Here is a 72,089-nt window from a genome sequence, read left to right on the forward strand (position 1 = left end):
CACTACCACCCCCAGCAGAGCTTTTCACTGATACATGTAGCTACATACCAGTGTGGACGCAGCCTGTTTTTCATCATTGCATGTAGCTACACTTACCTTACAAGCTGTCGCAAGAGGTGTACAGCAGTGTTGCCTCTATTTTTTTACATCCATGTGTGGAATGAGTTTTATTATGTGCACTAATATGGAGGTGACGTGGGGTTGCGTTGAGGGGTTTGGAGTGTGGGAGGAGACTCAGGGCTGGGGCAGATGGTTGGGATGCGGGGAAGGGGGGTGGTGAGGGCTCTGGCTGGGGATGATGCAGGCCATGGGGTGAGGCCGGGGATGAGGGGTTTGTGGTGTAGGCTGCCCCAGGGCTGCGGTGGGGAGAGAGCACACCCCCCAGCCCTCTGTCACCACAGCAGTCTGGGGTTAGGGGAGAGGTTTCTCTCCCCAGTTGCAGCAGCTCTGGCAGGACTGGGCTGGAGGAGGGGAGAGGCGTCTCTCCATGCCTGCGGCCCTTGATGCCTTGCTGCGCAGCCTAGGGGAAACTTAGGTGTGGAGCATAGACGTAGTATAAGAGAGAAATGAGGAGTGGCAGAGCTACTATAATGAACGGGATTAATATAAATGATGCAAAGTCGATTCAGAGGAGCAAATAATAAGTTATTTAAACTTTTAAATTATTGCATGGTTGATGGTTTGTCCTTGTTGATTTTTACAGGTGAGGAATGATTCCATCCAATTTAACTTCCTCCACCACCAGGCTCCGCAAGAATTTCTAACAGAGAAACTCATGTTAAGCGATTTATTGCCAGTGGTTTGCTTTTAGTTGCCAGTCATCTCACCTGAAAGGATTTCTGAAGCCTCTTTCACTGCGACTCTTATTCAGTGCGTCTCTGTATCTCTTTTTTCAAGACAGCATTAAGAGTTACAATATTTTAGACATAACTTTATATTTTCAACTTTTTTATATTTGATAAATGACTTAGTCCTACTAAAAATATGGGCATTTATTTAAAAGTTAACATTTGTAATCAGACAAGCATGTACAATTGTTATCAGCCCATCTCTGGAAGGGATACATCTATAATCATTGGAATCTTTTTCACAGACATTAAGAGTAAATTAATTATTATCCTTCTGATGTATTTGATTAGTGAATCAACATCACAGGTATGGAAAATATTTTCAGTGTCTACAACTGCCATTTTATTTAATTTTATGAATGTGAATTTTAGTGCTCATAAAAGATGCCAAACAGCTCAGGAAATTGAAAGTTAAATACTTCCAATCATCAACTGAATAGTAAAGGCAATGACAAAGATAAGCTTTCTCAGACAGCCCTAACAGCAATGTTGTTCTGGAGGGGACTATCTTGAAGGCATGCAAAGCCAATTTAGCTTCCCAACCCATTACACCCTGTTTCTTAACTGAGAATACCCATATGGGTGCCAATTGTGATTAGTTTGTGAAATAGATACCCATACAAATTCACTAAGGATAAGAGACTATGACAGGCATCACATCGAGGATAGCTATTCAGGGAATGAAGGAGACAGAGCTCATGTTGGAAACTGTTGATTAAAACGGTTAATTAACAAAAGTATGAGGCACAGTTATACAGAAGGCAAGTTCTGTGCAGCTGAAACAGCAGGTCATTTTTTAAACTCTAAACTGGTCCATTAATTTGATTAGTGAATCAACATCACAGGTATGGAAAATATTTACTTAATTTTATGAATGTGAATTTTCTGCTAGTATTGGATATTTTCATTCTTTATTTTCAGTCCTTCTTCACTCGACCTCTGAAGTGGTCCATCAATTGGAAGGCCCCAATGTAGTCTCCAAAGAGAATTCCCATTTTCACAGGCAAAATACTGAAGGAAAAAACACACCAGAGTATTTACATAGTCTTATAAATCACAGAAGTGATCGATGAGGCTAAGTCCAAGAATACAAAGCGTTTCAGATTCTAAAATGAAGTACTAACAGTCTTCAGAATGTATTTATGGGGTAGCAAGTACTCCCAGTGTACAGAGAGAAACTGAGGCAGCGATTCCCCAATATCAGAGCCAGGATTAGAACTCAGGAACCCAGTCACTAAATGGACACATTCCTTTAGAACATATTGCCTCACTGTCCACATGTTAATGTACATAAAGAAATTGAAATGAAAGACATTCCCCAATCTAAGCGGGCCCAATTTCTCAATTTATTTTGGAAACTGTCAGTCCTAGGAATAATTATTTTTGTACTCAAGACCTCAGAAGCCAAACTTCTCCATATTCGCATAACCCATCTATACAACAAGATTTGCAGTTTTGTAGAGATACTTAACTCACTCAAGTGGTGGCGGAAGCTATAAAAATTATATATTGTAATTGAAGTACAGGATTTTTGTTGAAACAGTTTTTTCACTCCTCCCTAAAAGTGTCTCATGCATGCTCACCTAGATGCCCAGTGTCTCTCGAGTTTTTAGGATGCGACTATGAACAGATGTCTAGCAGAAAGACAAGGGCAAATGAAGAGGGATATTTGGGGAGAGGATGGAGAAGAGAAGTTAGTAGGGAAAAAATTTTAAGCTGCCCTTCTCCCACCTCTGAAGCTATCTTTTCAGTAGCTGTTTATGCACTTCCTGCTACTTACAGAATCACTTTCTACTGTCAGAACAAAACTGCAAACGGTTACATTTAAAAAAAAATAGAAACATTGATTTTAAAATAGGCGTTGGACCACTAACTGCTGTTGGGAGTGGGACCAGCCTTCAAATAGTCCAGGAACTTAAAAAAAATGCCTAAATAACAAATATATTTTGAAAGCACTAAAGAAAAAGGTCTTCATAGTCTTCTCTAGTGTTTTATCCTAGTTTTTTTAAAAGTAGTGGGATAATATTGCATCAAGCCTCCAATAAAGTTAATAAACTCCAATAGAAATAAGCCACAATAGAGCATGCATTAAATAGGCTATTGGTATGCTCAGCATTCGAAGCAGCACACACTACCTTTGGCCTTCACCATACCCAGGGTGTGCAAGCATGTCAGGGCAGAAGCAGCATTTCTGTGCGTTTATGCAATGCAGCACTGATCCTCACAGTGGCTTCTAGATGCTAGTATGATAGCTCTATTAATATACAGCAATATATATGCCTATTAAATTGCAGCAAATTATGTTATCTGAAGCAAGGAATATGATAATATTTCCAGAACCAGTTTGTTTCCGGTACAGTAGTCCCTTTCTTTTCAAAGTCCTTCACAAATCCTTCTGAGATTCAGATGGCTCCTCCTCACCCACCTGCTATCCCTAATATTAGAAGTTATGTGCTACAGCCCATCTTTGTTGACTGATTCTACTCTCTGCGCTGTTACAAGGGTTATTCTGTGTTCCCATTTGTGCTTGCACTGCTTTAACACATCCACTGTAGCAGTACTCTTGGCTCCCTTTGGCTTAATTAGAGAGATTTAGAATCAAACTATGGGCCAAGATTTAAATAAATAAATAAAGGAGCCTAAAGATAGGCTCCTAAATCCATATTTGGCCACCTAACTCAGTGGCCAGATCTTCAAGAATGTTGAGCATCCAGTAACTCCTACTGACCTGCATAAGTGCTCAACACTATTACAGGGGCAGCCCCTCTCCATAGCCAAGAAGAAAACTCTCTTGTAGTTTTGTTCAGTCAACACTAACAACAGTTTCCCTTTAGAGATTATTTAAATATGTATAGCAATGGGAAAGTATTCCTTACTGGGACTCTTCAGAGTCTGGTATAAGATATGTAGACATGCAAGTTATCCAAGACCCACCACCTGAGGAAGCCTTCCTGTAGCAACAACTTATCTAAAACTTAAAAGCAACTTGAAACCCACAAAGGTAAATATCTAAGTAGGCTTAGACTCAACAGCCCAAGTAATCATTTGATATAGTAGCATGTAGAGTCCATAATCATGCAACTAAACAAAATGCATTTGAAAGCAGAAAGACACAAGCATGACAAGGAGAATCCCATCCTTACCTTTTCATAACCCATAAAACGTACATGCTTCGTGGCATCAGCAGAAGCACTTGCTCTCGTTGAATAGCACTCACAATCTTCTCAGCTACATAGTCCAAATCTAGAATAGGAAGTAGACGTGGCCACCTGGAAAAAGACAACATATGGCTACTAATATGACATTGTCAAAACTTTCACCTATATGTTTCATCTGGATAACTTCAAATTTAGAACAAGACAGCTTCAAATTTAAAGTTTGCTCCTTACAAAAGAAGGATACCACATTTTAGAAAGATTTTGCCTCTAAGTTAGAAGCAAACATTACAAAAATGAAGTTCTGTTCATGGAATTATATAACACCTGACAAATCAGTTTGAAAGTGGTGAACAACCGCTGTCTTGTTTTCACTTGGGATTGGCGCCTGTGAGCTCAATTCTTGCTATCTTCAAATCAAGCAAAAATTTTATTTAGATAAGCTTATTCTGCTTCTACATTTTCTGTGTTTAACAGCCATGAAAGATTGTACTGACGACTAGGTACACTACTGAAGTTGTCATGAGGAAGGTGGAGATTTGGCAGCCAAATAGGAGACAGTTGAGGCTTTTGGCATCTAGATAGAAGACATGAGAAAAGAAACACTGAGGGCATGGCTACACTTGCACATGCAGAGCGCTGTGAGTTAAACCCGCCTTCATAGAGCACAGTAGGGAAAGCGCTGCAGTCTGTCCACACTGACAGCTTCAAGCGCACTGGCGTGGCCACATTTGCGGCACTTGCAGTGGCATTGGGAGTGGTGCATTATGGATAGCTATCCCAGCATGCAAGTGACTGCAACGTGCTTTTCAAATGGGGGTGAGGTGGGGTGGGGTGGGATGGAGTGTGACAGGGAGTGTGTTGTGTGTATGTGGGGAGAGAGAGGGGGGATTTTTGGGGTGCTGAGAGTGTGTCAGCAGGCTGTCTTGTAAGTTCAGACCCCCATCTCCTCCCGCCTCTCTCTCTCTCTCTCACTCAAACGGTAAATGTTTGCTTTTTCTTGGCGCTGATAAGCAGCCAGCTTCTCTGGAATGGAGCTCTGAAAGGGCATTTCTGCACTCCTGCAGCCGATTTCACAACAATGACATGAGTGGCCAACTGACTTAAGGGGATTATGGGATGTTTCCAGAGGCTGATCACAGCACAGTAACGCAACACCTCGTTCATACTGGTGCTGCGGCACTCCAGTGGGGCACTGCAAACGTTATTCCACTCGCCAAGGTGGAGTACCAGCAGCACTGTAGCTGTGGAGTCAGAGCGCTCTACGTGCCTTGCCAGTGTGGACAGGGAGTGAGCTTTGGTGCCCGGGGCTGCTTTACTGCGCTGTAACTCACAAGTGTAGCCAAGGCCACAGTCTGTGTCCTCTAAAATGAGCAGCGAAGTAGTTAAATGTGTTGACAATAAAAGTAACATCGTCACTAGGTTATAGAGTCAATAATCTGAGTGGCAGTTTACATTTTTTCCAGAGTTACTGTTTCAGGCTATTTGCAGAAACAGGAAGAGAACTCTTCATTGGATTACACTAGCTTGATATTTGGAAGATTCATATTCATACCATAGGGGCTAGAAATGTAATTAAAAAGTCTTAGATTCTGCAGTCTGGCAATCATTGGGCTTTGTCTATGCGCCCTAAAAATGGCACAATGAAGAAAAACCTACCTTATAATAGTTTCAGATTATATCCTTTCTACTGATTACTAATTCCCTTTCATAAATCATATATTTAATCAAAACACTTTTGACGTGCCATATACTAATTACACACAAAACCCCAAAATTCACTCACTTGGTTTTACAACCATCAAACATTCCTGTGTTGATGAAGTAAGGACACACAATAGTGGTTTTAATGCCTGTCTTTCTTAGAGCCAGCATTTCTAAAGCAACTGTTTCTGCAAAGCCCACGGCTGCAAATTTACTTGCACAATAATCTGTAGAGTGAAGAGATGAAGAGTTATTTATTGCAGCTAATTTTTTCAGTAAGAGAAAAATCTCTCAACTCTCATAAAAAACATAACTACATGGTTTTAGTCCAGTGTCTCGTGCTGAGCAAACCAAGCACAACCTCTTGTCTGAGAAGAAAGTCTGGCAAAATTATGTTCTAACAAGAGTAGTCTGGGTACTGTTAAAATAACTGTGCTTACACATTTATCTTAATTGTGAGCTGAACTGCAAAAAGTGAGTGTAAGTTTATGAATTGTCACAATAACCTATAACAAATGCTGATGTGAACAGGTATGAAAGGGAGACAGAAAGACTCAGTTTGTTCTTACAAAAAGGCTGAATGATATAATTCAAGGATAATGTTAAGATTATGCTTGGTCAATAAAAAAAAGTCTGGGACCAGAAATTAATGAACCCAAATTGGTGTGCCAAAAATTAGGCCTACTTGGTGAACAAAATAAGGAAGGGGATGGGCTACTCTGCCATTGCTCCCTTTTGAGGTCCTTAAAAGAAAAGACTCCCCACCACCGATCAAAAGCTGTCTGAGAGAGGGATAAACTTTACCATCATAGCTGCCACCTCGGCTGTCTCCTAGGACAAAGAATCCCCTGTGACGACACTGGGCCTCTGTTGTTCTAATCCTGAGACATGTGCTGACTAGACTGGGCCAGAGAGAGAGATTCACCTCCACTGGCTCTGGGTAAACCCCAACCATCAACTGGCACGTGAGACTCCTCCCGCTCCCATCATGTGTCTTTTCCCTTCCTCACAATATTTCTTTTCTTTCACCTTCTGTGGTTAAGAGTGGCTAAATCAGCCATGCCTACATGTTTTGCAACACTGCTGTAAGCCTGTTATCAGAAAGGCAGCTAAAACCAAATGTCCTAAACGGCCAGATACAAGTTTGCCAGGTCTCAGGGTAGTCATGCCTGTGTTTTTCCAGCAGTAATGCTGCAAGTAAGAGTCAACATCAAAGACATAGAAGCTGCATTTTCTATCTTTGCTGTTCTTTTCTCTCCTATTGTGCGTCCTGCTTCATCTTCCAAACAAGAGGACCAGACTTAGTAACAGCAGCAGCTCCAAACCTAGTCCATTTCAATTACTGTCTCCTTCCCCCTAGAAGGGTAGTTATTATCATCTTTAATACCATCTAAAAGCTCAAATGAGGGGAGAGGAGGAAGGGGTGGATATTCCTTCTACAAACTCCCCAGCAAAAGGGAAAAAGCCACAGGATGTTATAATAAAATCCTTACTTAACACTTTACATTTCAAATGCTTTAACTGTTTTCTTCTTCCCCTCCCCACCCCCAGCCCGGTCCTTTAATAAAAGATGAAAAGAATTTTTAATGGTGCTGAGAACCTAGGTCCCATTGAGGTAAGTAAGAGCCATTAAGTGTACAAGTGTCAGACGGCTTGGCCTAAGAGCTGTAGTTGAAGAGCATAACCAAGAATATACCTTTAGATTCCATTTAGAATGATCTCGATACACTAACCTGCTAGCCCATTGACTCCAAGCAGTCCTGCTGCACTTGCAATACTAACCAAGTGTCCATGGTTAGAGGCCATCATGGCTGGAAGGAAGGCTTTATAAGTCTATGAAACACATTGAAATCCACACTTATAGTTAAACATTACTGAAAAGTGATTTAACTGTGCAATTAGAGCATTACTATTGAAAAAGTGCCACCTATTAAGGAGACCTATTAAGTCTTAATGCTTCTCCCTCATTCTACTGAGGCTAATAAGATACATATTAGTTAGGACAGGAAGTATTTCCACATTGTCTACTAACTGAATCCACCAAGGTGGCTCTCTAAGGACTCTCCAATATGTGTCCATAGTTTTCTTGATGTTGTAGTCATCCACTAGGGGGAGTCCGAAACTAGATTGCTGTCAGTGAGATTGCAATCATTGAAGTCCTGGGAAGCTGTAGATTCCCTACACTTAAGAGCTCAGTACTACAACATTTTCCAAGTAGGCTTCCATCTTAAAAATAGCAGCTGAGAAGGGAAAAGTGAACTCCTAAACTTTCTGCCATCACTTGCTGATTTCAGCTACCCATAATGAGTCATTTCCACGTTTTCCAGCAAACAGAAACAGAGCAGCATATTCTAATTCACCACTCTTTCTTTATTGGATTATAATTTACCTTCAATTCTTTATTACAATATCAGTTCATCTCCTTCACAGCAAAATGCAAACCAAATGACTAATTTAAGATAAAAGTCTTCAAATCAATCATGCTGGCATATGTCAGTCTGACATTTAAGACACCAAGTAAGAGTGCTTTAGAGGAGGCACTCGAAGGCTACGTCTTCACTACCCGCCGTATTGGCAGGCAGCAATCGATTGCTCGGGGATTGATATATCGCGTCTCATCTAGATGCGATATATCGATCCCCGAACGCGCTTATATCGATTCCAGAATTCCACCAACCCCAACAGAGTTGGGAAGTTGACATGGGGAGCTGCGTACATCGATTCCGCGCTGTGAGGACAGTGAGTAATTCGATCTTAGATACTTCGACTTCAGCTACACGTTATTCACATAGCTGAAGTTGCGTATCTGAGATCGATTTTCCCCCGTAGTGTAGACCAGCCCTAATAGTGCAAGTTCCCAGTGGCAAACAGGTGATAGGATGCAATCAGAATAAGTTCTGACCCAACCCATGACAGCACCTGAACCAGGCTCTTTTCTGCTAATGGTTGATGAAGTAGCCAGTTTATGGCAGCTTTGGCAACCCTGCTCTGAGTCAGTTCATATCAAGAGCGATAGCACCAGACTGCCCACAATAACAGTACTTTTCAGCTTTACATTTCTCAGAAGTATCTCTTAATATCAGGCAATACTCTCTGTCTGTGTGTGTGTGTGTGTGTGTGTGTGTGTGTGTGTGTGTGTGTGTGTGTGTGTGTGTGTGTGTGTGTGTGTGTGTGTGTCACATTTTATTGCTTCTTTAGGCAGAAGTGACTGCCCACACAAGGGGCTAACCACATCCCTTAACTCTCTCCCACAAGCTTTCTGTGGGCCACCTCTCCATCCCCTCTGTTTCTGGAACTCACAAACAAATGTCATCAAGTTGCATGTAGAGCCTTACAAGAACAACCAGTTAAACAGAAATTATATAAGAGATTTCCCCCATCATTTCCAAAACAGACTTAAGTGCCAATATTCTTTCACAGTTCCCTATAAAAAAAGAATATCTGTATATTACCCAGAAGTGTGCCATGGTGTTCACCTCCATGGTTTTCTCTACAAGTGAATCTGGGGAATCAATGAACTTCTTTCCAGTTACAATACCAGCATTGTTGATTAGGATACTAACATCACCAACTTCTTTTTTAACCTAAAGGAAGGCAACCAAATCAAGGTGTTATTCCATAGCCAAAACAAAGAAAGTATGTTTTGTTATACGTTTATATTACAGGAAGTTGCAACATTGCTAATTTTACAAGGCTGGGTAGTAAGAAAGCAGTTCATAAGACTGAAGTCTTTTCACTCTGCAACTTTTTCCTTTAGTCAAGTGTTAGAACTCTGCAGACAACAACTTTACAGGTCTGTAATTTAAATGTAACCTGCTAAGGGGAAATATTGGGCTTTATTTAATAAAAAGCCACCCATACTTTGTATACCATAAAGATGGCAGGAAAAACATGGTGCCATGAGTGCTAGTGTGAATGGTCATCATAAAAAGCCAATGAGTTTGGAAGAGGGGAAGCTTTTAATCAGACTTCACAGAAGCTAAACAAAATTTGAATATTTTAAATAAAGGAAACCTTTGTCATATTTCTAATATCTTCAATTAAGGTGTTATGAGCTCATAAACAGATATATTCAACCTCCCCAGAGACAGTGAGGCCCTGATAAGCCTCTTAGGGTATTTCTACACAACAAAGAAAAACCTGTAGCTGACCCGAGACAACAGATTTGGGCTGCCCATGTCCGGAACTTCCGAAAGTCTATACAGCAATGAAACAGCCCTGCAGCCCAAGCCTAAGGCCTTGGCTACACTTGAGAGTTACAGCACTGGTGGCGGCTTTATAGCACTGTAACTCACTCCAGGTCTACACTGGCAAGGCACATACAGCGCTGTATCTCCACCTCCACAAGAGGAATAAAGAGTATAACGCTGCTCCTGCAGCGCTGCGCCGCCAGTGTGGCCACCCAAAGCGCTCTGGTTGGCCTCCAGAAGTATTCGGCAGTATCCCAGAATGCCTGTTCTAACCACTCTGCTCATCAGTTCAAACTCTACTGCCCTGGCCTCAGGTGACCAACCATCAGACCCGCCTTTTAAATTTCTCGGGAATTTTAAAAATCTCCTTCCTGTTTGCTCAGCCAGGTGTGGAGTGCAATCAGTGAATCTTTCCAGGTGACTATGCCTCCACACGCCAAATGAGCCCCAGCATGGAGCAATGGCGAGTTGCTGGACCTCATCAGTGTTTGGAGGGAGGAAGCTGTCCAGTCACAGCTGCGCTCCAGCCATAGGAATTACGATACCTTTGGGCAGATATCAAGGGCCATGATGGAAAGGGGCCATGACCGGGACGCACTGCAGTGCAGACAGGACCGGCGCTAGGGGTTTGAGTGCCCTAGGCGGATGGCAATTTTGATGCCCCGCGCGCTGGTCCCGCGGCTCCGGTGGAGCTGCCGCAGTGGTGCCTGCGGAGGGTCCGGTGCTCCATGGCTCCGGTGGTGCTGCCTCAGTGGTGTCTGCGGGCGGTCCACCGGAGCTGCGCGAGCAGGTGACCGTCCGCAGGCACGACTGCGGCAGCTCCACCGGAGCTGCGGAGCACTGGACCCTCCGCAGGCACCACTGCGGCAGCTCCACCGGAGCCGCCAGCTGCCCCCTCCGGCAAAACGGCGCCCACCATTTATTCTGGCGCCCTAGGTGGTCACCTAGGCTGCCTAAATGGTAGCGCCGGCCCCGAGTGCAGGGTTAAAGTGAAGGAGCTGCGGAGTGCCTACTGCAAAGCGTGTGAAGGAAACCGCCGCTCTGGTGCTGCCCCCACGACCTACCGTTTCTACAAAGAGCTGGATGCGATACTTGGGGGTGACCCCACCTCCACTCTGAGCACCACTGTGGACACTTCAGAATGGGAGGAGGAGGAGGAGGAGGAAAGTGAGAGTGAGGGTACTGGGGTGGGGGGAAGACACCCCGGAGTCCCTGGAGGCATGCAGCCAGGAGCTCTTCTCAAGCCAGGAGGAAGGTAGCCAGTCGCAGCAGCCGGTACTTGGTGGAGGACAAACAGAGGAGCAGGTTCCCAGTAAGTGGCTTTTATTTTCAGGAAGGAAATTTTTCGGGAGAGGAGGGTCAGGGCTGCATGCATGCATGCCTAGATGCAGAATAGCGCATTGATGTGCTCTATCACGTTGCAGTAATCGGCCTTGGTAATCTCTTCAAAAGTCTCATCCAGAACGTGGGCAATGTGCTTGTGCAGGTTTATTAGGAGAGCCGCTGTGATCCTTGTGCCAGTCAGGCTAATGTGTCCGCACCACTGTGCCGCAAGGGGTAGGGGGACCATTGTTGCACACAGGCAAGCTGCATAGGGGCCAGGGCGGAAGCCGCATTGCAGTAGAAGACCCTCCCTTGCTTCCCAGGTCACCCTCAGCAGCGAGATATCTTACAGGATAAACTCCTGTGGAAAATGTTGGGACAGTGTTCAGTGTAGGTGCCCCCTGCAGCTGTTGGCTCTCCCCAAGGCACAGAAACCCAGAGGACAGTATAGCCCTGAAACAATCAGTCCCCCTTACTCACCATTTCGGGGCTCCCGTGGGTTATGTGCGCTCTCTTTGGGATGGGAAAATAATGCTATTGTGTAGACTGTGTGTGCCCTCCTTACGTGTGGGGGAATCATTACTCTGTCTGGTATAAACAATGCTGCCTCTGTTAAGTGTTGCATTTTGCCTTTACAGATGCAACCTTGAGATCTCAGCTGTCCATGTTATCACCGGCTGAGACTGCAAAAACTCCGGAAGAGACCGCGAAAAAGCAAAGACGACATGCTGCACAAAGTGATGCATCAATCTCTCACAGAGAATCAAAAAGTGCAGGAGTGGAAGGAGAGGGAAAGCGGGATCTGCAAGGAAAACGCAGCGCATGGGAAGCAAAGCACGGAGTGGCTGATAAGCATCCTGGAGCACCAAGCGGACTCTATCCAGGCGCTTGTAGCCATGGAGGCGGAGCACTACCGCCCCCGCCCCTTCCTGAAGCCCTTGTCCCAAAGCTCTTTCCCTTGTGCCCCCATGTCAGCTCCAACCCTTCCACAACATCCGGGTTCTTACCGCCACCAGCTGCCTCCAACAACTGTATGTTCACCAACCAGCCCTGAGAACTACGACCCTTACCCTCTGCACTCAACCCCCATCACCATGCAGTATAGCCATCCTGAAGTCCAGCACTCATTGCACAGCACTCCAGACAGGACATATGCAAATCTGTGAGTGTACCATTCCCCTCCCCACCCCCTTGCCCTTTCTGATTCCCAAAAAGTTGTGTTTCTTTCAATAAATTAATTTTCTTTTCAATAAATGGATTTTTTGGTTTTGAAAACAGTCTTTATTATTGCATAAAGTAAAAGATATCTTAGCCCAGGAAAGAAACAGGAACTGCAAATTAGCTTAGGAAACAAAGATTCCTACTAACATTGTAACCACTGCATTTCACTCCCGTGCAGGGCACCAAACATTACTGTTGGTTTTCAGCCTCAAATTCCTCCTTCAAGGCATCCCTAATCCTTGCATTTGTTTTCTGGGCCCCTCTAATAGCCTTGCACTCTGGCTGGCAAATTCAGCCTCCAGACGTTGAACCTCAGAGGTCCATGCCTGACTGAATCTTTCACCCTTCCCTTCAAAAATATTATGGAGGGTACAGCTGTCATAAACAGATAGCTAAGGGTTAATGTCTCTTTCACCTGGAAAGAAGTAACCTGAAACACCTGACCAGAGGACCAATCAGGAAACAAGACATTTTCAAATCTGGGTGGAGGGAAGTTTGTGTCTGAGTTCTTTGTCTTCTGCCTGTCTCTCTCTTGGCTATGGAAGGATTTCTGTTTCCTGCTTTCTAATCTTCTGTTTCCAAGTTGTGAGTACAGAGATCATAATACAATACGGGTTATTGTTTTTTTCTTTTGTATTTACATGGTGTAGTTGCTGGAATGTTTTGAATTGTATTCTTTTTGAATAAGGCTGTTTATTCATATTTCTTTTAAGCAATTGACCCTGTATTTGTCACCTTAATACAGAGAGACCATTTTTATGTATTTTTTCTTTCTTTTAAGACCTGTTGGAGTTTTTCTTTAGTGGGGAACTCCAGGGAATTGAGTCTGTGCTCACCAGGGAATTGGTGGGAGGAAGAAGTCAGGGGGAAATCTGTGTGTGTTAGATTTACTAGCCTGACTTTGCATACCCTCTGGGTGAAGAGGGAAGTACTTCTGTTTCCAAGACTGGAAATAGAGAGGGTGGAATCCCTCTGTTTAGATACACCCCTGTGTATCTCTCCAGGAACACCTGGAGGGGGGAAGGGAAAAGGTTTATTTCCCTTTGTTGTGAGACTCAAGGGATTTGGGTCTTGGGGTCCCCAGGGAAGGTTTTTGGGGGGACCAGAGTGCCCCAAAACACACTAATTTTTTGGGTGGTGGCAGCTTTACCAGATCCAAGCTGGTAACTAAGCTTGGAGGTTTTCATGCTAACCCCCATATTTTGGACGCTAAGGTCCAAATCTGGGACTAGGTTATGACAACAGCACGCAGATATAACCGCGGGGATGCTGTTTTTGCCCAAGTCCAGCTTCCCATACAGAGATCGCCAGCAGCTCTTTAAACAGCCAAAAGCACACTCCACAGTCATTCGGCACCGGCTCAGCCTGTAGTTGAACCGTTCCTTGCTGCTGTCAAGGCTCCCTGTGTACGGTTTCATGAGCCACGGCATTAACGGGGAAGCGGGGTCTCCAAGGATCACAATGGGCATTTTGACATCCCATACTGTGATCTTCCCCTCTGGGGAAAAAAGTCCCGGCCTGAAGCTTCCTGAACAGGCTAGTGTTCCGAAAGATGTGTGCACCATGCACCTTTCCAGGCCAGCCTGCATTAATGTCAATGAAACGCCCACGGTGATCCACAAACGCCTGCAGAATCATAGAAAAATACCCCTTCCAATTAACGTACTTGGATGCTAGGTGGGGTGGTGCCAGAATAGGAATATCGATCCCATCTATCGCCCCTCCACAGTTAGGGAAACCCATTTGTGCAAAGCCATCCACAATGTCCTGCACATTCCCCAGAGTCATGGTTCTTAGCAGAATGCAATTAATGGCCCTGCAAACTTGCATCAACACGATTCCAACGGTCGACTTTCCCACTCCAAACTGGTTCGCGACTGATCGGTAGCTGTCTGGAGTTGCCAGCTTCCAGACTGCAATAGCCACCCGCTTCTTCACCAGCAGGGCAGCTCTCAATCTTGTGTCCTTGCACCGCAGGGTGGGGGCAAGCTCCTCACACAGTCCCATGAAAGTGGCTTTTCTCATCCGAAAGTTTTGCAACCACTGCTCGTCATCCAAGACTTGCATGACCATGTGATTCCACCACTCAGTGCTTGTTTCCCGAGCCCAAAAGCGGCGTTCCACGGTGCTGAGCATGTTCATGAATGCCACAAGCAATTTTGTGTCATACGCATTACACGACTCGCTATCATCATTGGACTCCTCACTGTCACTTTGGATCTTAAGGAAAAGCTTAACTGCCAAACATGATGTGCTGGCAAGACTCGTCAGCATACTCCTCAGCAGTTCGGGCTCCATTTCCTGCAGACCGAAATGGAACTCAGATTGCACTGCAGAGAAATTGTTGAAAGATGGCGCCAAATGTGGACGGAAACACAGAGATTGCTGGGATGTGAAGCAATGCATCACGAGGCGTTGGGACAGGAACCAGAATGCCCCACCTCCTCCCCCACAACACATGGCGCCAGAATGGGAAGAGGTGCTCTGTGGGATAGCTGCCCATAACGCACCACTCACAACGCCACTGCAAATGTGGCCATGACAGTGCGCTGGCAGCTGTCAGTGTGGACAGACTGCAGCGCTTTCCTACTTAGCTGTATGAAGATAGGTTTAACTCCCAGCGCTGTACAGCTGCAAGTGTAGCCATACCTTGAGTTGGCTGGCACAGGTCAGCTACGAGTTTATTTTTGTTGTGTAGACATATCTTTATGGCTTGCAGATGGTGGGGCATAAGGATTCCCCAAAAAACTTTTTAAGGATTATGTAGGAGGAGATAGGAGAATCCTTTGTGTCTTCTCCAAAGATTGCACGATTTTCTTGGTCTTCTAAAGATTTTTGTGTAACTAACATTCCTGAAAAGTAATGTGATAGTCATGGCAGTTTCTTGCAATATCCTGGTCAAATCCTTACTGACTTAAGGCCTTGTCTACAAAGTTCTGTCAGCAAAAGCTGCCTTTTGCCAACAAAACAGGGGAGGTGTATGCACTACAAAGCAACTTCTTGGGGCAAAACTCCGATATTCTGCCAACAAAATAAAATCACCTCAATGAGAGGCATAGAGCTTTCTGTGGCAAAGTTAAAGCGACAAAGCGTCAGTGTAGACACTGCTGTACATTAGGTAGACATAACTGGCTTCCCCTAGTATCCCACAATGCCTGCCGTGACTGCTCTGCTCACTGTTTTGATCTCTGCTGCTCAGGGCCGCCAAGAGGATTCAGGAGGCCCAGGGCAAAGCAATTTCAGGGGCCTCTTCCAAAAAAAAAGTTGCAATATTATAGAATACTATATTCACAGGGGGGCCCCTGTGGGGCCTGGGGCAAATTGCCCCACTTGCGCCCCCCTCCCCCCGCAGCCCAGCTGGTGCTCTGCAGGCACACGCCCCTCCCCTTTCAAAGCTCCAGGAAGTATCTGACAGCTGAGTGTGTTGCTCCATTCTGGGAACAAAGAACAAATCGTTAAGGTGGAATGCTCCCCTTCTGCCGGGCACTAGGAACACAGCCACAGGCAGACTGCTGCTGCAGGGGATGACTGCTGTGCTGCTTTGACATTCCTCAGCACGGAGAGCTCACAGAGCTGCTCAGGATGCTGCTCTCAGCAGCTGAAGAGGCTGTGGGAGAACTGGGAGGGAATCACGGAACTATAGGCAGGCAGACAGAGAGGGCTGCTTCTGTGGGGGCAAAGGGGAAAGAGAAACTGCTGTGCCATGCAGAGCTGGGGGCTGTCATCTGTGGGAGTGTCCTCCACCCCCTACCACAGGATAGGATGGTCATCCTGCTGTCTGAACTTAAAGAAACAGCATGCCGACACTCACTCTCCCCCAACATACACAGTTTCTGTCCCATCCCCCCCACTCACACACCACTCTCCTCTCCCTTCCCCCGCCCCCACATTTCATTTGAAAACCAGCTGATAGTCTACTAGGATGCCCATGGAACGATGGGATTGAGAAATCTGCATTATGTGATGCTGTACCTGCTCCATGAGGCATTGTAAACCCTTCCCAAAGCACCCCAGTTGCACAGTGGGATAGCTACCCGCAGTGCTCTCTCTGTCATTGCAAGAGTGGCTAGTGTGGATGCACTCAACTGACACAAGGAGCACAGTGTGGACATGCAACAGAAGTTTAATTAAAGCAGCATAACTTTTGCTGACAAAACTTTGTACTGTAGACAAGGCCTAAGTTTAAGTATTTTAGGAGTTCACTGTATTAAAAAATGCAAATGTTTATGTATTATTGTGTGATTGTACAGAACTTCTTTAGGAGGAAGATGGGATTAATGCAATCTTTGGAAGTACTGTGAGCTTCAAAAGACTGCCTTAAAATATATGGAGATATACCTATCTCATAGAACTGTAAGGGACCCTGAAAGGTCATTGAATCAAGCCCCCTGCCTTCACTAGCAGGACCAAGTACTGATTTTTGCCCGAGATCCCTAAGTGGCCCCCACAAGGATTGAATTTACAACCCTGGGTTTAGTGGTCAATGCTCAGACTACTGAGCTATACCTCCCCCCTTGAACAATGTAGGGGACAAATGATCTTTTGTGACAATATGTCTAAAGTGGCATTCTTAGGCAGCACTTAAGAAGGTTGCAAATTCCCACCTCTGTACTCAGCCTTTGAAGTTTCTTCCTGAGGGCCCTTATCACTTGTTACATGAAGACAGTTAAAAACAAAACAAAACAAAAAAACACTAATAAAAAGGAGTAAATGACACTCTTGGGTGGGGTTTGAAGGACTGGTCACCAGCCAGAGCCCTTGCTGGAGTCAGGAGTGATTTCTGGGTAAATTTACTGGCATGTATCTATTTTCTTTTATTGTTTTGAATATGTTTTATCTGAAATGCTTAAGAATAAATATGCTTGCTGAGAAAGAGTTGTGTAGTAGCCTAACTGTGGCAGTTACTTTGTTTACCATCTCAGAGGAGAAAAGTAAAGTATGAGGCAACCTGGCCTTATTGGAGATGTACGCTGCACCCCATAATGCTTTATAGAAATATGCTTGTGAGTGTAAATATGACATAACCGGAATATTTTTATGCTATATATGCCATGTAACATCTCTGCAAAGGTTAATCTCTACTGAATGTATTCATCTATTCATATGAATGTAACATTTTTATATCTGATGTTTTGGCTCTATGCTTGTATTTAGAGCGTTTACTGTAGAGAGCACCTAAGGCAGAGTTAGTCAACATAGCGTGAGGGGTTATTCAGGCAATTGGCTAACAATGGGCCTTCACAGACACCAATCCACATCTGAACTTTCCTGGGAACGTTCGGGCTAACGTGGGCAATGGCGTGGGCCTGTAGAGAACTGAGACATGCATGGACATGTGACTTGCCCATGTGACTCCAAAACTCCACCTTGTAGCTGTGATTTTAACCAGGGGGAGAGAGGAGCTTCCACCCACAAGAGAGAGACTATATAAGCTCCTGGAAACCCCTCCATTTTGTCTTCAGCTGGCTCAAGAGATAGCCTCTCCACTCCTCCACCCACAAGAGAGAGACTATATAAGCTCCTGGAAACCCCTCCATTTTGTCTTCAGCTGGCTCAAGAGATAGCCTCTCCACTCCAAAGAGATGCGTGAAACAAATTGGAACAAAGGACAGTAACTATAGGGGTATGAGTGATTGCTGGACCCAGACTAGGAGGAAGTCTAGTCTGTAAAAGAAGCTTATTGGAACATCTCTGAGGCCATGTCTACATCTAAAATTTTGCAGCGCTGGTTGTTACAGCTGTATTAGTACAGCTGTATAGGGCCAGCGCTGCAGAGTGGCCACACTTACAGCAACCAGCGCTGCAAGTGGTGTTAGATGTGGCCACACTGCAGCGCTGTTGGGCGGCTTCAAGGGGGGTTCCGGGACGAGAGAGCAAACCGGGAAAGGAAACCAGCTTCGCCGCGGTTTGCTCTCTTGGTCCCGGAGCCACCCAGCAAACCGCAGGGAAGGAGACCTGCTTGCTCGGGGTTCCGGGACCGAGAGAGCAAACCGGGAACGCCGCGGTTTGCTCTCTCGGTCCCGGAGCCAGCCAGCAAACCGCAGGGAAGGAGACCTGCTTGCTCGGGGTTCCGGGACCGAGAGAGCAAACCGCGGCGAAGCTGGTTTCCTTTCCCGGTTTGCTCTCTCGGTCCCGGAACCCCGAGCAAGCAGGTCTCCTTCCCTGCGGTTTGCTGGGTGGCTCCGGGACCGAGAGAGCAAACCGCGGCGTTCCCGGTTTGCTCTCTCGGTCCCGGAACCCCGAGCAAGCAGGTCTCCTTCCCTGCGGTTTGCTGGGTGGCTCCGGGACCGAGAGAGCAAACCGGGAAAGGAAACCAGCTTGATTACCAGAGGCTTCCTCCTTCCACGGAGGTCAAGAAAAGCGCTGGTAACTGTCTACATTGGATTACCAGCGCTGGATCACCAGCGCTGGATCCTCTACACCCGAGACAAAACGGGAGTACGGCCAGCGCTGCAAACAGGGAGTTGCAGCGCTGGTGGTGCCCTGCAGATGTGTACACCTTCAAAGTTGCAGCGCTGTAACTCCCTCACCAGCGCTGCAACTTTCTGATGTAGACAAGCCCTGAGGCTGAGGATTACCTGCATTTAGTTTCTTACTGTATTAGGTTTAGATTTGCATGTTTTTGTTTTATTTTGCTTGGTAATTTACTTTGTTCTGCTTGTCATTACTTGGAACCACTTAAATCCTACTTTTTATATTTAATAAAATCACTTTTTACTTATTAACCCAGAGCAGGTATTCATTCCTGGGGGAGCCAACAGCTGTGCATCTCTCTCTCTCAGTGTTACAGAGGGCAAACAATTTATGAGTTTACCCTCTATAAGCTTTAAAACTGATCGATTTAGTGTTTGGATCCCACTGGGAACTGGGTATCTGGGTGTTGGAGACAGGAGCACTTCTTAAGCTGTTTTCAGGTAAGCCTGCAGCTTTTGCAGGACATGTTTCAGACCTGGGTCTGTGTTTGTAGCAGGCTAGTGTGTTGGGCACACCAGACAATGCATTGAAGTCCCAAGCTGGCAGGGAAAACAGGCTTAGAGGTAGTCCCAGCACATCAGGTGGCAGTCCCAAGGGGATTTCTGTGACCAAACCCATCAGAGGGACAGTGAGGAAGCAAGGAGTCACAGTAGAGGCAGGGAGCTATGTAATCTGGAAATACCTTGGTCAAGAAGGAGAGAGACATAGGTCTCTGCTCAAGAGAGGTGATGACTGAAGAGCCAGGAACCTATTATGGTGCTCTTGCTGGACCATGAGTGGGAATATAGGTGTCACTACCCTGAACTGTGATAGGCAATACACAGTCAAATTACTGATGTGGCTGCAACTGTAACTTCATTTTGACTGCAAGTTAAAGAGACTCAGTCTGTGTTGGGCACTTTCTATTATCCTTATACACACACTTGATAAAACTGTCAACAGTTATGTGTCTAAATTATTTTAAGTGCTAAGGTACAAGCTTTAATTCACACAAGCTGCGCATGCTCAGTTTAGACAGCTTATTTGTACGTTAGCAATCTCATATAATTTTTGTGGATCCCTTATAAGTAAGTTTAATGTATTTGCTTTGTAATTTTTTTCTAGAATCCTTTCATGTGCTAGAAGTTGCTGCAGGGTAATCTGTGTACCTTCAGTACAGTATGTGAAAGGAGATAAGCATTCTAGATATAAAATAGAATTTAACTTAATTTTTGTGCAGAGAATCAACTAAGAAATCATTTTAATTTTAGCAAGTCCAATGCTTGATAACTACCATTATAATGCTAGCGTATGACAAACTGACATAATATTTGCCAGGGAGTATGAAGGAGGAGGTAACTGATTTTTTTTTTTTTTTGCATAAAAGAAATCTTCAAAGTGTTGTTCTCTATTTATTCGTCACTTCCAGGTTGTGTGCTCATCTTACAAGTGGAATTATTTTCTTTTCTTAACGCCAGGCCTGTAAATGCAACCTGGCAACTAAAAATACAAATATGAATGTTTCCCACAAAGGGAAAGGATAAAGAAAGTTGAATAAAAGGTCTTAGAATAGTTCTTAAAATAAGTAGTACATAGTTCACATGAGTGCTCAGATAATGTAACCTTGAAGTTAAGGCTTGTGTTACTGGAGATAGGCAAAAAAAATAACCTATGGTGCAGAGTACAATGTATGTTATAGACAGACATGGGATTACACCCACACATGTACACAGAGTTCTTTTCAGGCAGCACTCCTCCCAAACTGCTTCCTTGAGAAGAAATTTGCCAAATTTGGCCATCTCCCTGAATCCATGGGAGGACAGGGCTATCCATGTGAAGATCTTGTATCTCTGTAATAAATCACTGAAATCACTGCAATTGGCTCTATAAAACTGTGTTCATCAACTCCTCTGTAGCACCACTATTTGGCCCAGAATCCTCTCTCCAGCAACAGGCAGAAGCCAACACATTTCAATCCCTCTGGCTCCATTCCATCTGAGCATCATCCAACATATTGGCTTTCACATGCTTAGTCATTATTTATAGAGCAGCACAGATATGCATGATGCTTTACAAAGCCAAGTGAGAAAAGTCAGTGACAAGATTTTAAGATTCTGCTGAGATTTAATAGCCTGACGTTGGCAGACACTTCAGACAGGCTGCATTTAAAACAGGCTGCATTTAAAACAAGCTATCTTGAACTTATTCTCCAACCTATGGCAAGCTAGTTTGGATTGCTCATGTACAATTCTGATCATGAAATGCCATGTGTAATAAATCCCAGATATGCAAAGTTGCTTTTTTACAATGGCAGAATCAAGATACCTGGGTTCTAGTTCTGTGTCTGACACTTGTTGTGTGTAATCCTTTGTAGCAAAGAAGTTCTCCAGCATGTGTGTGGCTAATTTAGCTACACAGCAAAAGTGTATATCCTGCAAGATGTACAGTGAGTCTTCTGCATATACTCTGATCTCAGTCTTTGCTCATGTTACAAGAGCCACTAGAGTCCATGAGAAATGGTGTTCCTGTGTTGTCTAGTCAAGTAGTTCCTGATCACATAATTTCAAGTTTTTCCTTGAGACTCACAACTATGGTGGTTTTTTTTTTTTTAAAAACTAGAATCTTTCATGTTAAGACAATGTAAACATTACATGATTATGCATTTAAGAATTCAGGTAATGCCAGTTAAGGTGGCATATGCAACATCTAATAAGGAAGTGGAATGGAGAGAAAGATCTACCATACAAGTCCTCTCCTTTATCTTTCATTCCTGAGGCTAGTAAGAAGACTGAGGGTATGTCTACATCTACAATTTTGCAGCGCTGGTTGTTACAGCTGTATTAGTACAGCTGTATAGGGCCAGCGCTGCAGAGTGGCCACACTTACAGCAACCAGCGCTGCAAGTGGTGTTAGATGTGGCCACACTGCAGCGCTGTTGGGCGGCTTCAAGGGGTGTTCGGGGAACGCGAGAGCAAACCGGGGAAGGAGACCAGCTTCGCTGCGGTTTGCTCTCGCGTACCCTGAACCCCCCTGCAAACCGCAGGGAAGGAGACCTGCTTGCACGGGGGTTCGGGGAACGCGAGAGCAAACCGGGAAAGGAGACCAGCTTCGCCGCGGTTTGCTCTCGCGTTCCCCGAACCCCCCTGCAAACCGCAGGGAAGGAGACCTCCTTGCACGGGGGTTCGGGGAACGCGAGAGCAAACCGGGAAAGGAGACCAGCTTTGCCGCGGTTTGCTCTTGCGTTCCCCGAACCCCCCTGCAAACCGCAGGGAAGGAGACCTCCTTGCACGGGGGTTCGGGGAACGCGAGAGCAAACCGGGAAAGGAGACCAGCTTCGCCGCGGTTTGCTCTCGCGTTCCCCGAACCCCCCTGCAAACCGGGGAAGGAGACCTGCTTGATTACCAGACGCTTCCTCAGGTATGCTGGGATACCTGCTTATTCCACGGAGGTCAAGAAAAGCGCTGGTAAGTGTCTACACTTGATTACCAGCGCTGGATCACCAGCGCTGGATCCTCTTCACCCGAGACAAAATGGGAGTACGGCCAGCGCTGCAAACAGGGAGTTGCAGCGCTGGTGATGCCCTGCAGATGTGTACACCTCCTAAGTTGCAGCGCTGTAACCCCCTCACCAGCGCTGCAACTTTGTGATGTAGACAAGCCCTGAGAAACAGACCTGGTAAACAGATTAGAAAAAAACAAAGGAGGAGCTAGAAAGGGTTATAAAGCAAAGAGACTCACAAAAGGGGCTAAATAGAGAGACGTTTGAGGAAACATATAACTAAAATGGACAAGACAATGCCTCTCTCTACTCTGCTTTTTGTTTTCTCCCCCACATGACTGTAAACTCTTTGAAGCACACACCAGGTCTTCCTCTATTTGCACAATCACTACTATATTGCATAATACTGTAAGAATAATTAACAATGTCATGCGTGCTGAGAATTTGGCAGAGAAATGTATACAAGTTTTCCCTAGGGCAGGCAGGGAAAAACCAAAACCAAAACCTAATTGCTTCTGTTTATAAAATTTTCCATTGGGTAATTTATAGGCAGCATTAATAATTAGTAGTAACTTGTTAAATTTAGAGTAGGCCTTACTATATTTATCCAATCCCCACCAAATTGAGGATTTGGCATATTAGTGAGGGTGGGGAAAAGTGTACACATACAGCTGTGATTTCTTCCCTTTTTTTTCGTTGTAATAAGACCATTGCCCCAGCCTTAAATCCAACAGAAGGGTTCCGGCACCTAACAGATGATATTGGAGACCTTTTTTGCTAGCTTCTGAATTAATTTGCTTAAATCTGTAGTTTGCAAACCAGTGTAACTATTCTAGTTAGGGGTTGTAAGGTCTGAGGTCTTCTTCTGCAGCTACATTAGGACTGTAGAAGCCATGAGCTAAAAAGCAGAAAGTCACATCCTCACATTCTATCTAAATTACATTAAAACAATGAAATATCAGGCTGTTACGAAGGTGCTCCTGTCCTAATAGTACCCACCATCACCAGATAAACACACAGCTTTTAAGATGTTTAAAAAGACAACTTTGTTTGATTCCTTGCCAGACAGAATACAATCACTTATCAAGAGTTGTGATGGTGAAATCTATACTTCTTTAACCAAGCTTACCCCACCGCTTTAGTAGATTTAAATCTTGCAAAATTAGTTATGCAACAGACAAACAATGAAAGAACCGGACAGAAACCATACAGACATGTGCTGGACAGCAGAGAGTGTTACAGGGCAGGCATACCCTTTGACACAGCAGACAACACTTTGTGCCAGTATAACTACATCAGCCATACTAGTATGGTTAAAGTAGTACAACTTGTGGTTGTAGGCAACCCTGTAGAACAGGAAGGTTAGATACTGGGTAACAGGGCAGCAGTTTGAGAAGTCTTTAACATCAAACAATGGCTTCTTTCGTACTGGTCAGACTAAAAGATATTTTAAGGCAACAGGTTCCTCACAAGGAGGTGTCAGTCCCATTTAGTAGGTCATCTTTGTGTTTTTAACCACACCAAAAGGGCAGGGGTCAGAATCACAGGTAATGATCCCAACTATTATGTGTGTGAATAGACCAAGTCCTTGGAAAGAGGGTGCTGTGTGTTTTGCCCTGCACTTGGTTTCTGATTATTTGGTGATCTCTTCCCTGCCCAAGAAGCACGTCAGATAACAGGCAGAAAGCTAAGAAAAACTGGCAAATTGAACACCTTGTTTACAGACGGCTCTACTCCTTAGAAGATATCTTTAAAACGTTAATGTCAGCTTGTTTATCCTAGCTGACACAAGCCATCCTTGGTTTGTTTTTTGTGGAGTATATTTGGGTATAAAAATGGCTACTCCATTTGAGACTCATCCTTTCTGGGTGTGTGGCAAGTAGGGGGGGAAGCAGGGAGATGAGGTGAGTTGACTCTGCAGGACCTGTGGGTTTCTGTGACCCCTAGACCAAGGAAGGTAATTTGTCAATAGTGAATGGCTAAGGACTTATTGATTACAGATCTTACATTGATGAGCACGAGGCTGTGGTCCTGCCTGGGTGTTTGTACCACACTTCATGTGACTATTTAATCATCATTTTTCTGGATGCATGCTTCCATTTCCTCAGTTATTTCTTCCTATTTATGCCTTGTATTGGGGAAAAATGCAGAGAAGTGGTTCTAACTGGCAATGGTAGAAGTCTAGTGAAGTAACAGATTCATAGGAAGCAGCAGCAAGACTCTTTAAAGCTTTTTGTTTAAAAAAAAAATGGTGTCAGATGCCTATAGTATAGCAAGTCTGAGACACCCATTACATAGCAACAGCACAGTGCAAAGTTCCCTGTAAGTTGCTCGGCTGCCTATTTAGCCTAGCTGGCTGGACTTGGAACCCTGTTTTTTAAAATAAGCACAGGCATTAGACTGTTGGGAGAAGGTTGGCCTTAAAGTAGCCTGCCAACAGATGTAATTCTGGTACCCAGCAATGAAGTAAGGACCTCACTCTGCTTCCTCTTGTGTTGGGAAGGCCAGAACAGTAGGAGAAAATGGGGCAGAGGGGGTTGTTTTCTGAATCAGAGTTTCAAAACTGATTCTTAGCAGCAGGGGATGTCCCTGCTCTATTTCTTACTGGGTGGGCCCTGCTCCCCTGTTGGGTACCTCGATGGGAGGGAGGGTTGTTTAAAGCTATAGCTGCTTTAACAGTCAGCCTTCCCTTTGTGTGATTTCTGCAAGGAGAGATCATAAAAGGCCCTGCAGTTTCACATTCTTTATACGCCATAGTTGTTTTTTTTCTGGTTCCCAAGGTAGGGGTGGATTGTATCCTTTGTGCTGTTGCTCATAGGAGAGATGCCTTTCTAGTGTTCTTCATTAGCTGCCCTCAAGCTGAAGCAGAACTGAATCTTGGCAGTTTCACTGCCGCCCAGAGCAGGGGTTCTCAAACATCATTGCACTGCGACCCCCTTCTGACATCAAAATGACTACACAACCCCAGGAGGGGGGACTGAAGCCTGAGTCTGCCTGATTCTCACTGCCCTGAGTGGGGGAGCCAAAGGCTAAGCCCCACTGCCCTGGGCAGGGAAGGGATTAAAGCTGAAGCCCAAGGGCTTCAGCCCCAACCAGGGGGCCTGTAACTGAGCCCTGATGCCCAGGGCTGAATCTCTCAGGCTTCGACTTGGGCCCCACGTGGTGGGGCTTGGGCTTCAGCCCCGAGCCCCAGCAAGTCTAAGCCAGCCCTGGTGACCCCACCAAAATGGGGTCGCGACCCACAGTTTGAGAACCACTGTCCTAGAGGGTTCCCACCTGGCAGAAACTGATGAAATAGGCAGCAGATTTAAAACCAACAAAAGGAAGTACTTGTTCACGCAAAGAGGAGTCAACCTGTAGAACTTGTTGCCAAGGGATGTTGTGAAGGCCAAAAGTGTAACTGGGTTTTAAAAAAAAAGTAAATAAGTTAATGGAGGATAGCGCCCATCAATGACTTTTACCCAAGATGGTCAGGGATGCAACCCCACTCTCTGGGTGTCCCTAAGCCTCTGACAGCCAGATACTGGGACTGAGTGACAGGGAATGGATCACTCGATAATTGCCCTGATTTGTTCATTCCCTCTGAAGCACCTGGCATTGGCCACTGTCGGAAAACAGGATCCTGGGCTACATGGACCTTTGGTCTGGCCCAGCATGGTCATTCTTATGTTCTTAAGTCAGGGTGTCACCTCCCTCTTCCTGCTACCCAGATGCCAGCAATCTTCTTGTTCTTAGTTCTGATGCCACAGTGGCCCCCAGCATCCAGAAGGATGAGTTCCAGGAAGAGCCCTGCTCAGTCCCTGTAGCCCTAGGGTGAAGCATACTTAGTTACTCTGTGGGTACAGCCAAAGTGCAATTCAGCCAACATGTAGGAGCTATGAGGTAACGCAGCATGCTCGTTGCAAACAGACTCTTCTGAAAGTAATACTGCTGGCTTCAAAGGAGCCTCTCTACTTCTCATATGGAGACTTCAACTGGTAGAGGCTTGTAACTTAGCCAAGTCTGGACAGATTTTCACCAACCACAAAAAAGTAAATCCAAACACTCACCCAAACACCCCTTCTCCCTGTCCCCTGACTGCCTCCGGAACCCCTGCCCCTGCCACCCCATCCAACCCACCCCCCCTTCCTGACTGCCCCACTTCAACCTTGTTCCCCCCTACTGCCCCCTTGTTCCCTATCCACACCCCTGTCCTTAACCACCACCCCAAACTCCCCTGCCCTCCATTCAACCCCTCCCCCCACCCTTACCACGCTGCCTGGAGCAGCGCTGGCTGGTGGCACTACAGCCGCGCTGCCACTGCCACCATGTAGCACAGAGCACCGAGTCAGGCCCGGCTCTGTAGCTGCCCTGCCCCAGGAGCTCACAGACCCACCGCCCATACCACTGCAGCGATGGTGGAGCGAGCCGAGGCTGTGGGAGAGGGGGGACAGCGGGGGGGGGGAGGCGGGGGCAGGGGTAGGGCCTAGCCTCCTGGGCCAGGAGCTCAGGGGCTGGGTAGGAGGGTCCCGTGGGCTGCCATAGTTTGCCCACCTATGTGCTAGAGCTTCTCAGACGAGCTTTTGTGATTTTTTTTAAACATGGGTAAGGCAATGTATTTTCCTCTCCAACTCTGTTCCCAGAAAGAGCTGAATTATTTTAGCTGAAACTTTCCAAAAATTTAGCCTGAAGCAGACAGAGTTTTCAGCCCAGTAGACAGGTTTAATAATATTTTAAGCAGCAGAAAACAGGCTCTTATAGGAAGGATATAGAAAGGATTTTAAGCATAGGTATTGGTACCAACTCTGCAAATAATTGCTGACGGTGTACTTGATTTGTAGGAACTAATTCTCTTTAGGAGGGAAAGACTGCAATATTTTAGCCTCTGATACATTTGATCAAAGCATATATAAAGTCCTTGAAAAATCTCACAAGTTATTCTAAATTTGTGCAAATCATTAGTCCATTTTAATAGATACTGCTACTTCTAAGGCTCATTCTTTGCAGCAGTTCAAGCATTAATTGTTGCTTTATCTTTAATATACTAAAGTTCTTACACTTCATGTTCAGTAAGCGAACTAGTTGGTGAAGAGCTAATCTATTTGAGCGAGGGTCCACTTTGTAGTAGATAACTTTATTAAAAAAGGACAAAGCTTAAGTGTTTCTTCCCCTTTTAGCAGAAGCAGAGGGAGCTGAACAAGTTGACGCTAGAAACTGAAGTGTGTAAAGACAGGTAATGTAAACAGCACTGGATTAATAACGGAATGAATGACATGAACTCTGGACTCATGAATTCTGTTCAACGACATCTAGGTAAGAGATCAGTGCTTTATGATCAGACAGTATTTTATGGGATTCGAAAAAAGAAACAAACATGTAATATTTTACCTGATCTGCCACTCTGTAGATCTCTTGCCTTTTGCTGCAGTCACACAGGTAAGCATGCACTCTTATGGCTCCATTTTCTCTAGCTAGTTTACTTGTTTCCTTGTTACCTTCTTGATTAATGTCCCAGAGAACAAGGGTGACTCCAAGGCGAGCAAATTTTAATGCTAGAAGTCTTCCAATTCCACTTCCGGCTCCTGTTATAAGTACTATTTCACCAGCAACACTCTTCTTTCGCACAGGAACAAACAACAACACTAGAGATTCTAACAGGAAATATATTGAGAGCACCAGGACTTTGAGTGTTTCAAGGAAGAAGTTCATCTTGGAGAAGATTTTTCAAACACCTGCTAATGATGAATATTTACCATTTAGAAGAAAACAGCAACAGTGAAACTTCAAATATTTTAGAATTGAAAAAAAATATTGCTAAATATATCCCCTCTATGAATACATATAACAGTGGAAACTATTAAAGAATAATAGATAGGGCCTTACCAAATTCATTATCCATTCTGGTCAATCTAATGGCCATAGGACTTGAAAATGGCAAATTTTAAGTTTTCAGATATTTAAATCTGAAATTTCACAGTGTTGTAGTTGTGGGTGTCCCAACCCAACACGGGGCAGGTGGGGTTGCAAACCTGTTGTGGGGGGGGGATTGCCATCCTCACTTCTGTGCTGCCTTCGAAGCTGGGCTCTGAAGGCAGCAGCCGCAGAAGGTTCCCAGAGGTGAAGGTGGGTCAGATCTCACCCATCCTGCTGGGAGTGCCCCAGCAAAGAGCTGCTAGTCCTGACCAGGCTGGGGAGGGACAGGGACAGGACTTCAGTTTCCTTTGCATGGCTGTTCTTGCTACCTCTCCTGGCTACAGAAAGTTCTGCACTGCCTCACCCACTTCCTGCCCCGAGAGATCTTTAGTTGCAAGGGGGAAGTCACAGTACTGTATGTGCTCCCCGTCCTTCCAGATGCAATTATTAGCTTGTTTTAGTAATGTGAACTTGACAGGATTTATTGACTCTTTACAGCAGCAAACAATACTCAGGGATCAACTCCCTGATATGGGCATTTGAGACAGTTTTGTAGGGTAGCAATCTCAATTGGTATCCTCAAACTTGAGAGCCCCTGCCTTAAGTTAACAAAAGCAAGTGAAAAAATGTGTTCCAATTTCTAATATCATTAATTGAATGTCAGCATGGACCATCCAGCAACTATGTCTTTCTTCACTCCCTGTCTCTGCGCTGAAAACACTGTCCATGTTTAGACACTTCTCTCTCTGCATCCACGGAGTTCACTGGAATTTTCAGTGCCAAGCTAGCCTTGAGAGGTGGGAGATTCTGCCTTCCACTGAGATCCAAAACTGTAGCACAGGCAAACTACAGTCCACTTCTTTCATAATATTTTTGTAAGCAGGAATCTCTAGCCTAGAATTCATGTCAAAGCCAGGAATTGCATTAAGTGAGGTTAAATCCATCAACAGGTGCATTTGTGCAGATTCGCATATACGCACAGCTTTTAGGAACCCCACTGCAGGTTGCTGAAACTTCTGAGCTGTTTTTCCTGTATCGCTTGACTCTTCCCTGTAGCAACGGTACTGTCTGAGCTTCTTTGCGTGCAAGAAAATGCCTGCTGAGCACTGGCATTTAATTCAGCATTGTCAGAGTGATTTTTGTTTGATTGTTCTTCAACCCAGAATAGTACATCCATTACTTTGTTGTACATTTGGCGGATTATAACATCTTGAGATTTGAACCAAGTGATTAAGTCCATCAGTGCTGTGGCATTCTTGGCAATGAACTGAACTTTCTCATTCAGCTGAGCATTGTTTAGAAGGGTTGAAAGTTCTGTTAAAACCTGCATTTTCATTGTCAGTGTCAGCTCTTCCGAGAGGAACTCAGAGTAGTATTTCAGATGAACTGCCTGGTACTGTACAGCCCTGAACCAGGAATTCCACAGAGTATTGGCTCTGGGGGAACTGCAATTTTTTGTTTCCTGATTTCAGTCATGTTTGCAGTGTGCTGCCTATATTGAATTTTGCAGCTAGGGCAGTGTTTTAAAGATCTCTTTAATGTAGCTGACCGGTTTGTTAACTTTCTAGACTTACATCTCCACAGTTCAATGACAAGAGAAATTATATATGCATTACATGTAATATGGACAGCATTTGACATTACACCCTGGAGAACAGATCTGAGAGATTTTATCATGTACCTGAAAGGGGGTTCCAAAGAGGATGGCTCTAGACCAGTGGCTCCCAAACTTGTTTCGCTGCTTGTGCAGGGAAAACCCCTGGTGGGCCGGGCCGGTTTGTTTATCTGCCACATCCGCAGGCTCGGCCGATCGCAGCTCCCAGTGGCCGCGGTTCATTGCTCCAGGTCAATGGGAGCTGCTGGAAGCGGCTCAGGCTGAGGGACATACTGGCTGCTGCTTCCAGCAGCTCCCATTGGCCTGGAGCAGTGAACTGCGGCCACTGGGAGCTGCGATTGGCCGAGCCTGCGGACGTGGGAGGTAAACAAACCGGCCCGGCCCACCAGGGGATTTCCCTGCACATGCAGTGGAACAAGTTTGGGAGCCCCTGCTCTAGACTGTGGTCAGTGGTACCAGAGGACAGAACAAAGAGTAATGGTCTCGAGTTGCAGTGGGGAGGTTTAGGTTGGATATTAGGAAAAACTTTTTCACTAGCAGGGTGATGAAGCACTGGAATGGGTTACCTAGGGAGGTGGTGGAATCTCCATCCTTAGAAGTTTTTAAGGTCAAGCTTGACAAAGCCCTGGCTGGGATGATTTAGTTGGGGATTGGTCCTGCTTTGAGTAGGGGGCTGGACTAGATGACCTCGTGAGTCACTGATATTCTATGTAAGTTGCATTGTGGCTTATGAAAGTAGATACTTTGTCAGAGTTTGCACCATATTTTGAAATTATTTCAATTATCACTTGAGAAACTGTAGTGTAGTTAACTGCATCCAAGTAAATGAAATCAGTGAGCTCTGTTCTTAACTTTCCTGTCTGTATATTTTTGGCTTTGTCAGAAATAAAATCAAACAGAACATGCAGTACATAGTTGTCCTGCTCACCTATGGACTGATCCAAAATAACTGTAAAAGACTGATGAGTTAATTTGAGATTTCATCTCCTCAAAATGTGTAGCAAAAATCTTAGAAAGGTAGTCTTATCGTAGCTTATTCGTAGTTGGTAAGCAACTGGCATTTTGTACATGCCACTGAATGAACTCACGCAGCTTTGAGTGATCACGTTTTTTCAATGGTATATTAGCACTTGCAAATGCATCCACAAGTTCCATTCTAGCTAAATGATGGGTCTCAGAGCTGTCATCTTCTTAAAAAGCAATGAAGTTGTTTTTGTATTTGTAACTTTTTGTTTATCAGCCATGCATTATCCACAGCCCTCTTTCTGTTTCAATAGATTTCCAAGTCTATGTGGTGCTGAACCCTTGCTCAATGTGCGTAATCCAATGAAATATTGCAACTTTGACAAAATACTGTGTCACCACTGGAATGTAGAATTTGGCTTCCAAATTCTTTCACATGATTTGCTGCACTAACGATTTCAGAGGTTTTTCATTTACTTTGGACGGTCATTTTACACTTGTAATTTCAGTTATCTTCTGGTAGGCTGCCAAGTGAGATCACTGCACTACAAAACCATACCAATGTCCGTATCTACCAATCTGTGAGTTGAGCCATGAGTGTGATTCGCTGCTGTAAAGTGTCAATCAAAAAATTCTGTCAAGTCCTTCACCTTTCTTTTTGTTGTTATTGAAACAAGCTAATAAGTGCATCTGGAAGGGAGGGCTGGGCAGTTTCCTGGACAATGACCCCTCCTGCAATTGCAAAGCAATGGAGACAGGAAGTGAGTGAGGGAGAGGGGTGCAGAGCTATCAGCAGCCTGGAGAGGTTAAGAGTGGCCCTGCAGGGGAAGGACTAATCCTGTCTCTCCCCAGCCTGGGCAGGACTTGCAGCAAGCTGCCCCCATCTGGGGAGCTCTCAGCAGCTGGGGGTGTTCAGATAGCATCAGGAGGGACTTATTTTGTGATCCGTGACATGTTTTTCATGGCCGTGAAACTGGTAGGGCCCTAGTGATAGGGCCCGATAAGCAGGTATTCACAATTCCCCGAATCACTTCATTTACATACACATACTTTTAATTGATTAGCACTGTAATGCTATTTTATGCAAGACATCTTAATAGGCATTTTCTATTTTCTATTTACATTTCTACTAGTGTGTATTTTTATACTAGTGTGTCTTAGATGTAGTATGACAATTCCAAAATGGAATTATAGCGGGGCTAACAATTAATAGCTCACATCCTCTTTTTTAAAATCAGCCACAGAGAAAACATACCTGGAAGACAGGCTTCTGCAATCAGTCAGTCAGGGATCGGCAATCTTTGGCATGAGAACCGCCAGGGTAAGCACCCTGGCAGGCCAGACCAGTTAGTTTACTTGCCATGTCCACAGGTTTGGCCGATCATGGCTTCCACTGGCCGCAGTTCGCCGCTCCAGGCCAATTGGGGTGGCGAGAAGCGACAGCCAGCACATCCCTCAGCCCACACAGCTTCCTGACATCCCATTGGCCTGGAGCAGTGAACCGCGGCCAGTGGGAGCCATGATCGGCTGAACCTTTGGACACAGCAGGTAAACAAACTGGCCCGGCCTGCTCGGGTGCTTACCTTGGCAGGCTGCATGACAAAGGTTGCCAAGCCCTGGAACAGGTAGTTCCTTCTTGCTGAGGTACTGTAACCAGGCTAAAGCACAAAGCTTGCTCTACTTAAAAACGGTTAGCATAAAGGACTTCAGAAAACAACCTCTTTTATAAACTCAGCAAAACACTTGAGAAAAATGAGATACTTACGTGGCTCACATGACAATAAATTTATCATCTCTGCTGGCTTTTTGCAGATGAGCTACAATGTAAATTCTGTTTATATCCCTTACAATGTATAGCCAAACAAAACCTCTCTTTAAAATTGTGTGTTAACCAAACATGCAGTAGAAATACTAGTGTCCACAAAGTCTCAAGTGTGCTTAACTTTATGCACTGTACTCAATGCAGTTAAGCAAATGCTTAAGTCTTTGTGGGAGTATAACTTCATTTCACCTTCCATGAACATACGTGAGTTCAATCCTTGAGGGGGCCATTTGGGGATTGGTCCTGCTTTGAGCAGGGGGTTGGACTAGATGATCTCCTGAGGTCCCTTCCAACCCTAATAATAATAATAAATAATAATAATATGGAATATGAATGATGTTGAAACCTGCTCTGCAACTGTAGCCTTAAGAATCAACATTTTACCCTCCTCAGGTGAAGGTTCAGTGTACTGGGCTCAGAGTTCAACTTTCAGCACTGAGACTGTTTTTAAATTTGGGACACTCCTCATTTATGTTGCAACTGCATATAGTTTATTTTAGTTCAAGACTGCATGTACATTAGAAGCTGGATAGAGGTTCCTTTGAGAAATTGGACCATGATGTTGGAGTCCTACATGAATCCATCCCTCCCGCACCAAAACACAAAGCACTTCATCTGTTGTTCACTGCTATGTATACAGACAGCAGTGGTATACAAATAGTGACTGATAAAACTACTCAGATTCTTGATTCTTTGAGAAAATTTCAGTGAAATTTAGCAAGTTGATGCTCTCAAATTACTACTACTACTGCCATGTTTTCATGTAGGCTCAAGCAGTTACTTTCCTTGGAAGGCATTAGATGGCTATTGAAACAGAGAAAGTTATTTCAGAAAGCCTTTTATCAAGACATTAAGTCTCACTTTTTCAAGTCCCATTCAGAACTTTCATGTGGAAATATGGACTGCCAAAAATAACATGGCAGAAATTAGGGAAACAAGTTTAAGCCTCTGACTGGATATTATGAGCCAGGAAATGAGTAACATAATTACGTTTACTTTTAAAATAAAAAAATGTGAGAAGACTTGGAATGTTGCAAAATTGTGAACCATAGATATTTTGTACATTGAACATGGAAGAGCCTCTGCTGTTGTTTCTCAATTCCTCATTTTTTTCTGTTCCATTAACACCACTGAACACAAATTGTACTTTTTACACAAAACCTTTGATAAGCATAGCTTTCAATTCTCCAAGAATCAGATGGATGATCTTTGCTTTCATAGTGTGGTAGAAAGACAGTAGGGTGGTGTTTTTATGTTTTTTAAAACCTAAGAAGAGTGATTTCTACCATAGTCACATAGGCTTTTGGTGTTCAATAGACTAATTTAGCAGTTTGAAATAGGTATCTCATACCTACAGCCAACACTTCCTCCAGCACAAATGTTTATATTAACTGCAAGCTTCATGTTTGCCATCTTTGAAAACCTTTCATTCCCTACCTTGTTCATCGTTTAGCTCCCCAAATTCACATAGCATCAGCACATAAGAGCGGTGAACACTAAATTTTGCTGGGTTCCAGCTAGTTAATTAGATTATGTATGCACCAGAGAATTAGAGAGGTGGAAGCTGAATCAGATGGACAGAAGTAGTAAGCATAAACTGGTTCAACTGCATCCAAGGTGGCTATGCCAATACTGGTTAAAAAGTATGGCACCTTTTGCCCCACTACTGCGTCTTCCAGAATCCCATCAATTACATTGTACTGTGAGTACCTAATCTACAACTCCTAATATTAGTCCCAGAAAAAATGGATTTTGAGATCTTTTGGAAGGCCAATGCTGTCTTAGAGAAGACGACTGGAACCAGGTGACCTAGTTCACATTCTACCTAAGGGTATTGCTATACTTGAAACTTCAAAGCACTGTGTAGTCGCAGTGCCAGTGCTGGGAGAGAGCTCTCCCAGCGCTGCCCGTACTCCACATCCTGATGGGGTTTAGCTTGCAGCGCTGGGAGCCATGCTCCCAGAGCTGGGGCAGTGGTTACACTGGTACTTTACAGTGCTGTATCTTGCAGCGCTCAGGGAGGTGTTTTTTTCACACCGCTGAGCGAGAAAGTTGCAGCGCTGTAAAGCGCCAGTGTAGCCAAGGCCTAACATTTAAATGGTTCAGATGCAATAGGTCTTTAGACCAGCAAAATGCAATTCTGACATTGCATGCACGCAATTGCTGGGAGATTTTCTACCCAGCTGTGAGGCACTGTCCGGGTTATACAGGTACAGAGAACTGGGAATTTCTCCCGGGGTGATAAGACTGTAGAGACGAGCATTTCCTATCTTTACTGGTATCAAGCAGTTAGAATGTAGCCACCAGAATGCTCTTCCACTGAGCCCTTACCAGCTTCTCATCCTCCACCTTGCCCCTCCCTTTCAAAAACACAACCAAGCTGCCAACCTCAAGGCTTCTTCTTCCAGACCAACACCTCCAGCTCTGTAATGCAAGAAACCTCGGATAACCCCTCAACAAAGAGCCCACAGTTAGAACTCGAGATTGGGGTCCTTCCACTCTCCCCCTCCCCCCAAACACCGGGGTGGGGGTGAGCAAGTTCTCAGCCACTAATCTGCGTTAAAAGGCGCCAAGCTCACTCCCCGGCGGGTGTCCGGCGCTCCGAGCAGCGTTGGGCCGGTTTCCTTTCTGCGGCCGCAGCCTCTTCTCCCGGCCTGGGACGGCGCCCTCCCGCCAGCCCAGCCCAGCAGCCCAGGGGAGAGCCAGCCAGCGCTAGAGGCCAAGCGGCGCGGACCCCGGGACTCCCACGCGCCTCGCTCCCCCAGCAGCGCCCGCAGGACGGGCAGAGCCGCGGCCCCACTCACCGCGATGGCAGCTCCCCGGCACGTGCCTCAGGCAGCCCTCCGGCTGATGTCTCTTCCCCGCCTTTCCAGCGGCGCTTACGCCCGTCTGGCCACACAGCGTTCCCCTGGAGCAGGCACCAGGGCGCGGCAACGTGTCGGAGCGTACAGCTCTGAGCCCTTCGCTCTTCCGCGCTGAAGGAGATAGGGAGGCGGGCTGCAGTCACACAGAGGAACTGGGTGGGGAGGGGAGGATTGTAGAGCTGGAAATGGGGCGGTTCCAAAGGGTGACCAGAAAGCAACTGTGACAAAATGGGGCGGGGTGGGGGGAATAGGAGTCTATATGTAAGGGGTTGTTGCCCCCTTACTAATATTCAGGGGGGGGGGGTTGGTTGGCTAGCTCCCAGAACCAAAAGAAAGGGGGCGTAGATGGGCAATCAGGAGCCTGAGACTGACAGTTCACAGAAACAATGGGGAGAGGCCAATGTTTCAGGGCAGCGTGATTGACAAGGTGGGCAGGCTAATCGGAGAGTCAGGAGGCCAGGACAAGTCCTGTCCTCTGTGTGAGCTGGAATTGCCCTGTCAGACAGAGTGGAGCTGGAGCTAAGAGCTAAGGAGAAAGCAGGGGCCCAAGCTAAGCTGGGGAGCAGAGCTGCAGTCACAGAGCCAAAGACACAGCCCAGGGAGAGGAGATCCTGTTCTGGGAGCAGAGCTGCAGCCACAGAGCCAGAGACACAGCCCCGGGAAAGCAGATCCTGTTCTGGGAGCAGAGGTGCAGCCACAGAGCCAGATACGCAGCCCAGGGGAAGCAGATCCTGTTCTGGGAGCAGAGGTGCAGCCACAGAGCCAGAGACATAGCCCAGGGAGAGCAGATCCTGCGCTGGGAGCAGAGCTGCAGCCACAGAGTCAGAGGGGCCAGAGAAACAGCCCCAGGGGCTGGAGGCAGAGAAGCAGCATCAGTGCTGAGGCAGAGTGGGGCTGGGGCTGGAGCCAGATGTGGTGAGCAACTGGGGCCAGCCAAGGGGGGACCCTGGGCAAAAGACCCAGTGCAGAAAGACACCCCAAGCCAGGGGTGGCAGGTTTCTAGAAATTTTGGTGGTGCCCAGAACCCACCCCTGCCCAAACTCTGCCCCCTCAAACTCCATCCACCACCTGCCCAAAGCTCTGGGAGGGAGTTTGTGTGAGGAAGAAGGTCTGGGGTGCTGGGGCAGGGGATTGGGGTGCAGGGTGCAGGCTCCAGGAAGGAGTTTGGGGATGGGAGGGGGTGCAGAGGGAGAGTGAGCAGGAGTGAGAGTGCTGATGTGTGGGCCATAACGTATGGCTGCAGATGAGGGGTATGGGATGTGGGAGGAGCTCAGGGCGAGAGTAGGAGTGTGGGGGGTGAGGGCTTGGGCTGGGGGGTTGGGGTGTTAGGCTCAGAGCTGGGGCAGTGGGTTGGCGTGCAGGGGGATGAGGGCTCTGGCCGGGACTGGGGATAAGGTGTTGAGGGTGCTGGAGGGGCTCATGGCTCAGGCAGAGGGTTAGCATGTGGGTATGTATGTGAAAAGCTCTAGCTGGGGATGTGGGCTCTGGGGTGGGGCAGGGCTAGGGATGAGTTTGGGGTGCAGGCAGGCTGCTCTGGGACAGGGGCCAGAGAGGAGGACTCCCCCCAGCCCTTTTCCTGCCGGCAGCAGCAAGCTCGGAGGGAGGAACCCCCCTTTCCTGCCCTCCCCAGCAGCACACTCACCCCCACCACTGTCACTGCATGTGCTCCTAGACCCCTCTCAGGTCCAGGAATCTCCCTCGCCTCCTCTGCGGTGGGTGCCGGGGTGTGCTGCATGTGCCTCCTCTGCTATTGCCCCTGACTGTAGCCTCACTGAGGGTTGAGGGATGGGGCAGAAGCGGTGCCTGTGGGGGGGGGGCGGGGCTGTGCTGCTAGAGGGTCCCACTGGAAAAAGGAAGGGTCTGAGGTGGAAGGGCAGGCTCAATCAGTCTGCCCTGGCAGTCGAGGTAGGGGGCACTAGGACCCTGTGGCAGCAGTTGCTGCAAGGAGGCAGCATGGAGCTGCATGGAAGAGACAGTGACACCTGGCCCCAAATATTAGTGAAGCTGGGCTCTGAATATTGCTGGTGCCTGGGCACCACATGGGAATATAACTCGCCACCTATGCCCCCAGACAAGGCTCCTTGCAGGCCAGACTGGGAGGGGGATCTTAACCCGACAGGGGGCTGATGCGGGGAAGAAGGTTCTCACCACCCAAAGCCTGGAGGTGTGTGGCCTCCACCAGAGGAAGTGTCCAACCTGCAGCATCCCTGCAGCACAGCCAGGGCCTGAGAAGGAGGCCTGGGACCTACAAGAAACAGATTGTGAACTGCCCTGACATTCCAGAGACACTGTTTGTAATGTTCCCTGCCAGAGAGCGGGGTGATATGTTTTCCTTTAACCTTTCCCATTTTTCCTTAAATGTGTTGTTGATTAAATAACTTGCATTTGCTGTAAATTGTATGTAATGATCACTGGTCAAGGAAGTGCCCAGTGCAGAGAAAGTACCCTGGAGTGGGGACACCCTAGCCCCTACCCTAGGTGACTGCAGCAGGGTTGGGGATCGAGCCACCAGGAATCCTGGGCGCAGCCTTGTTGGGGTTACAAGAACTCTGCCAGACAGGAGAGTGGAAGGGGAGGTCTCAAGGGCAGAGAGATCTCCGGGTAAAGGAAATGGGAGAGAGGACTCAGATCCTTTCTCTAGCCCACCTCACCGGGGTATGCAGAAGCCAGGAAAGTTCCCCACAATAGCGGCACCATTCCCCACTTACATATATAAGAAAAAGTCCCTCAGAATGGGGGGGTCACCCTAGCCCAAGCTGATCAGACACGGGGGTAGGAACTGCCCTCCCCTTAGGAGTTTGACTCCTAGGATGAATTGTACCAGTAGTGCACCCTGCAAAGTCTGGCCAGCAGCCTGCCTCACGCGGAAATGTGCAAGTGTAGCATGGAGTAGGATCAATGTGACAGTGGGTCTAGGGCAGTGTTGACCCAGGTGACAGCGAGACAACACTGATGATGAGTTTAATGAATGAATGTTTTCAGCCCTAATGTCCACGCTGACTTCCCTAGGATTACCAAAGATCAGCCTCTTTTTGTTACAAGCCACATGTATAATTTAAAAAGTTGAGTTGTAGACATTTTCTTGAGTCTATAGTTACATCATTGCTCTAGGTTCATCTTGTTTGGACCATTGTGGTTAGAGGAGGAAATTTCCACCAACCACAGGACCTGTAGCAGGGGCAGTGAGCCCTTCCCGCCATGCTGCAAAGAGAGACACCATTGAAATTATGATTCCATGCATTTTTACAAATCAAATGACACCTTCCTTACCTTTCTGTCATTAACTTGCCCACAGAATGACAGATGCTTCCAGACTACAGTGTTGGGTGGGAGCTCCTAGGTATTAGCGATACAGTGAACCCCACACATTTAAAAATCATGTGTAGGAGTCGGTAGAGACTCTCCCATCTTCCCATTCCATTCTCCATGTTTTTCCCCAAAGTAAGAGTGAGGGGAAGAGGAGAAAGGGAGGAGAAGAGGCTTGACAAAATAAATGCTGCAGCTCTCATCTAATCCGTTGTCTGGAGGGGCTGGGGGGCTTCACGCACCAAATATCAAAGAGTGTTGGTAACATTGAACAGCACCATGTTCAGGGTGTGACTAGGGACTCATTACAGGGACAGATGTAAGTGATTGGAGTTCCAATATGCTGAGAGAGGGGAGTGCCAATTGGAAATTAAGCTAAGAAGCACTGCTAAAGGGCCTGTGAGGCATTCATAAAAGGTCTTCAGGATGAATTAGAAGTAGTAGTAGGTGGACACCACCAGAATGAACTGGCTGAGCAGTGGCCTTTCTTCTCACTATCCATCCAAATTTAGAGCTCCAGATAGATCACAGTTCAGGGCAACTTTACCTGTATTTCCCCTCAGTGATCGAGCAAGGACACCCAATCTTAGGCTTCCAGTTCCTCCACTGTTGCCTCTCTTGGGAAGGAGACCTGTGTCTCACTCTCTTCTGATCAGGGTATGTCCCAGATTGAAGAGTTCGCTGCCTTCATCACAGCAAAAACAGTCTTCCTAAACAGATGTGCTTGCTGTCTCTTCAGTCTGATAACAGTCCTACAGGTATAAGGTACCACATGGCTCTTTCTAAGCAAGCCTACTTTATTCTTAAGGTAGAAATCGTTACAGAGAAAACATAATAAAAATAAAAGAACCTATGCTAGCAAGCTCCCGGCTCTGGCTCTGACCCCAGGCTCTGGTTCCTGACTCCAGCTCTAACCTTTGGTTCTGGTTCCTAACTCCTGCTTCTGGCCCTTTCCCATTCTGTTTCTAGCCACTAAGATGTACTGCCATCACCTGGGCTTCTGACACTTGCTGGACCATACATGGGGAATACAGGTAGAGTTGCCCCAAACTGAAACATTTCACCTCCCTTTATGTGTCTTAAATTTCTGTACTGCAATTTCATAGTTAGCCTCCTCTGCCTGAGTGAAATAAAAACTATTAAACACTTCCAGTGATTCAAAACCAGACACTGTCAAAAATAAGGCTATATTCTGAATTTCTTCCTTTTTATTGGCACCCACTGCTTGCAGATATAGAGTAAAGGGCTGTTTAAACTTCCTCTGCTGTCTTCCACATCACAACCACTCTTCGGTATTGGTCAGAGACTTCAGTAGCCATCATATGTCCTGGGGATATGACGATAACAATAGTGCAGGTAAACAACTTCTTGAATGGGCCTCGAATCAACACAAGCATCTACGGTTTGATTATAAGCAGCCAGGAACTTTCCATTCTGCATGATCGAGAAAAGACTATATGCCAGACTAATGCTTTGTGTTCTGTGACCAGAGTGCATGGCCCCAATGGCAATTCTAACTGCCCTCAACAATTTTCTGCATAGCCAACACTGTCCTATCATCGTACATGTTAGTCTGCAAGTCTCCCTAATTACATCACTACCAAAGCTGCAGTGGAACTATGGAAAGACTGACTGGAACGATTATATGGAAATCATAGTGTGGCGTTGCACCCCATAAAGCTTTATGGAAATATGGTTATGAATGTATCTATGATATAACTGGAATATGCTTTCTGCTACGCATGCCATGTAATGTATCTCTGTAAAGGTTATGATCTACTGAATACATTCCTTCTATTTGTATGCATGTATCATTTTTGTATTCAAAGTTATGAATATTGGCTATGTACTTGTTTAATTTTAAATAGCCTCAGTGAAGCAGTTGGTCAGCTTCCTAAGAAAAGACTACACTCAGTAAAAGCAGCAAAGAATCCTGTGGCACCTTATAGACTAACAGACGTTTTGGAGCATGAGCTTTCGTGGGTGAATACCCACTTCCTCAGATGCATGTAGTGGAAATTTCCAGGGGCAGGTATATATATGCTAGCAAGCAAGCTAGAGATAATGAGGTCAGTTCAATCAGGGAGGATGAGGCCCTGTTCTAGCAGTTGAGGTGTGAAAACCAAGAGAGGAGAAACTGGTTCTGTAGTTGGTAAGCCATTCACAGTCTTTGTTCAATCCTGAGCTGATGGTGTCAAATTTGCAGATGAACTGAAGCTCAGCAGTTTCTCTTTGAAGTCTGGTCCTGAAGTTTTTTTGCTGCAGGATGGCCACCTTAAGGTCTGCTATAGTGTGGCCAGGGAGGTTGAAGTGCTCTCCTACAGGTTTTTGTATATTGCCATTCCTAATGTCTGATTTGTGTCCATTTATCCTTTTCCGTAGAGACTGTCCAGTTTGGCCAATGTACATAGCAGAGGGGCATTGCTGGCATATGATGGCGTATATTACATTGGTGGATGTGCAGGTGAATGAACCGGTGATGGTGTGGCTGATCTGGTTAGGTCCTGTGATGGTGTCGCTGGTGTAGATATGTGGGCAGAGTTGGCATCGAGGTTTGTTGCATGGATTGGTTCCTGAGCTAGAGTTATTATGGTGCGGTGTGCAGTTACTGGTGAGAATATGTTTCAGGTTGTCAGGTTGTCTGTGGGCAAGGACTGGCCTGCCACCCAAGGCCTGTGAAAGTGTGGGATCATTGTCCAGGATGGGTTGTAGATCCTTGATGATGCGTTGGAGGGGTTTTAGCTGGGGGCTGTACGTTGGTCTCTGTCTGAGGGGTTAGAGCAGATGCGGTTGTACCTCAGTGCTTGGCTGTAGACAATGGATCGTGTGATGTGTCCGGGATGGAAGCTGGAGGCATGAACCTACCGACCGCTATGCCTACCTTCATGCCTCCAGCTTCCATCCCGGACACATCACACGATCCATTGTCTACAGCCAAGCACTGAGGTACAACCGCATCTGCTCTAACCCCTCAGACAGAGACCAACGTACAGCCCCCAGCTAAAACCCCTCCAACGCATCATCAGTCCTGGCCCACAGACAACCTGCCAACCGCTCTAAACCCTCAGACAGAGACCAACACCTACAAAATCTCCACCAAGCATTCTCAAAACTACAATACCCGCACGAGGAAATAAGGAAACAGATCAACAGAGCCAGACGTGTACCCAGAAGCCTCCTACTGCAAGACAAACCCAAGAAAGAAACCAACAGGACTCCACTGGCCATCACATACAGCCCCAGCTAAAACCCCTCCAACGCATCATCAAGGATCTACAACCCATCCTGGACAATGATCCCACACTTTCACAGGCCTTGGGTGGCAGGCCAGTCCTTGCCCACAGACAACCTGACAACCTGAAACATATTCTCACCAGTAACTGCACACCGCACCATAATAACTCTAGCTCAGGAACCAATCCATGCAACAAACCTCGATGCCAACTCTGCCCACATATCTACACCAGCGACACCATCACAGGACCTAACCAGATCAGCCACACCATCACCGGTTCATTCATCTGCACATCCACCAATGTAATATACGCCATCATATGCCAGCAATGCCCCTCTGCTATGTACATCGGCCAAACTGGACAGTCTCTACGGAAAAGGATAAATGGACACAAATCAGACATTAGGAATGGCAATATACAAAAACCTGTAGGAGAGCACTTCAACCTCCCTGGCCACACTATAGCAGACCTTAAGGTGGCCATCCTGCAGCAAAAAAACTTCAGGACCAGACTTCAAAGAGAAACTGCTGAGCTTCAGTTCATCTGCAAATTTGACACCATCAGCTCAGGATTGAACAAAGACTGTGAATGGCTTACCAACTACAGAACCAGTTTCTCCTCTCTTGGTTTTCACACCTCAACTGCTAGAACAGGGCCTCATCCTCCCTGATTGAACTGACCTCATTATCTTTAGCTTGCTTGCTAGCATATATATACCTGCCCCTGGAAATTTCCACTACATGCATCTGAGGAAGTGGGTATTCACCCTCGAAAGCTCATGCTCCAAAACGTCTGTTAGTCTATAAGGTGCCACAGGATTCTTTGCTGCTTTTACAGATCTAGACTAACATGGCTACCTCTCTGATACTCTCAGTAAGTGCCCAATCAAGAAACCCTTAAGCCTACAGTAAACTTGGAGATGCCAATCCATATCTGAGCTTTTTCCAGGAATGTGGCTTGGCTGGTAAGGAACTCAGTCATGCATGGACATATGACTTGCCCAGGTGACTCCAAAAATCCATTTTGTAGCTGGATTCTACACAGAGAGAGAGAGAGCGGTGTCCACCCACAAGAGAAAGTCTATTTAACCCCCTGGGAGACCCCTCCATTTTGTCTTCAGCTGGCTCAGGTGATAGCTTCTCCACCCCAAAGGATACCTGAAAGAAACTGGAACAAAGGACAGTAGCCACAGGGAGTGTGAGTGATTGCTGGACCCAGACTAGAAGGAAACTAGCCTATAAAAGGAAGCTTACTGGAACACCTCTGAGGGTGAGGTTTTATCTGTATTCAGTTTTCTTACTGTATTAGGCATAGACTTGTGTGTTTTGTTTTATTTTGCTTGGTAATTCACTTTGTTCTGTCTGTTACTATTTGGAGCCACTTAAATCCTACTTTTTGTATTTAATAAAATCACTTTTTACTTATTACTTAACCCAGAGAATGTATTAATACCCGGGGGGAGGGGAGGGAAAACAGCTGTGCGTATCTCTATTAGTGTTGTAGAGGGCAAACAATTTATGAGTTTACCCTGCATGAGCTTTATACAGAGTAAAATGGATTTATTTTGGGTTTGGACCCCATTGGGACTGGGCATCTGAGTGTTAGAGACAGGAACACTTCTTAAGCTGCTTTCAGTTAAGCTTGCAGTTTGTGGAACGTGATTCAGACCTGGGTCTGTGTTTGTGGCTGGCAAGCATATCTGGCACAACAGGCAGGGTTCTGGAGTCCCAAGCTGACAAGGAAAGCAGGGGCAGAAGTAGTCTTAGCACATCAGTTGACAGCCCCAAGGGGGGTTCTGTGATCCAACCCATCACACATAGGAAAAAGTGTTTCATCAAATACCTGCCAACATAACCAGCTATGACAGGTTCACCAGCCTCCTTAATGTGGCAGTGAAATGGAACATCTCCTGCAGCTACAGGAATACCTATACTCCCTGCTGGTTGGCAGACAGAGGGGCACTCCTAAATGCATTCAGGACAACCCTGTTACTGCAACTGCTTTTCTGGAATTACTGACCTCCATTAGACAAGAGTAATGGTGTGACAGGGCCTTCTTGGTCCTGCTTCTGTCTCAGTCTACAAACCATGCAGAGACCTTTGTGCTGCTTCAACACAATGTGCAGTTTATTTATAATCAAGACCCACCACCTCCACAGCATACCTAGTGCCTTTAGAGGCAGAGGGAGAGCAATCTTTCTCCCCCCTCACTGTCTGCTTTGCCCTCTTTTCACTTCCTTTCTGTGCCTATTTGTGGGCTCTGGGTAGTGGCTTAATTATCCTTTCTACCCTTTCCCACCCACAAATTAGGCACAGCTCTGCTTAGTCAGCTCCAATCAGGCAATACAGATTGGAGCTGCTGTGAACAGAGTGCTGACCCAAGCTTTCATACCTAGCACTCTGTCACAAACAGATAGATGTAGAGCCTAGATTTCTCCCATTGAAGCAGGAAAGCCTGAAGGCTTCTTCACAATCTTGGAAGTAGGTGCTGCTCACCCTCCCCAAAGCAGAGTGCCCCACGTTACAGCTAATGCTATCACCATCACAACACACAGCCAATCTTGGAACTCCTGGCCAGGGGATGTTGTGAAGGCCAAGACTATGACAGGGTTAAAAAAAGAACTAGATAAGTTCATGGACGATAGGTCCATCAATGGCTATTAGTCAGGATGGGCAGGGACAGTTTGCCAGAGTCTTGGAATGAGTGACAGGGCATGGATCTCTTGATGCTTATCTGTTCTGTTCGTTCCCGCTGGGGCACCTGACATTGGCCAATATCGAAAGATAGGATACTGGATTAGATGGACCTTTGGTCTGACGCAGTAAGGCTGTTCTTATGTTCATCCAAATGCTCCTGAATTCCAAGGCTCAGACAGATTGTCATCAAAAAAAGAAAGTGAAGGAAAAGCTTTATCAATCCCTCTCCATCTGCCCAGCAACATCAAATCTATCAAAGCCATTCACTAGAGAAGAAGTGGACAAGGCCATAACACTTACCAAATTAAGCAAAGCTGCAGGCCCAGCTGGCATCTTTCCAGAATTTCTGAAAAACCTAGATTGTTATGCTTAAACAAAGCACATGAGATCTTTTATAGGGGGGAAGGCAACACTCTGCATTTATTGAGAGTACAGCAGTTAGCATATGCTTTTCAGTCACATGCACTCTCCATGCACACAGTCCCACCAGTCGATGTTTATACTTACCAGTCCAGAGCTTGGATCAAAAAGGGTGTCTGGCAGGATGAAATCAAATCATACATTAATTCTGCTCCTACAAGGTCAGCATGGTCATGATTAGCTGACACATTTCTTTGCCAATCTGATGCCTTTGGCCAAATGCCCAAGATATGGCAATTGGCAAAGGTTGCCACCATCCTGAAACCAAGGTAAGGAACTGACTATCCAAAAAACTACTGGTTGATGTAATTACTATGCATAATGTATGAACTCCTGGAAAGGATGCTACTCCAGAAACTTACACCCATCTTTGAGGACTACATCCCTAAAGATCAATCTGGGTTTCATAGAATCATAGACAGGTAGGTCTGGAAGGGACTTTGAGAAGTCATCATGTCCAGGCCTCTGCTCTGAGGCAGGACCAAGTAAACTTAGACCATCCCTGGTACATTTTCATCTAACCTGTTCTTGGAAACCTCCAATTATGGGTATACCACAACTTCCCTTGGAAGCCTATTCCAGGGCTTAATTACCCTTATAGTTAGAAAGTTTTTCCTCATATTGAACCTAAATCTCCCTTGTTGCAGATTAAGCCAAGTACTTCCTGTCTAACTCCAGTGGACATGGAGAACAATTGATTGGGAAGAAACACTGTTACCCGCACACTGTAGGGCACTCACTTTTACACAGTTCCTAGGGCTCAAGGTGTAATCCAGTTAATTTAGGCACCTACCCATACCCAATTCCTAGGACTCAGGGCATAACCTTCTGAGGATTTGCAGGACCTTTTACCAGTGAAAGAGTCATACATAGTAATATCCTTAACCTGCATTTATTAACAATCACCAATTAGAATACACACGTTAAACATACAATGCTATGCTCACCAATCCTGATCATTCAAGTGGACTTTCCCTGTTTGCCAGGCAAGGTCACAGTCTTGTTTGGGTTCTGGTTGCTGCATGTCATGGTCATGCCTAGGATTCTTGTAGCTCTGGTCTTGAGCTGTGTCTTGGAGGTAAGGAGTTCTTCTTTTCCTTCTCCTCCTTCTTATTTCTTTCCTTCCTTCCTTCCCAGCTGGTCTCCTTCCTTGAACCTCAGTTTAGATAGTGAAACTTGAGTCCTGCTTACCTATACCTTAACCAATCATTTTACTAAAATATTACAAAATAATTCTTTGAGCAAATCTAACATATTGCAAATAAATCCTTTACCCAATCGTACCCACCTTAAATCTGACTTAAATCTTGCAAAATTAGATATGCAACAGACAGAAACTGTCAAAGAACCATACAGAAATCATACAGATAAACAATAGATAAGTAGGGACCGTAAAGGCAAAACAATACAGAGGTAGAGATTTCACAACTACAACTGTTGATAAGTGATTCCTTGCTGGACAGAATGCTATCAAACAAAATTTTCTTTAAATGTCTTAAGATCTGTTTCTTTATCTGGTGGTGGTAGGTTATCTGGTGGTGGTAGGTAAACTATTAGTACAGGAGCGCCTTCTTAACAGCCTGATATTTCATTGTTTTAATGTAATTTAGATAGAATGTGATGATGTGACAATCTGCTTTTTGGCTTATGGTTTCTGCTGTCCTAATGTGGCTGCAGAAAAAGGTCTCAGACCTTACAACATCTGCAATTAGGTAATTGCACTGAAGTCGTACACTGAAGATTGAAAATAGCGCATTGCAGACCAACACTGCACCTACTGACAATCATGCTCACCAACTGCAAAGATGGGTTTTGTGTACAGCTAATGGAACAGACCAGCAGATCTCTTCTAATGGACAGCAGGCTCCCACAAGGATCCATCATGGCACCATTACTGGTTGTAGTGATTCTGCCCAAACCCTCAAACAGCTGTCTCTACGTTCCACCTGAGCAACAAATGTGCAAAGAAGCACCCGAATGTCACCATCTGCAATGCCAAACTCAGGCATGTGGATTTCCTGAAATATATGGGAGTGGTTCTGGATTGTATCCTCACATACTTCCAACATCCGATGAAGCTGCTGCCAAGAAGACTAGGACAGAGCATATGGGGCAGAGGATTGGGCATATGCGCAGACAGAGTTCATATCACACATGTAGACATGCAGTTGAACACTGCTCTGAGCATTACCACACGAGTGCTGAAGTCAACACCAACAGTCTGGCTCCTTGTCCTCACACATCTTGCTGTCATCCCCCCTAAGAGAAGCAATAATACAAGAATACAACTATGAAATAATGAACTCAGACCTCTGTGAAGATCTCCAGTTCCCCTCTCATCTTTCCCTACCAGAGCAGCCTGTAATACACAGTATGGCTTCAACCATAAAGAAAATAAATCCCTTTTTATTGTTACCCAATTTCTACTACTTTATGTGCATGTTTTTTCTGTTTTGTTTTAATTAGCTGTTGCCTCTGCTTCTGCTCCCTTCTGGCTCCTCTTCACAGGTTGCAGCAACAGATGTTTCTGCTTCCACTCCCTTTTCAGTGAGGTTTATCTCCTCATGGTGACTCACCTCATGTGGCTGCACCTTTGATGTGGTGCGCCACTTCAGGTGGCAATTTTGCTAGCATACTAGGCCACCAGCATTTGCAGTGGCTGTAGGCAGTAGGATTTAGACCCCTGACAATGAACAGATGGATCAATCTGCTCTCGGGGGAAGGAATGCAGGAGAGGACTTACTACAGGATATGCACAAGGACTTTTCCAACTGTTTGACTGACTATGAAATGGATGTGAAGGAATTAAAGCTGCTTGAGGATCACAAGGCCTTACCAGAGAAACAAAAAGAGAGGGAGAAGAGGATGGTTGTCACTGTCTGGAGTGGCTCACAGCCAAGAGTGCCTATCTCCGAGCAGACTGTCATAAACAGGGCAGACACCTCAAACTGATGGTATTAGTGTTCACTAACTCTGTAATAAATGTGAACTCCTGGATCACTATAACAGTTTTACCATGGAGTCACAGACAGTCCGCTTAGGATCTCCATTCTATCTTGCCACACAGGCAAGCTGGACTTAGTGATAAATGGTCACTTACATGAAAAAAAAAATCATAAAATGTTTAGGTTGCTTCCAGTCCAAGAGATCAGTCACTTACCCCAGATGAATTGTTACCCTTGATCTTACACCAAAGAAAACACCTGTAGCCAATCCTGTAATAAACTATATAAAGATTATTAACTAGGGAAAAGAAATAAGTTATGTACTGGTTAAAGCAAGCAAACACATACACACAAATGAGTTACCATCTATGATTCCTAACGATGATGAAGATGTCCTAATCTGTCAGTTCAAAATATCTTTCAGGGCAGACCCAGGTTGACCTTAGAGATCTCTGCTTTGGTTTAGTGTCTCTGTCACTGTGAGAATTCAAATAGCAAAGAGAGAACCATTTCTTCTTGTGAGCATCTTTATATGACCTCCCCCTAAGTTCAAACTGATGGGATGAGGGCTCCTGCACTTTGCCCCATCCACCCATGAAGAAGTTACCAATAAAGCTTTTTGTCCCAAATGGCCCATTAAGTCTTGATAGTCTTCTTGATGGGGGAGAGGAACCACTCTTCCCATCTGAGTCTACAATTTTGAGAAGGCATTTTTACAATTATAAAACAAATGTGTTTTATCTTCTTCTGTGTAATATAGACATTACAAGTGAGATTAATACATGCAAAAACTTACAAACATTTCATAGAGTCTAAACACTAAATACATTCTTATAAGTCCCTTCCACTCCTTCATTCGTAAACTGATGGGCTACATTAAGTAACTCTTGTCTTTTTATTTTTTCTGGAACTCGCTTAGGGTGATTTGTAGTGCCATTTGTTGGCTTAGGCCTGGTCTACACTATGAGTTTATTTCGAATTTAGCAGTGTTAAACCAAATTAACCCTTCACTCACCCATACAACGAAGCCCTTTATTTCGATATAAAGGGATCTTAATATCGATATCTGTACTCCTCCCCGACGAGGGGAGTAGCGCTGAAATCGGTATAGCCATTTAGAATTAGGGTTAGTGTGGCTGCAATTCGATGGTATTGGCCTCCGGGAGCTATCCCACAGTGCACCATTGTGACCGCTCTGGACCGCAATCTGAACTCGGATGCACTGATCAGGTAGACAGGAAAAGCCCTGTGAACTTTTAATTTTATTTCCTGTTTGCCCAGCATGGAGAGCTGATCAGCACAGGTGACCATGCAGAGCTCCTCAGCACAGGTAGCCATGCAGTCCGAGAATCAAAAAAGAGCACCTGCATGGACCGTACGGGAGATACTGGATCTGATCGCTATATGGGGAGAGGATTCCGTGCTAGCAGAACTATGTTCCAAAAGATGAAATGCCAAAACATTTGAAAAAATCTCCAAGGGCATGATGGAGAGAGGCCACAATAGGGACTCACTACAGTGCCACGTGAAAGTTAAGGAGCTCAGACAAGCCTACCAGAAAACCAAAGAAGCAAACTGAAGGTCCGGGGCAGAGCCGCAGACATGCCACTTCTATGCTGAGCTGCATGCAATTCTAGGGGGAGCCGCCACCACTACCCTGCCCCTGACCGTGGATTCCAAGGAGGGAGTAATCTCAGCCATGCCTGAGGATTCTGTGGACGGGGAAGATGAGGAGGAGGATGACGAGCTTGTGGAGAGCACACAGCACTCCATTCTCCCCAACAGCCAAGATCTTTTTCTCAGCCTGACTGAAGTATCCTCCCAACCCATTATCCCAGACCATGAAACCATGGAAGGGACCTCTGGTGAGTGTACCTTTGTAAATATAAAACATGGTTTAAAAGCAAGGTTTTTTTAATGATTAATTTTCCCTGAGGACTTGGGATGCATTCATGGCCAGTACAGCTACTGGAAAAGTCTGTTAACGTGTCTGTGGATGGAGTGGAAATCCTCCAGGGACATCTCCGTGAAGCTCTCCTGGAGGTACTTCAAAAGCCTTTCCAGAAGGTTTCTGAGCAGTGCAGCCTTATTCCGTCCTCCATGGTAGGACACTTGACCATGCCATGCTAGTAGCAAGTAATCTGGTGTCATTCCATGACAAAGCCTGGCAGCGTATGGTCCCAGTGTTTGCTGTCATTCAAGCAACATCCGTTTTTTATCTCACTGTGTTATCCTCAGGAGAGTGATATCGTTCATGGTAACCTGGTTGAAATACAGAAATTTAATTAAGGGGACAGATGTGGCCATTACTACTGGGCTGTTTGCCTGTGGCTGAAAAGAAATCCTGCCCTGCAGTTAGCTGAGATGCGGGGGGTGGGGGGGCGGAATTATTGGCTTTTTCGCGTTTGGCTAGCAGGGATCTTCCCTGATACCAGCCACATGGTGGGGGGTGGCTAGCAGGGATCTTCCCTGATACTAGCCATGCGGTGGGGGGAGGGGTAAAACAATCATCCCAGAGAATTGGATGGTGGGGGGTTAGTTTAGTTTCTGCTACTGCATGTTAACAGGAAAGCTGCAGCACTCAATGAGCTTTGCTTGGTATGTGGGAAAGGAGGGCGCTGGTTTTATGAAGGCTGCAGAAGCCGAAAGACAATGGCTTACCATAGCCGCATGCAAGCCGAATTCTGTTGCCTGGACCTGCGTCTGTGATCTTTAACAGCAAAGCCACAGGCACTCAATATTAAGGTACAAAATGTGACCTTGTACTGAAATCACAAGTGCTATGTAATGTGAATGGTGTTGTTCACAGTGAAAGAGTATAAGCATTGTTCTGTAAAATGTATCTTTTAAAATATTTCTCTCCCTTTTTTTTTGCAATGAAAGAGCTCATCTGAATGAGTGGAAGGACGCGGTATCAACGTACAGGAAAGATGTCGTGAACGTGAGGACAGGAGGGACCAATGTGAGGACAGGAGGGACCAATGTGAAGAGAGGAGGGACACTCGAGATGAGAGGTGTCAGCAGGAAGATCAGAGGTGGTGGGATGCAACTCTGGGGCTGCTACGTGATCAAAGTGACATGCTCCGGCATCTAATGGAGCTTCAGGAACGGCAGCAAGATCACAGAGTGCCGCTGCAGCCCCTGTATAACCGCCCTCCCATCTTCCCAAATTCCATAGCCTCCTCACCCAGACATGTAAGAACGTGGGCGGAGGGTGGGTGGGAAGGCTCCGTGCACCCACCCACTCCACCCCAGTGGACAGCCCAAGCAAAAGGCTGTCATTATTTTGAACTTCTGAAGTGGCCTTTCCTTCCCTCCTATCCTCCTCCCAGACCCCACCTGGGCTACCTTGTCAGTTCTCTCCCTCTTTTTTATAATCAATTAATAAAGAATACATGATTTTTAAATGATAATGACTTTATTTCCTTAGAAAGCAAGCTGTGATCGAAGGGGAGGGTGGGTTGCTTACAGGGAATAAGTCAATCAAAGAGGCAGGTTTTCATCAAGGAGAAACAAACAGAACTTTCACACTGTAGCCTGTCCAGTCATGAAACTGGTTTTCAAAGCTTCTCTGATGCGCAGTGCTTCCTGGTGTGTTCTTCTAATCACCGTGGTGTCTGGCTGTGCCTAACCAGTGGTCAGGTGATTTGCCTCAGCCTCCCACCCTGCCATAAACATCTCTCCGTTACTCTCACAGAGATTGTGGAGCACACAGCAAGCAGCAATAACAATGGGTATATTGGTTTGGCTGAGGTCTGAGCGAGTCAGTAATGTGCACCAGCGTCCCTTTAAACATCCAAATGCACATTCTACCACCCTTCTGCACTTGCTCAGCCTATAGTTGAACAGCTCCTGACTACTGTCCAGGCTGCCTGTGTATGGCTTCATGAGCCATGGCATTAAGGGGTAGGCTGGGTCCCCAAGGTAACTATAGGCATTTCAGCATCCCCAACTGTTATTTTCTGGTCTGGGAAGTAAATCCCTTGCTGCAGCAGTTTAAACAGAGTAGTGTTCCTGAAGACGTGAGCGTCATGAACCTTTCCCGGCCATCCCACATGGATGTTGGTGAAACGTCCCCTGTGATCCATCAGTGCTTGCGGCACCATTGAAAAGTACCCCTTGTGGTTTATGTATTGGCTGCCCTGGTGCTCCGGTGCCAAGATAGGGATATAGGTTCCATCTATCACCCCACCACAGCTAGGGAATCCCATTGCAGCAAAGCCATCCACTAGGACCTGCACATTTCCCAGAGTCACTACCTTTGGTAGCAGCAGCTCAGTGATTGCTTTGGCTACTTGCATCACAACATCCCCCACGGTAGATTTGCCCACTCCAAATTGATTCCCGACTGACCGGTAGCTGTCTGGCGTTGCAAGCTTCCAGAGGGCTATCGCCACTCGCTTGTGAACTGTGAGGGCTGCTGTCATCTTGGTATTCTGGCGCTTCAGGGCAAGGGAAAGCAAGTCACAAAGTGCCCTTACGCATGCAAAAGTTTCGCAGCCACACCTGCAACACTATGCGGTCCCACCAGTCTGTGCTTGTTTCCCGGGCCCAGAATCGGCATTCCACAGCTAGAACCTGCCTCATTACTAGCATGATCTCCAAAGTGCTGGGGCCCACGGTTTGAGAGAATTCTGTGTCCATGTCCTCATCTCTCTCGTCGCCGCGCTGCCGTAGCCGCTTCCTCCTCGCCTGGTTTTTCAGGTCCTGGTCCAGCATAAACTGCATGAGAATGCTGAGCAGGCCCCATGCTTGCTATGGTATGGCATCTGCACAGTTCACCCAGGAAAAAAGGCACAAAATGGTTGTCTGCCGTTGCTTTCACGGAGGGAGAGGTGAGGCTGTACCCAGAACCACCTCAGCAATGTTTTTTGCCCCATTAGGCATTGGGATCTCAACCCAGAATTCCAATGGGCAGGGGAGACTGTGGGAACTATGGGATAGCTATGGGATAGCTACCCACAGTGCAAAGCTCTAGAAGTCGACACTAGCCTCGGTACATGGATGCACACCATCAAATTAATGTGCTTAATATGGCCACGTGCACTTGACTTTATAAAATCTCTTTCCAAAACTTGGTTTCTGTAAAATTGGAATAATCTCGTAGTGTAGACATACTCTTAGATGTGTCAGCACAGACATTCCTTTTCTGACTTTTGGTTACAACTGCTATGTCATGCTGTCGGGCTATTGTGTTAACCTGATTATTTCAGGTGACCTTCACACCCATTTCTTTACTCTGTGCCCTTATATATCGCACCTTTAACTGTTTAGGGTTCTTTGTTACTCACTGGTAAATCCATTTTCACTTCTTTGAATATGCAATATTCTTTTCAATTGCTGCTTTCCACCCATTCCTGTACCAATCACGTATTCAAAACTATATCTCCTTCACACAAAAATCACTGTCAGCATAAATATACACAGGCCATCAGGAATTTTCATATTGTCTTAAAACCTGGTAAATTGCATGGAGCTCGGCATGCTGGGTCGATCCATGGTCTAAATGTCCCTGAACGACTTCCTCTTCTAAGTTAATGATGGCATATTTTACACATCTTTTTTCTTTTACTACCATAGCACTCCCATCAGTAAACCAGACATGCTTTTCTTGGCCCACAGTATTAAATTTTTCCAGTGGGGGTGCCTCTACCAAGGCAATTCTTTGCTCTGCAGTGACCTCTCCTTAACTAGCCCCCACCCTCCTGGTCCCTTTCCTTAAACATTTCTTTCAAAATTGTGAAATCACCAAATCACTGAAATCATTGAAATCACTCACAAAAAAAAAAAATACTACACTGTCCGAACTCCTATATCCTTCAGAGTTTGATTTAACAGAGCAAGATCTGTTTAAAAGGAGTAATTTCTTGAACAAAGTATCATCTTGCTTCCTTTTAAACATTTCCTACACAGGTGCTACCACTATTTGCCCACACTTCTATATCCTTCAGAGTTGGGTCTCACATAGAAACTACTGCCTGACCATATTTCTTTATGAATCTCTTTTACCTTTATAACTTTTCTGTGCCCACGCTTGTGCTGGGACTTATAAAACACAAGAGTCTATACCCACTAAAAAGAACTCTGCCTGACAGAGTAGGAGAGGGAAATGCTAAGCCTTCTGGGCTTGATCCTGCTACGACTGAGGATATATTCACCTGTGCAATTTTTCCCCTACAGATGGGTAGAAGTGAAGACACTAACCCTCTCCCTTATGGCCCAGCACCTCTATGACCGGGGGTGATATACCTAGATAATTTGTATATATCTTATCTGTATAGTTTTCCCTGACAGACGGGTCGGAGAGAGGACTCTAATCCTCCCCCTATTGCCCAGCACTTCTACGACCAGGGGTGTGTGCAACTGAATGATGGATCACTTTATACGTATGGTTTACCTTTTAGCAATATTTAGCAGCATGTCCAACAATCACACTGCATGTCTTCCCCCTTTCGCAATTCTCCACCAAAAATGTTATGCTTATAAGAAGCACACAGGATCTTAATTAATTTACACAGAACATTTTGAACAGGAACATCAAATTGCAATGCATAAGAAAACAATTACGGCATTCTTTTACTTATTTTAAAATGCTAAACCTACAACACAATAGTGACCTTGAAACGTCTGTTACTGCCTTGAAATCAGCCCAGATACATGTGGCTACGTCTACACTACAGCATAAAATCGAAATTACTAAAACCGGTTTTATAAAACCGATATTATAAAATCGATTTTATGCGTCCACATTAGGGCACATTAATTCGGTGGTGTGTGTCCATGGTCCTAGGCTACCATCGATTTCCGGAGCGGTGCACTCTAGGCAGCTACATTAAAGGAATGAGACCAATAACTTCGATTTCCATCCACACTAACCCTAAATCGATATAGTAATATCGATTTTAGGGTTACTCCTCTCGTTGGGGAGGAGTACAGAAATCGATTTTAAGAGCCCTTAAAATCGATTTAAAGTGCCTTGTAGTGTGGACAGGTACAGAGTTAAATCGATTTAACGCTGTTTAAATTGATTTAACTGTGCAGTGTGGACCAGGCCTGATGCATTTTTACCAAATGGTCCATTAGGCCATTACTTTCTGCTATTCAAAAAGGGTGGCTGGCAGGATATGATCAAATTATACACCAATACATTTAATACATGCTACATTATTGTTCTATTATTTTTTGTTTTAAATTATACAAAATACAAACATAAAATCCCACTACTACAAGTATGGCATGACTAGGAGATGAGGGAAAGAGACAGGGAACTTCAATTGGACTTCTGCAGAGAGCTACTCAGCATTTTCCAGGCAAATGTGCATGCACACACCTTAATCCAGAACTCATGCCAGGTCATGTCCATTGCTTTCACACTATTGTGCTCCTTCAACTAGGGAGAATTCTGCATAGGGTGGATAGTCAGACTATGAATCATAAGCTCCAGGCCTGGGTGGTAACCACGGAGGTACCTGCAGCCAGAGGAGGCTTGTGGAAATGGATCCAATCTCCCCCCTGCTGCTGTGAGTGCATCAGCTGGGGGCTCCTAGCTGTTCGTCCTGGCTGAGCTGGGGAGGGACAGGACTTGTCCTCTGCCTGGATGCTCTCGGGTGGGGGGAGGGGCATCAGACCCACCTCCAGGTATATTCACCTGCTTCAGGAAGCTCTGGGGCTGGGCAGCAGCTTCAGAGCTTCCTGCAGCTGCAGGAGGCTTACAGGGGTGGATGTGGGTCCGATCTCCCCTGTACTGCTAGGGGTGCCCCAGCAGTCGGCTCCTAGCTGGTAGTCCTGGCTGGCTGGGGAGGGACAGGACTTCTTCTTATCCTACATATCCACGCTTGGGTACCTCTCCCTGCAGCAGATAGCTCTGCACTCTCCTCCCACCCCCATTTTCTTCCTGTCCCCATCGCTTTGCAGACACAGGGAGAGGGGTCATTTTACAGGGAACTGCCCCCCCTTCCAGATGCAATTATTAGCTTGTTTCAATAAAAATAAAAAGAAAAGTGAAGAACTTGACAGAAATTTTTGATTGACACTTTACAGCAGTGAATCACATGGCTCAACTCACAGATTGGTAGATATGACCACTGGGGCACTTTTGCAGTGTAGTGATCTCAGTTGACAGCCTACCAGAAGACAAGTGAAATTATAAGTGTAAAATGAGTGTCCAAAGTAATGAAAAACCTCTGAAACCATTAGTGCAGAGGATCATGTGAAAGAATCTGGAAGCTAAATTCTACACGCTGATGATGACAACCTATTTTGTACAAGCTGAAATGTTTCATTGGATCGTGCACATTGGGCAACAGTTCAGCGCCACTTAGACTTGGAAAGCCATTGAAGCAGAAAGAGGGCTGTGGATAGTGCATTGCTAGTAAACAAAAAGTTACAAATACAAAAAACAACTTCATCTCTTTTTAAGAAGATGACAGAGAGTTCTGAGACACGTCTTTTAGCTAAAATGGAACTTGTGGATGCATTTGCAAGTGCTAATATACTGTTGAAAAAACTTGATCACCCAAGCTGCTTGAGTTCATTCAGTGGAATGTACAAAATGCCGGTTGCTTACCAGCTACGACAGGACTACCTTTCACAGGTTTTTGCTACACATTTTGAGGAGATGAAGTCTCAAATTAACTCATGTGAGTCTTTCGCAATTGTTTTGGATGCGTCCACAGGTGAGCAAGACAACTACGTACTGCATGTTCTGTTTGATTTTATTTCTGCCAAGGCCGAAGATTAGGCAAGGCAAGGAAAATTAACAACCGTGTTCACCGATTGCATTTACTTGGTTGCTAACTACACTACAGTTTCTCAAGCAATAATTGAAATCATTTCAAAATATGGTGCAAACTTTGACAAAGTATCTGCTTTCATAAGCAACAATGCAACTTACATGACTACAATCTTTCAAATCTATTTTCCAAGGTGTAATGCCAAATGCTGTCCATATTACATGTAATGCATATATAATTTCTTTTGTCAGTGAGCTGCAGAGATGCGAGTTTGGTAAAGTTGATAAACTGGTCATCTACGTTAAAAAGATGTTTAAAACAATGCTCTAGTTGCAAACTTCGATACAAATATGTCGTGAGGTGGTGTGGGTTCCCACCGCCCACAGAGAGACAAGCCCCTCTGGACACCAGAGTGGGCAGCGCCAGGGAGCTCTGAGCCTGCCCCAGAGATGATCAGGCGTGGCACAGGAAGTATAAACTCCTGACCCCAGAGCCCACTGAGAGAGCAGCTGCCGGGGAGACCAGATGCCTCTGGCCTACCTCCCAGTTGGGAAGCCCCAGCAACCTGCAGTGGACCCAATGGCTGGCTGGGCCTGCCCCAGGGCAGCTACCCAGAGAAATTGCCGAGCCTGCCCCAGGCCAGCTACCCAGAGGAGTTGCCGAGCCTGCCCTGTGCCAGCAGTCCCGAGGAACCCATGGTGTTGGACCACCCTGAGGACACCACTCTGACCCAGGTACCTGAAGAGGGGGAGTAGCCCAGGGACAGCCGACCCTAGTCTGGCTGCGACACTGCCAGAACCCATGTCAGTGTGTTGCTGCCAGGATCCTCACTGAAGCAGCAGCGGGTCTTCTGCTGCTGCTAGGGCCCTGGGCTAGGATGCAGTGAAGTGGGAGGGCCTGCGTCCCCCCTGCCACCCAACTCATAGTTTGCTTGTGTTGCAGTTTTGGAACTCAATGGAAAGCAGAATCCCCTACCTCGCAAGGCTAGCTCGGTGCTGTCTGACAATTCCAATGAGCTCCGTGGATGCAGAGAGAGCCGTGCCTAAACGTGGACTGGCGTTTTCAGCGCAGTGACAGGGAATGAAGAAAGACACCGTTGCTGGGTGCTCCATGGTGACTTTCAATTGATGACATTAGAAACCAGAAATTCTTTTCCTCTCCCACTTTGTTTTGTTAACGTAAGGCAGTGGCTCAAGTTTGAAGCTACCAATTAAGATCACTACCCTACAAAACTGTCTCAAATGCCCATATCTACCGATCAGGGAGTTGAGCCTTGCGTGTTATTGCTGCTGTAAGGTGTCAGACAATAAATCCTGTCAAGTTCATGTGACTTTTCTTTTTTGTTTTTTAAATTAAAATAAGCTAATAATTGCATCTGGAAGGAGTGTGTGACAGTTTGGGTCACGGAAACCCCTTTGGGACTGCCACTTGATGTGTCTAGACCACCTCTGAGCCTGTTTTCCCTCATAGCTTCGGACTTCAGTGCCCCACCTGGTTGTACCAGACACACTAGCCTGCTTCAAACACAAACCTAGGTCTGAACGATGTCCCCCACAAGCTGCAAGCTTAACTGAAAACAGCTTGAGAAGCGCTTCTATCTCCAGCACTCAGATACCCAGCTCCCAATAGAGTCCAACCCTCAAATAAATCCGTTTTACCCTGTATAAAGCTTATACAGGGTAAACTCATAAATTGTCTGCCCTCTAAAACACTGATAGAGAGATATGCCCAGCTGTTTGCCCCCCGCTTCCCCTGCCGGAATGAATGCTTGCTCTGGTTTAATTAATAAGTAAAACGTGATTTTATTAAATATAAAAAGTAGGATTTAAGTGGTTCCAAGTAATAACAGACAGAACAAGTAAATTACCAAACAAAATAAAATAAAACACGCAAGTCTAAGCCTAATAAAGTAGGAAAACTGAATACAGATAAAATCTCACCCTCAGAGATGTTTTAATAAGCTTCTTTCACAGACTGGATGCCTTCCTAGTTTGGGCCCAATTCTTTCCCTGGTACAGTCCTTCTTCCAGCTCAGTGGTAGCTGGGGGATTTCTCATGACTGCAGCCCCCTTTGTTCTGTTCCACCCCCTTATATAGCTTTTGCACAAGGGGATGTCCCTCTCTGGTTCCCGCTGCTCATTCTAAATGGAAAAGCACTAGGTTAAAGATGGATTCCAGTTCAGCTGACATGATCACATGTCACTGTAAGACTTCATTACCCAATTACCAGAACACAGGTATACAGGAAGACTTACAAATAAACAAAGAGGTTTAAAACCAATTGTTCTGGTTAATGGGAGCCATCAAGATTCCAAGCTACCATTAATGGCCCACACTTTGCATAATTACAATAGGACCTCAGAGTTATATTTCATATTTTTAGTTTCAGATACAAGAATGATACATTTATACAAATAGGATGAAGACACTCAGTAGATTATAAGCTCTGTAAAGCTACCTTACAAGACACCTTTTGCATGAAGGATATTCCAGTTACATTATATTCACACTCATTAGCATATTTTCATAACATCATATGGAGTGCACCATCACAGAGGGTGCACCCAGTACAGCGATCCCGCTTCCTGCAGCTGCAGATCTCTCGGGGCAGGAAGTGAGTTGGGAGTGCAGACGTTTCTGCAGCCAGGAGAGGTGCCCAAAAATGTCTGTGTAGGGGAAACGGATGTCCTGTCCCTCCCCAGCATGGCTGGGAGTTGCAGGTAGGAGCCCCTTCTGGGGCGCTCCCAGCAACACAGGGGAGATCAGACCCACCTCTGGGAATCCCCTGCACCTCCAAGAAGCTCCAAGTCTGCTGTCCAGCCCCAAAGCTTCCTGCAGCAGAGGTAGGCAGCCAGAGGCGAGTCTGATCCACAGGTATTCGCGAAACCCCTGTTCAGCTGCCACCTAACCCTGTGGGCACCTAAACTCATTCGGTGCCTATGTTTTGTAGCAAAAGTTTTCTAAGTGCCTATGTTTCCACCTCTGAGCATGGGCTCTGTTGCCTTACTCTAGGTGAGTGGATGCCTGTCTCCCACCTAAGCTCTAGTGCAATTCACAAACTGGAGGAGAATAGGTGTTTCTGCACCTAACTCACATGCAGCGCCTGATCTGACAGGCATGCTCAGAGGCCACCTAACTCCACACAAAACAGAAATAGGCCTTCTTTTCTTATCTTTGGCCCAGTGGTCAGATCACTCACACAGGATGTGAGAGATCACTAGTTCAAGTCCTTGGTCTTCTGACAAGAAGGGATTTGAACATGTGCGTGCTCCAGTTACTAGGCATTGGGATATTGTGAGGTGAGGCTTCCTCAAGCTCTTCCATTGAAACTGTTCCAGTTTGGATAAATAAACAGTCATTGGGCCAAAGAGCAAGCAGCAATGACTCTATAGCTTGGTGATTAGTACACATATGTGGGTTGTAGGAGACCCAGGGTCTGGTCCCCCTGCTCCAGTGACTAATTATTTAGCCACGTGGAACAGCTTCAACAGGAGAGATTGAAGGTTCCCTACATCAGAATATCCCATAGTCCGGTGCTTAAAGCATTCATCAGAGAGGTGGCAGATCTCTGTTTAAATCGCGTCTCCTCAGAAGGAGGAGGAGGAGAACTGGACTGGTGATCTTTCACACTGTGGGTGAACACCCTAACCACTGGGCTAAAAGTTAGGATGGCCATTATCACGAAAAGCACTGTAGGCTCCTAACTACAGGAGAGGGTTCACAGCTGAGTCCCAAGCACAGATAGGAGACTCCCTGCAGCCTGGATTTAGGCACTGAACTCCCTGAGAGTAGCAGAGCTTATGGCACAGCCCTCTCCTTAACATCTCCTGTTGGCTAGGCTAGGTGGCTCCCCACTCAGCATGGTGGCTTTTGTGAGTTCTGTTCTTAGGCACCAATCTCCCTCCATTTGTTATATAGGAAGCTTGAGTCAATCTTAGGCTTTGTCAATCAATGATTTTCTAGGCATCTAAAAGTTAGGCATTGCGCCTCTCAGCATCACAACACCTAAGTCCCTTTGTGAATCTAGCCCAGAATGCTTATGTATGTACAATAAGTATAAGGCAATGCAGATTGTGAGCAAACAGAGGGACAAAGTATAATTTTAGTGTATTTCCCCCAATTCTCAATCTAAGAAGATTTCAGTAGGTATATTAGGACTCATAATTTATTTATTGCCAAATGTTAGTGGCATATTATTAGAGATTATAAGTAGTTTTAGCTGAAAGTATTTCTTAAAATGTGCCTTTTACTGTTATTAGTACATGATGTGCTTTTAGATAGTTTGTTATAAAACAGTGTTAGGAGTTTCAGTATTTCACACACACATATTTTCATAAGATATCCTGGATAGTCCTACTACAAATTGCCCCTTTTTTATATACAAAATTACATAAATAGGTCAACATGCAAACATGTTAATCTAAAAAGGAGGCCTTGTGGTACCTTAGAAACTAACAAATTTATTTGGGCATAAGCTTTCATAAGCTAGAGCTCACTTCATCAGATGCATGGAGTGGAAAATACAGGAGCAGGTATAAATACATGAAAGTTTGGGGGTTGCTTTCCCAAGTGTGAGGTCAGTCTAATGAGATAAATAAATTAATAGCAGGATACCAACAGAGGAAAAATAACTTTTGAAGTGGTAAAAGAGTGGCCCATTACAGACAGTGGACAAGAAGGTGTGAGTAACAGTAGGGAGAAATTAGTAATGGGAAAATTAAGTTTAGGTTTTTTAATGACTCAACCACTCCCAGTCTTTAAAGAAATTTGTTAGTCTCTAAAGGTGCTACAAGGACTTCTCATTGTTTTTGCTGATACAGACTAACACAGCTACCACTTTGAAATCTGTGCACTTAACTGTTTTTCTTTGGAAGATGTATATCTGTAGACATTAGCTATTGAAATCTTTCGTCCCTAGACACAAACAGTAAATTTGATCAGGGTAAATTTAGCAACTATGGAGAATTCTCTCAGTGCATAAGATTTACATTTACTCTAACAAAAATGCTCTTCAGTGTTAGTTCTTGTGCAAATAATCAAACAGTACTGGATGCTAAAGCCTTGATTTAACAAGGCACGTAGGGCCAGATTTTTAATGATATTTCGGCAACTGAAGATACAGATAAGTGCCTATCCAGATTTTCAAGAGCACTTGGGCACCCAACTCCCACTGGGCAATCTTTGGTGACCTCACTCCTTTAAAAATGTGGTCTCTAGGTACTTGTGTTGATTTCAGGGGATTTACTCATATGCTTGAAGTCGCACCTGTGCTTAAATACCTCACTGAATCTGGGCCTAAATGCTAACTACATTAATTATCCACAGAACTAGCATAGTGAAGACTATAGTAATGTAAACTTCTTCACACTGCCCTGCCAATGTATTTTAATACTATCTAGAGGGATTACCTTTAGGAATGTGAATTCAGGTCAACTTCTGTAACTATTAAATCCTTGCTCTCTTAGCAGAGAGTATCCAATAATGTGCCAACTGAGAATAGTTTGTGATATGGATATTCTTTCACCAGACTCATTCACTAGCCTCCTTAGGCTCTGCCCTGAGAAAAGGTGCAACATACTTCTAACACATGTCCCTAACCGGCTCTATTGGCAAGAGGAGTGGGGCAGGAAGCCATGGTTCTGCCCTTCCTCTGCGCACTTGATTTCTTAAGGAAGCTGCTGCAATACAGCATATGTGTTATGCTCAGGAATTGGAGTGAAAAGTTTGGTAGCCCATACAGGGGCTTGTAGAAGGGAGACGGGGAGAGGAGGTATTGGTGGGCATTAATCTCCATTTCCCCTTTAGAGCTGTATTAGGCTCATTTAAATCTAGTCCTAGCAAATTATGAAAGACAATTAGGGGAACCTGTTTTGTATCATGAAACACTAAGTACCACATAGAAGGTCAGTTATCTACTAAAGTAACAAAGTAATAATCCATTAGTTCCATATGGTTCCTTGATCATGTGTGAATTTCATTTTGCTGGTGTATCACCTCTTCAGTGTAGCTTGGTTTCAACTCTTTCTCTTTTGACCTCTGAAATAATCCACATTGCTGAAGACTCCAAAGTAATCTATAAGGAGGAACAACACTTATAGATACAAAACAGAGGAGAAGAACACAACATTTATAGTTTCCCCAATTCTGACTAACAATAATACACTAATACGTATAATACATCTCCAAATCTTTGTGAACATTCATCTTCTAAACTCTTTCCATGTTCTCATTTTACAGATGAGTTTATGGGGGGAGGGATAGCTCAGTGGTTTGCGCATTGGCCTGCTAAACCCAGGGTTGTGAGTTCAATCCCTGAGGGGGCTATTTGGGGAATGGCCCTGCTTTGAGCAGGGGGTTGGACTACATGATCTCCTGAGGTCCCTTCCAACACTAATAATCTATGAACAGAAAGATGAAACCACTTGACAAAGAGCACAGACCATTTCTGCCAAAACTGGGTTTAGAGCCAGTGAGTTCCTGTCTCCAAGCCCTAAACAGATGTATTCAGATAATGCTGCCTTAATTTTTATTCTTCATGAGCTGTGATTAACACTTGTAAATCATTGATAAGAAAAAAGCTAGAAAGAATAGGTGCATTTCCTTTTATGTTAAAGCAGGGTTTCAATTAAGGGATCAAGATCCCCTGTCACATTTAAATCCAATTTATCCTTGTGTGTTTTTTCACAAGGGATGTTTGTGTTTCTTTGCAGTTGAAATTGCTAAAACCTAATTGAGTTTTCTCCATGGCAGTGCAGTAGGCAGTGGAGAGGACAAATGTGAACCCAAATCTTCAGTTTCAGCTGGTGTTGCTCTCTTAGAGAGAACTTTGGATGGTCCTGGAATCACCTTGCTGAACTCATGGTTTTCCTTTCTGGCGAAGGTCAACTAAGTACCCAGTCCATTCCTTGTGGAGATTGCCAACGCCTCCCTTTGGTAGGACCAGCTGTCAGCTTCTCTGAGGAAATACTTGTTAGGTTTCTTCTAAAAATCTATCTCTTGATGCAGACAGTCACAGTCATATAGATCTATTTCAAACTCCCTTTCTGACAGACTTTATGGTGAGGCAACTCCAGAAATATTTGGAGGCTTCATATTTCCTTGATCCCAGCCAAACTGGTTTCAGGCCTCATTATGGTAGACAAACTATATTATCTGCTTTCATAGATTATTTCCTACTAGCAATGGACAGAGATTAAGTGTCTATATTGATCAGCTACAGCAGTGAGAATAACGATGTTTTGGGGATATTTGCAGTAGATGGATATACTCCAGAGTGTCATGGTTCTTAAGTTCTAAGAGAACCTCAGGATAGTGCTGGGCAATTGTTTGACCTATCTAAGAAGGCAGTCCACACCTTAAATGTGTGAGAGACAATCTTTAGGGAATCTCAGCCAAGCTGAAGTTGGAATCTCTTCTCCCCCAGGAATAGGAAATGGGAATGTGAAATAAAATTGTCAAGGTCATGTTTGTCATTGAGGTAAGTATCTTATAATTTACATGTGGATGGAACTTCCCTCTCTTCCAGTGTCTAGCTAAAAAGGGTACATTTATGCTGAAGGGTTAGCCCAAGGTAACCTAGTATAGTGGAGTGTCCCCACTGCACAGTCCTTCCTATGAGTGCTGTACTAGCCCACGTGCAGGGATGGATTTCTGGTGGGCTGTTCCATGGTTTGCAGTGCATTACACTGGGCTGCTCTATGAATTCATTTGCAGAGACTCTCACTCTCTCTGGCTTAGCATGGAAGCAGCTTGCCTAGCATACCGTCTGTGTCAGTGACATGAGAACAATAATTTAAGTTATTAACTTCCAAGTGCAGTTTCTCATTATTAATGCAGACAGTTCTGAAGGCAAAAAGTAAACTGCATTTGGCAGCAAGACCTTTTAATGAGAATGTCATTAAACAATTCAGTCTACAAACCACAAAATGATTTGTAGAGCAACTGACTGACTGCTCTATCTGTTTCTCCTCTATGCATTAAACGTAAATTATCATTTCGGACACATTTCCTAAATTATGGATCTAACTGATATTACATCACAGCTTTAGCAGAAGGCTGGTGTTGGCTTCTGGCCAACTGGCAGCAAGGAAAGAGAATTGCTGGCTAGAAATACTGAGCTACTGTATGTGATTTCCAGGGCAGACTAAGGGAGGAGGTAGATAAGAAGATGCAGCTCAGTTGGACTTGTGAGACAGTATTGGAGGACTAACAGCACAAAGGCTTGATTAGCCTGTATTCTCACTGCAAAGTAGTCAAGTTGCCTGTCTGGGCTGAAGTGAAACTTGATCTCAAGCCTATGCCCTTAGCCACACCTCCTAGCCTGGACTTAAAGCACCCTGTGTGGATAGAAGAGGGGTTGAGGGCAGCACGCAGGCTAGAGCCCAGGCTAACGCTGCTGTGAAGACATACCCTTAATTGTCAGCCTTTAGGGTAACACCCTATTTCCAGTGCAGAGTGGTCTATTCTGTACTGTTAATAAAGTTACAGAGATTGGAGGGGTGGGAAAGAGGGTAAATGTAAACCAATAGGAATAGCTATAAACAATAGCTATAATATAATAGCTGAAAGACACAGAAAGCTGAAGATTCCAGAGATCATATTTCCTGATCCCCCAAAGCTGTCCAATATAGTTTTCACCCCAAATTAGAAACTGTACATTTGTCTGTCTTATGACTCAGCTATACAGCTCTCTATATGTGAATAATTTCTTGTTCCTTCAAGACAAAGTCTCTTGTAAACCCTGAACAATGTGAAATGAAAGGTATAACTATACTCAGAGAATGTACGGAGTATGTCCACAACATTTGGAGGAATTGAGGATTATATTTGTTTTCCTTCAAAATGATTGTTGCACTCTAGAAGTGATATGAATTGTATGGCGTAAGGAAAAAAAGATTATATTAAGGTATGACATTGAAATATTAAAAGAAACTGCTTAAAAAGCGGAAAATTCCAATTACTAGTCTGGGTGAATATAGAAATACAATCAATGAAATGAATAAAACATAAAAATACCCTAATAAAAGGACAAAGAAATTTGTTATACATTGTTGCCATCTACTGGATATAGATGGACATAGCTGAAAAACTGAAAGCAAAAATGAGAGCCCATTGGCAAGTATCCAATAAGAAATAGGAGGATTGTCCTCTTCCAACAAATTCCTGAAACAAGGTATAAAACCAGAGTTTGCTGAACCCACCAAAGAAGCTGCAGAACCCAGAAGTGCAGCAGATATATGGACTAGTGACGTGGACAGGCTGTCCCTTCACAGGATTACCAGAAGTCAGAAGTGCTGAGACTTCATTGTCTTTCTCTGTGTTCTTTAATATAAATATTGAATGCTACCTCCTTGAGTCTACACTCTTTCTAGCAAGACATCAAGGAACTGCATTTTTGGATTCTAACTAAGCCAGTGGTTCCCAAACTTGTTCTGCTGCTTGTACAGGGAAAGCTCCTGGGCGGCCGGGCTGGGCCGGGCCGGTTTGTTTACTTGCCAAGTCCGCAGGTTCGGCCGATCGTGGCTCCCAGTGGCCACGGTTCGCGGCTCCAGGCCAATGGGAGCTGCTGGAAGAGGCGGCCAGTACGTCCCTCGGGCCGCGCCACTTCCAGCAGCTCCCATTGGCCTGGAGCAGTGAACCGTGGCCAGTCGGAGCCACAATCGTGTAAACCTGCGGATGCGGCAGGTAAAGAAACAGGCCTGGCCCGCCAGGGGCTTTCCCTGCATAAGTGGCGGAACAAGTTTGGGAACCACTGAACTACGCAATGCTCTATGCATGTTTTTCCTTTGTGAGTCCAAGTAAATTGACTTAAGAGAATCTCAAAGAAAACTTTTAAGCAATAGCTTTTGATGCTTTAATCTAGTCCATTGCAAACCAAGCACTGGACATACCAGAATCACATTAAGATAAAGTGCAACATTACATCTTGGAGAATTACTTGAAGCATGATAAATGCATTAGAGATACTAAAAACTTGATAACTGATTATTTTTTAACATGATTCTTGGTGACTTAATACAATTATTAGTTAGTTAAGAACAACTAAGTATTCTAATCTGTGAAGTACTGTCCAATATAAGAGTTGACCTGAGAAAAACATAGCATAAAAATTGGTAACTTAATGATCGCTGGACTCAATAAAAAAGGGTTATTAGTAAATTTAATTAAGATATTGGCTATAATTAAATTGAAATATCTAGTTTGTTACATTTCAGCTTTAAAAACTAACTGGTACCTCAACAAATTCATAAATTTGTCCCCATTCACATTTACATAACATACATTAACATTATTAACAGGGGTAGTGTCCAGTGCTTAATTTGTAATGAAAGAGGTGCCGGGGCTCAACCAATTTTTTTATGTTCATAACTGATTCAGTAAACCCAGTGGTGCCGGGTCTCAGCCTTAGCAAGCCCTGGCACAAATTAAGCACTGGTAGTGTCCTTTCGAGAGTTATCAAAAAACCTGTGGTTGGCCTATGCCAGGTGCTTGGGCTGCAGGGCTGTTTCATTGCTGCGTAGACTCCCAGGCTCAGGCTGGAAGCGGGGCTATAGAACCCTGTGAGGTGGGAGGGTCCCAGAGCTTGGGCTCTGGCCTGAGCGTGGAAGTCTACATGAGCCTGAGTTGGTTGGCACTAGCCAGCTATGGGTTTTTGTTTGCTCTGTAGACATATCCTTTGACTTTGGAATTTACTCAGCTCAGTCCAAAATTACCTGAATCTATTGACTTCTAGGGCATATAGCAAGACCCATCTGTTTCTCAGACCTTTGGGAGTTGATTAGGATAAAGAGAAAATGGGATTCTGAAGTTTGCTGAAGATTATTTGATCATAGCTAGTTCTGAAAGTGGGGGAGGCTGACTGGAGATTTTATTGTATAATTTTGTAAGTGATTTTAAGGAATGGCAGGGCAGAGAGAACTTTTAGGATGGGTACTCTTTTATATGTTCTATAAATGGAAACAAACAACAGCTAATAAATTTTGCCTGCACCTCCCCAGTGTTCTCCAGAATACAGTGCCCCCCGACTTTCTGGGTGTGGACCTGGGTGGCTAGTCCAAACCACCTCTTGTGCCACTATGGCCACACTGCTATTTTTAGGAACTAGCTTGAGCAGAGCTAACGTGTACAGTTACCTGAGTGAGAATTATAACTCCCAGCTGCTCTGTAGATATACCCTTAAAGGGCCAGCATGCACTGTTAAACACATACAGAGTTATTCTTGTAATTGTAAGATTCCAAAAATTTACTGTCACATATGCTGTCAGGGCAGCAAAGAATCCTGTGGCACCTTATAGACTAACAGACGTTTTGGAGCATGAGCTTTCGTGGGTGAATACCCACTTCCTCAGATGCATGTAGTGGAAATATCCAGGGGCAGGTATATATATGCTAGCAAGCAAGCTAGAGATAACGATAAGATAAGATAAGATAAGCATTCTCAAAACTACAATACCCGCATGAGGAAATAAGGAAACAGATCAACAGAGCCAGACGTGTACCCAGAAGCCTCCTACTGCAAGACAAACCCAAGAAAGAAACCAACAGGACTCCACTGGCCATCACATACAGCCCCCAGCTAAAACCCCTCCAACGCATCATCAAGGATCTACAACCCATCCTGGACAATGATCCCACACTTTCACAGGCCTTGGGTGGCAGGCCAGTCCTTGCCCACAGACAACCTGCCAACCTGAAACATGTTCTCACCAGTAACTGCACACCGCACCATAATAACTCTAGCTCAGGAACCAATCCATGCAACAAACCTCGATGCCAACTCTGCCCACATATCTACACCAGCGACACCATCACAGGACCTAACCAGATCAGCCACACCATCACTGGTTCATTAACCTGCACATCCACCAATGTAATATATGCCATCACTCGTTATCTCTAGCTTGCTTGCTAGCATATATATACCTGCCCCTGGATATTTCCACTACATGCATCTGAGGAAGTGGGTATTCACCCACGAAAGCTCATGCTCCAAAACGTCTGTTAGTCTATAAGGTGCCACAGGATTCTTTGCTGCTTTTACAGATCCAGACTAACACGGCTACCCCTCTGATACTTGATATGCTGTCAGATTATGTGTGTGTGTGCATGAAGGTTGTAGCTGTTGAGAAGAAGCCAAAGGAACGCGAAGAGCACAGGGTAAAATATGAAAAAAAGAGCTTTTAAAAATGCTCCTTCTGCAAAAATTAATAAACAGGATTCAGCATGAGAAATGTCAAGGTAATTAGTATCTTGTTGGGGAAATACTTGTCTACTGATTTTTTTAGCTTAGGCTCATAATGGGAAATTAACTTTAACTTGATTAGGCAGCAGCTACCACTCAATAAATACATGTATACTGTCTCTTGTTCCAGTATCTTTTACTGAATGATATACTCCCTCTCTTTCAAAACTTTGGATAATGCATTATTCAAAATCTTAAACAATCTTGGCAATCAGCACTGTCAATAGTTTTTCCATGGATAAGGTGGTGTTGAAATTTGCACTTAAATCTGGACTAAAATCCCACTGTGTCACATACACATGATTTAGTGTAACCTCCAAATTCAGCACAATAATTCTTCACAGGACAAGTGATTTTTTTTTTGTGTAATTTCTTTAAAATATATTTTACTAAATTAAAATGATTAAAATTACATAGAAGACTAAATAGCTTTATGAAGACTTTTGTGCTAAATTTTGAAGATTAAATTAAATCACTATCACTAGAATGTGACCCAGATGCATTTAGTTTGACCTTAAATGCAAATTTCAATGCAACTTAACTATGGACTCACTCCTGATGCCTCTGTAGTAACTTGGAATGAGAAGATAAATGTTGATTGCCCAAAAGGTGGCATATTTTAGATTTCTAAGAAATCTAGGAACAGGAAATGCATATAATTATTTGAAATTACTGCAAAAAGAGCTAGGGTATTAGTTTCTTATGAAGGAGTAGTAGCCACTTATTAATTAAACTTGAAGCTAGCTTCCCATTGTGGGCTAAAGAAATCTGTCTCTAATCTAGCTACATCCTGACTTTCCAGCAGCCTGAGCAAAGAGTGGCCTCCACTGACAGGCTGGAGACAAAACTGTTTATAATAATCTATCTCTCTCTCTCTCTCTCTCTCACACACACACACACACACACACACACACACACACACACACACACACACACACACACACACACACACAGAGACAGAATTAAGGTTGCAGAATCAAGCACATTATTCAGACCTTGCTCTAAAGATAGAATTATTAATTTCCTCATGGGATTTTGTATAGTGGTAATCACTAGAGTATCTGAGGGCTTCACAAAACTTACTGAATTATTTTCACAACACCTCCTATTATATCCCCATTTGACAAATGGGAACTGAGGCACAGAGAGATTAAGGTCAAAAGTTTCCATTAATTTCAAGTGCCAAATTTGAGTTATCTAGGACCTAATTTTTCAGAGTACTTGGCATTATATAGCACTGCATATGCTCAAAACATTTTACACTGAGTTTCAACTCTGACTGCTCAGCACTTTTGCAAATCAGGCCCTGGAGCTCAAGTCAAACTTCCAGAAAATGAGGCACACACACTTTGTGACACAAACAACCTTAATTCTGGTGTATATTGACTTGAGTGCTTGACTTTGCACTCTTAGAAGTGTTCTTTTAACAATGTTTTGGGTGTGTCAAAGATTTAGTCCCCCTGTGGCACCCCATTGGGGTGTGACAGGGTCATGTACTTGGGTTCCAATTATCCAGGTTGGGGCAGTTAACATCACCACACTGAGGACAGAAACTTGGCCCTCTGGCTGACTTCCTCTGGAGTCTGCCCTTCCGAGATTCCAAAAAAACAAAAAGAAAGAAGACAAAGGATGGGGGTGAGGGGAAAGAACAACCTACCAGCCCTAGACAAGCCATTGGCCACTCTACCTTCAGAATGGTCTTGGGGCAAGCTGCAGTCCAACTCAATATCTTCTGTTAAACCAGCAGAAAATGCCTTAAGCCAGGTAATTGTCTGTAGTCTGTTCCACCTTTCTCTCAAGGTGCTCAGACATTATATAGATAGAGGAACAGGTACTGCTTTACATTTGGCCTCTCACTAGGAGCTGTGGGGGCTGTAGCAGTCTGTCCTCCTCTCAGAGCTGCCTCCTATTTAGCTGGGCCCTCCCCCTCTTTTGGGGAGATAACATCCTCCATTCCTGACACGCCTTGCAGGCATAGGAGTAGCTCCAATTGCAGCCCGTAGCAATTCCTTAACTCATTCCTGTCTGGTGTGGGGTGCATCCAACCCATCGCAGTCTATAATAATACTAATACACACACACACACACACACACACACAGTCTCTCTCTCTCTAGATATGTTAAGATGAACACTAGTTAATTGTATTTCTCTGGAAAATAAATCAGATGTCATTAGCCATTGAAATCTTTCTTCCACAGTCACAAAGGTTCAAACACTGTATTTAATCAAGGGAATAAATATGGTAACTAATTGCTGCCATCTATACTTTAAAGTATTTGTTGAATTATGGTGTTTATGAAAGGTACCAAAACACCATTAGAACTGAATGTTCAGTACTTTTATGTTTGTATGACTTGTACAGTAAGGCAAGTAGCAATGTAAACTTTCCCATGCTGCCCCACTCGTATCTTTGAAAACTCTTGGTTAAGAACTTGTGTTAACCTATTTGTGCACATATCCATGTCCCCACCAAAATTGATCCCTGGCTGAAGTAAGTGCCCCATTATGGCAATGCAGTAAAACCACCTTTCTAAATGGCATAGAGCCATGGTAAACCTCGTGAGGTCAACACAGTGTGAATGTAGACACTGCACAACCTGTGTTGACCCTAACAGTCCTCAAGCAGCTATCCCACAATGCTTCATTCCTTATGGCACGGACCTCTGTGGTCACAATTGTAAACTCCATTGCCTAGGGTGTCACATAGACTGGAAGTCACTCCCCCTACCTTTTAAAAGTCTCAGTGTGTTTTTGAAATGTCTTTTCCTGATTGCCCACCTTGATGAGCACATCTAACAACTTTCTCTTGTTGTTTGCAATTGCCCAACTGAGCATGCTGGCTTCATGCACTAAACACGCTCCTACCCAGAGTAGCCAGGAGGTATTGGATCTCCTGGACCTGTGAGGAGAAGAGGCTGTGCAAGCACAGTTATGGACCAGCCATAGAAATGTGAACATCTTTGA

At 45.0% G+C, this 72,089-nt stretch overlaps 1 protein-coding gene across 2 annotated transcripts; it reads right to left on the bottom strand.

Annotated features, from left to right (window-relative positions):
- Positions 1 to 976: 976 nt before the first annotated feature.
- Positions 977 to 35,747, bottom strand: LOC115646801 (epidermal retinol dehydrogenase 2-like). 2 transcript variants are annotated; one of them, XM_030553129.1, is made up of 7 exons: positions 35,489 to 35,747; positions 27,760 to 28,106; positions 9,160 to 9,291; positions 7,441 to 7,540; positions 5,790 to 5,934; positions 3,992 to 4,117; positions 977 to 1,859 (listed from the first exon to the last, which is right to left on the bottom strand). In XM_030553129.1, the coding sequence occupies exons 2-7, from the start codon at positions 28,078 to 28,080 to the stop codon at positions 1,766 to 1,768; spliced, it is 918 nt and encodes a 305-aa protein (XP_030408989.1). In that variant the 5' UTR covers positions 28,081 to 28,106; positions 35,489 to 35,747; the 3' UTR covers positions 977 to 1,765. The 2 variants fall into 2 exon arrangements, with proteins under 2 accessions (XP_030408989.1, XP_030408988.1); XM_030553128.1 differs by having other exon boundaries at positions 27,760 to 28,103; positions 35,489 to 35,746.
- Positions 35,748 to 72,089: the final 36,342 nt, after the last annotated feature.

This window comes from Gopherus evgoodei, chromosome 2 (assembly GCF_007399415.2).
Source record: "Gopherus evgoodei ecotype Sinaloan lineage chromosome 2, rGopEvg1_v1.p, whole genome shotgun sequence".
NCBI lineage: Eukaryota > Metazoa > Chordata > Testudines > Testudinidae > Gopherus > Gopherus evgoodei.

Bases quoted from the DNA above. Each gene is read 5' to 3' on its own strand.
- LOC115646801 (XM_030553129.1), bottom strand. From the start codon at position 28,080: ATGAACTTCTTCCTTGAAACACTCAAAGTCCTGGTGCTCTCAATATAT. The intron at 9,292-27,759 runs GTAAAATATTAC...GCCTTCCTTTAG, and splicing joins TCTACAGAGTGGCAGATCAG to GTTAAAAAAGAAGTTGGTGA. The intron at 1,860-3,991 runs GTAAGGATGGGA...TTTTTCCTTCAG, and splicing joins GTTTTATGGGTTATGAAAAG to TATTTTGCCTGTGAAAATGG.